This window comes from Malania oleifera, chromosome 1, assembly GCF_029873635.1.
Source record: "Malania oleifera isolate guangnan ecotype guangnan chromosome 1, ASM2987363v1, whole genome shotgun sequence".
Taxonomy (NCBI): Eukaryota; Viridiplantae; Streptophyta; class Magnoliopsida; order Santalales; family Ximeniaceae; genus Malania; species Malania oleifera.
The window spans coordinates 6077910-6149998 of record NC_080417.1 but is presented as its reverse complement, the minus strand read 5'-3'; the positions used below and the strand labels follow the sequence as shown (position 1 = coordinate 6149998).

Genomic DNA, 72089 nt, shown 5'->3' with positions numbered 1-72089 from the left:
AAACACTAAAGACGATAACTTTCCTACGTAGCTTAAGCATGCAATTAACAAAACTCAATCAAACACAAACTAAAACAAAAACCAAATTTTAATGCAATCAAGAACGCAAACTTAACTCTTTAACAATTAAACAATAAACAAAAACACGATAAAAATTCAGATTTTAATTAAACTGAACTTAAATTAGATAGAACTCGACAAAATTTTATTCTTAAAGAAGATTTTGTTTTTAGAGCTCAAATTGAACTTTAACAACGAAAAATAAATTGAGCAAAAATTAACTCTAACAATAATGTTAAATAACAAAAGAAACAAAACAAGTTAACTTTAATAATAATAACCCAACATGAATTTAAAAGCTTAAAACTTTAATTGAAACTCTACTAAAATTAACAATTTTTCATTCAAGTATTTAGAAACAAGAATAAAGAAAGAGAGAGGAAGTGAAAAAGAGAGAGAGAGAGAGAGAGAGAGAGAGAGAGAGAGAGAAAGAGAGAGAGAGAGAGAGAGAGAGAGAGAGAGAGAGAGAGAGAGCAGGCCCGTAGCAGCTGAGAGAGCAGCAGCAGCCTCTGCAAACACAGCAGCAAGGGGTTCTCGGGTGTGGGTTGGCAGCAGCAGTAGGGTTGGTTCTCGAGTGCAGCACAACAAGGATTGATCTCCAGCATAGTAGCACGGGTTCAAAATAGCAGCAAGGGGCTTCTCGGCTTCTTCAGTAGCACGGGTTCAGAATAGCAGCAGGGGGCTTCTCGACTTCTTCAACAACACAACAGTAGGGAAAGAACAACTAAGGGAGAGGAAGAGAAAAGAAGAGCTGAGGAGAGAAAGAGAGAGGATAAAGTTGAGAGTTTAGAGAGAAGAAAGGTTTGAGAGTTTAGAGATAAGAGAAGAGAGAAGAGGGGAGCTGAAAGAAAACAAAGAGAGGGAGGCCAAGACAGAGATTTAGAGAGGAGAGGAGGAAGAAGAGAGGATGGAAAAGAGACTGAGAAGGGAAGATGGGGCGAGAGTTAGAGAGGGGAGAAGAGAATGAGTTGCTGGAAATAAAAAGAGAGCCTAAAGCCACTAGAAGCCCTACCCAGCACACCAAAAAAAGGACCCGCACTCGGCTGCATGGCCTGGTCAAATCAAGCCAATATATATATTTTTTTCTTTTTTCGTTTCTTTTCTTTTCTTGTTTCTTCCTTTTTTTTCCCAGCTCACAAGGAGGATTTTGACCTTCCTACAGCCCGTAACTCTCAAAACTCAAAACATGAAACTTGTAGAGAATTTTCTTAAATTTCCACATCATTTTGAATCATCTCAATTGGAATTCGAACAAGAAAGTTACGCCCAGATTACGAAGTGATATCGGCTTTAATGTTCAATAGTTGTCCTACAATAATAAAATACCAAAAATTTATAAATTATTCAATAAAATCTAAATATTATAAATAAAATGAAATGTTAAAATATTGAGCATAATTAGGCATTTAATTAAAAATATAATCCTCAATGCATGAATTTAAACACTTAATTACGCAATTTAGGTGCGTAATCAGCTTTCAATACAAATATTCTGATATCCCAACTCTTTATAGAGCCAAACACCACTAGTAAGAGCCTGTAACTCCACTCCATTATTAGTACCTGACTCAAATTTTTTAGACAAAGCGACTTTAATATTACCTTATGAGTTGTGGATGATACCACTACCACCACCACAAGAACTCAGATTTCCTCTACAAGAGTCATCTATATTTAACTTCAACCAACCTATAGGAGGTTTTTTTTAGACTACTTTTCGAGGAGTTCTAACCTTCGGAGTTATCATTTTCACTTGGAACTCTTCCAATAAATTCTTATCAATAGCAGGCAGGGAACCCTTCACGCCTTCTACAATTTTTGTGAGCCAAAACCTCACTGATAACCAAACTGCTTTCACTCACTCATACATATCTTTCATACAAGCTTTACAATGTATGGGCCATAATCTCCAAGAAATTATAGTAGGTAACAAACCAATGATCATACCTTTTTAGGTTGACTTTTTGGCACATTTGAACCATTTACTAATTTTCACCCTCCAAGGTTCATCATCAAAATTTAGAATTCCCAAGAAAAACATTGCTCTCTTCCAAACCATACTTGCGATTGATCCTGTACTCGGAACATGAGTAAGAGATTCCTCTTTTTTAATCCATGTAGCAATTGCAACATGAGACCATATCAACTCTCTGTTTCCGCACTCTCTCATCTACAGGAAGACATTGGAACATGGCTTTCCACATACACATGGATACTTTCTTAGGTAGTAGTTTATGCTAGACCTACTCTATCCATGGATACTTCTCCCCTTTGATTCTAATCACCTCCCAAGCCAAGGTAGTTGAAAATTTTCCATTAATGGAAGACTTCCAAATAAACACATTAGGCCCCAATTTGTGCTTTATATACAACAACAAAATCTCATCCGTTTTGGGGACCCCTACTAAATCTTTCAGCATATTTGTATCCCAATTCTCAGACTCCCAATAGTCTTAAATCTTAAGCTCAGGATGCTGGACTGTGTAAGAATACTCCGCAAGGGAACCACTACTCAGCCACTTATCAAACCAAAAGGAAGTTTTTACTTCTCTAACCTTCACATAAACATTCTCATAGACCTCTAGAAAGACCTTTAAGATTGTCTTCCAAAATCGACAGCCCGCACGAGTATACTTGATTGAAGCCATATGAACCAATTTAACGTATTTAGCCTTGAAAAACTAGGTCCAAAGATTATCTACCATCACAAGTCTCCAAGCAAACTTCATGTTAAAAGATCCTTGAACATCAATAAGGTCCCTTACGCCAACACCCCCTTCATCTAGGGGTTTACAAACCTTTGACCAAGCACACCATTTCATTTTCACCCTACCATTACTCTCCCCCCAGAGAAAAAAGAGAGAGAATGGAGTTCATATTTTTATCACCACAAATGGAACTGAGAGAACCGCTAGCGTATGAGTTTCCATTCATAACAAAACATACCGAATAAGGATGAGAGGACCTCCCTGAGACAGCAACCTCACCTTTCAACTCGCCACCTTATTTTGAATTTTTGAGACCAACGGATCAAACATTCTAGTAGGAAGGTGACCAGAACTCAAAGGAGCCCCAAGGTACATCATTGGAAAATTTCCTTCCACAAAACATGTTAATCATAAAAGCCCCCTTCTTCTGAAAATGTTGCTCTTATTGGACAAAAAGAAAGCTGATTTCTCCATGGTGATTAATTGGCCAGACCAACTTTCATACAAATCCAACATCTTCAAAAGCATCTTCAAGGATCTCCTTTCTCCGTTAGCAAAAGCAAGCAAGTCATTCTCATATAATAAATGCGAGATCAAAGGAACTCCCCTCGGAAGATAAAAAGTTCCAATCTTACCTTCCTCATTTTTTTAATAATCTAAAAAGATTTCTTCCATCAAAATAAATAAATATGGAGATAGAGGATCACCTTATTAAAGGCCCCATTGAGACTTGAAAAAACCCCTATACGTACAATTTATCATGATTGAAAACCATGGGGTCTTAACATATTCTGCTATTCAGTTACAAACATGACTAGAGAAGAAAAAACCCTCCAAGACCCAAATCCAAAATCTCTAGTCAACCCGATCATAAGCCTTTGCCATATCCACTTTTAAAACTACACTTCCCCCTTTACTCTTTCTGTTGATTAAGAGAACCATTTCCTGCCCAAGAGTAATATTTTCAAAAATACTTCTACCAGGGAGAAAAGTCCCTTGCTCCGGAGAGATAATTCTATTCAGGCAACGTATCAATCGGCCTATAATAATTTTTTTAAAATTTTTTGTATGCGACAGAATACAGGCTAATTGGTTTAAACTTTTCAAGGCTTCTTGGATCCTTCACCTTAGGGATAAGAACAAAATATGAAGATGTGAAAGATCTGGGTAGAGGTGCTCCACTGAATAATTCCTTGGCAGCTTCCAACAAATCCTATTTAACAAAGTCTCAATAAGATTTGTAAAATCCTGATCCAAAACCACTGGGACTAGGACTACTATCTTTTGGGATAGAATTTAGAGCTATTTTCAGCTCCATTTCTGAATGATCTTTGACCAAATACTCATTTTATTTATCCGATATCTCCCTAGAGATAAGATAGCTCAAATAAGGTAATGTTCTAGTAGACTATTCCAAGAGAAAATTTTAAAAATGCTTAACCGCACCTTCATGAATCTCCTTGGGGGACACCAAAATCGTACCATTCTCTAAAACCATAGAATTAATCATCGAAGAAGTCCTATTTTGATTAATAACCGCATGAAAAAAATTTGAAATTTTGATCACCCTCCACTAATTATCGCTTCTTTGCAAGCTGAGCAACATGAGTTTCCTTTTTCTTTTCTTTTTTTTTTTCCCAATAATCTAGTTCACATTTTGTAATTAGGAAGTCTATCTCCACCTCCTAACTATAGCTCCTTTGCAACTGCTCCTCTGAGTCTATCATTCGATTCTCTAAACTCTTGATATTAAGTTCCACCTGGCCAAAGATGTAGAGACTCGGTGAATTATATTAATTAAATAATAGGAGGAGGAGAGAAAAGGGAAATTGTAATTTGGAATTCAAAAGGGTCTTATCAAAAAATGTAGCACGTTCGTCGACGAACACACTTGATGGGATCGTCGACGTGGACACGTGTCTCGTCTACGAGAAGTTATCAAGGGGCTATTTTCAGTTCTGAATTTCCTCGACGAAGAATAAGTGTTTGTAGATGAACTCCCTTCATGGCCTCGTTGACGAGGTGATGTGTCTCATCAATGAGTGCAGGTGTATAAATAGCTCACACTCGGTTTTCAACGCAGAATTTTCAAGCGAAACCTGAAACAACCTGCTTTTTCTTGCTATATTTTTTTTTTCCTCCTACGTAAATTAAATGTAAAATTTCTACTGCTCTGATATCTTTTAATATAAATCAAACCCTCATCACAGTCCAGATAGGACCCATGGAATCTGAGACACAACAAACAACCTAAAAGCGAGAAGTTGAATTCATAAAACCATAACCATATATATACAATACCAAAGTATCAGAATATTTCCCAAAATATACATACACAACTATTCCCAAAAATACCCTCAACTGAAACTAGGGCTATACAAAAATAACCTCCTAAAATACTCACCCTATAGATAGGGCAGTACTGTAGCGTCCTCTATCTGTGAGCCTGATCTGCTCGCCTAATTGGATCACTTTAAAAATGTTAAATTACTGGGATGAAACAACGCTCGGTAAGATGAAATATGCTATTGCTAGTGTGTGTCAAATGAGATACATATTTGTAAAATCTAATTTAGAAATACCATAGATAACTGAATCTGAGAAAACATGTATAAATAACCTACTGTATAGCTCGTCTCTATGTTACTTAGCATAACTGTCTTTATGAATTTTCTATTCATAAAACTTCTAATATTCATAGATACATCTACTGTTTCTGTAAATCTGAATATACATATTATAATTGAGAAAATTCCCCTCAATGGATAATTGTATGTCACGATTTAACCCCTCAAGACAGCGTTGTGCGGCCCGTAGGAGGAACCTATCACTGGCTGGCCTACCAGGATAAGTCGCTATACTTCGAAAATCAGATCGGCCTCCTCAACCCTAACTGACGGGGAGCTTGTCCACTACATAGGCACGATCGACTACTGTAAATCCACATACTATCTGAGTTATGTGGTTGCACTCTGAACTGTAAATAACTACGGTATCGTGCTCTATAAACTGATCTGTAATGGTCCATCAAGGGTCTGATACTGTATAATACATTTCTATATAAAATCTATCTGTTTTACTATGATTTTGTATCAACTGTATTGACCATGCCGCTGTAATACTGTATTTCTGTATCAACTGTATAACTGTATGTCATAGTTCTATAAAAACTGTATAATCGTGGTACTATGAAAATTGTAAAAACATCTTCCTATCAGTATATACTGTAAATCATGATCTTGAAAATACTGTAAAAACATCTTTCTGTATATATACTGCAAAAAATGATTCTATAAGTATTCTGTAGTCTTAGCTTTGTAACAAAACTGTATAATCTGTATATTATGATTCTGTAGAAACTATATAATTGTAATTCTGTAAAAAAATGTGTAGAATTATGTACTATATCAATATTCTCATGCCACACAATAATTAAAACTCATTAAATATAATCTATAAAACTGTATAATTTTCCTACTCTGAAAACCCATAAACATATACTATAATTTACTGGTAAAAATCTCTATTTTAACTGGAATAACATATTTCCCTTACTTGACTATTGGAAAACCCCTAATATGATTGGTCCTACACCTGTAGGGTTCCCTGTTCAACATCCGAAAAACAACATCTCCCTAAACAAAACTTCAGTATTTCTTCGAGTACTACATTTTCTACAACTGTAGGAAATCCAAATACCAAATAAAAAACCTTACCTTGAATTTGGGATGGAATTCAAGTTAACCCCGCCAACAATCCACTCCATTAGACTTGAAGAGAAATTCCTCAAGAGTGTTGTGGTGGCATCATATCGTCGATCCGTCGAAGAATGGACCCAGAATCTTAGAGAGAAGAGAGGAAAACCGAAGAGGAGGGAGAAAATATAATTTTCTTGAACAATTTGTGCTGAAATCCGAGTTTAGGGCTATTTATACACTGGCCTTCGTTAACGAGACACGTCACTTCGTCGACGAGGCCACAAAGGAAGTTCGTCAATGAATGCTCATTCCTCGTCGATGAAATTCAGAGCTGAAAATAACCTCTCAATAATTCCTCATCGACGAGACATGTCACTTCGTTGACGATCCCAATAAGACACTTCGTCGACAAATGCGAAGCGTTCGTTTCGCGTTCATTGACGAGGACCTGCTGTGACCCCCATTTTTTCAATTTTCTTCCTCTCCTCCCATTATTATGTAATTCATATAATTCACCGGGTCTTTACAAAGCCTCTCTCTCTCTCTTTCTCTCTCTCTCTCTCTCTCTCTCTCTCTCTCCTCTTCGGTTCTCCTTCCTTCTCCCTAAGATTTTGGGTATGTTCTTTGTCGGATCGACGATCTGAAGCCGCCACGCTACTCCTAGGGAAGTTCTCTTCAAGTCTGCTGGAGTAGATCGTTGGTGAGGCTAACATGGACTCCATCTCAGATTCAAAGTAAGACTTTTTATTGAGTATTTGACATTCCTACAATAGTAGAAAAGGTAGCATTTGGAGAAATACTGAAGTTTTGTTTGGGGCAATGTTGTTTTCAGGGTGTTACGTGGGAAACCCTGCGGGTGCAAGACTAGTCGTTTTAGGGGCTTTCTAATAGTTAGGTAAGGGAGTAAACGAAAGCAATAATTTTTCATGAAAATTATTATTATTTAATAGCAGATTAATTTTCAGAAAGTATGAACTATGTATAAGTATATTTGGGAAAATATTGCTTACACAGGAATATGTTTTTAGTATAGAATATCAGTAAATGTGATTTCAGAGTAGAATTCATGATTTTATTCAGTTTTTGTGGCATGAATATTATTTCACGTATATTGTATTATGTTAAGTCAGATTTACAAAAAAAGGCATGTTTATAGTTATTTTCAGGAATAACATGGATAATACAGGAAATTATGGTTTCAGAATATATGATAAACAGTACATTTATTCAAATCAGTATGTATAATATGTATAACACAAGGCCGTGATTGATAGCCGGTGCAAGGCCGTAGTTTTGTATGTTATCTGGCGCAAGGCCGTGATTATTTATGTTATGACAGAATTCAGAAAATGCTATCAATCTATTTGTGTTAAAACAGTATATGATCATGTACAATATGTTATTAGAACCCCGATAACATTTTAGATCAATTTTCAAGAGCAACGTACCATAGCTATACAGTTCAGTTTAGTTCAGACTCGTGCTAACTGCCCCTGCCAGTAGAGGGGGTGGGAGATGGATAGTCAATGTGGCTTTCAGTGCAGGGTTGTAGATGTCCACCTGGCAATCCAGACCAGGGTGTGGCGGGCCCATCATACTTACAGACATTATTGACTCGGCAGTGGTCAGCCAACCATTGTCGGGTCCCGCCTTCGGGCTACGCAAACCGTCATGGAGGGTAATACATGACATCAGCTAGCTATTTATCTTGGGTAAATTTCAGAATTATTAGTTATATCAGATGATTTTATGAATAGTGAAATTCAGTATGATCTAGTAAAACTATGAAATTGTATGTTTATTCGGTTATGATATTATCAGTTTTTCAAGCATGCAATACGTACTATATACTTATTATAGCACATAAATATTCATTTTTCCACATAACTGTATTTAGTTTATTCCCCTTACTGAGAGGTGTCTCACCCTAACTTAAACCATTTTAGGGAACCCAGAAAGACCGACGGACTAAGGCCGCCATTAAGGAAGTGGTTACCACCCCGCTAGGAGGGTGAGTCTTTTGATCTAGGGTTAGTAGGTTTTTGATGTTAGATCCTAGATATATCATTTGATGATTTTGGGGGTTGTATATATAGTATTATGATGGAATGTAGGTATCTCTAGTATAACGTATTGTATGGCTTGGTGAATGAAATATATATTTACTGCTGCTTAGGTTTTCGCTGTGTATGACAGGTGTGTCCCCTTTACTCACTGGTTCGGGTTGACTTATGGTTTAAATTAATGATAATTAATATAGTTGATTATGTAGTAAATTAAGCAGGTCGTTACAATAAAATTCTCCCAAAACTAACATACTACTTACTAACCAAACTACTACATGTATTGACTAACCTTCCAAAAGAAACATTATATAACAACTTACACTTTTCCTGATTATAACTGAACCCCACTGAACAAATGTGGGTATTTCTGCTTAATCTGTTCCTTAAGCTTCCAAGAAGCTTCTTTTATTGCGTGATTTATCTATAGAACTTTTACTAGAGGGATCTTTTTATTGTGTAATTCCTGCTCTTTCCTGTACAGAATCTGCACTGGTACCTCCTCATAAGCTAGTGAATCACTGAACTCTAATTCACTATAATTGATCACGTGGGAGGGGTCTATGACGTATTTCCTCAATATGGAAATATGAGATACGTCATGTATCTTGGATAACACAGGTGGTAAAGCTAGTCTGTAGGCAATCGGCCCCACTTTCTCTAGAATCTCAAACGGGCCAATGAACTTAGGGCTAAGTTTACTTTTCCTTCCAAATCTCATAATCCCTTTTAACGAAGCTATTTTCAAAAACACATGATTGCCGATATCAAACTCCAATTTCCTATGGCGGGTATCGGCGTAACTCTTTTGTCGACTATGAGCTACATTGATTTTATCTCTGATGAGCTGAACCTTATCATATGCTTGTTGTACTAAATCTGGTCCCACAACTCGATGTTCCCTCATTTCATCCCAGTATAAAGGAGAACGACACCTTCTACCATAGAGTGCCTCAAACGATGCTATGCCAATGCTAGCCTGATAACTGCTATTGTACACAAATTCCACCAGCGGCATAAACTGGGTCCAACTACCCTTAAAATCTAGCACACACACTCGAAGCATATCTTCTAATATGTGGATCATCCTCTCAGTCTGCCCGTCTGACTTAGGATGGAATGTCGCACTCAAAGATAACTGAGACCCTAGAGCTTCTTGTAAGCTCCTCCAAAATCGTGATATGAAACACGGGTCTCGATCTGACACTATAGACACTGGCACACCGTGAGAACAGACTATCTCCTAAATATAAATCTCTACCAGTCTGTCCATGGAGTTGTTGATCTTGATGGGAAGGAATTAGGTGGTCTTGGTTAAACGATCTACAATCACCCAGATTGCATTCTGGCCATGCAATGTCGACGGCAAACCCGAAACAAAATCCATAGATATGTGATCCCATTTCCACTATGGGATGAAAAGTGGCTGCAACGGCCCCACCGGCCTCTAGTGCTCTGCCTTAACCTACTGGCACGTCAAACACTGAGCTACATATTTGGCAATCTCCTTCTTCATACCGCTCCACCAATAAGATTCTCGCAGATCTCTATACATTTTCGTGCTCTGGGATGAACTGTGTATAAAGATCTATGAGCCTTTTCTAGGATGCTCGTGATATCAGCATCAGCAGGAATGCATAATTTAGAACGGAACCGCAAAGCTCCGTCATCTGAAATACTAAACTCCTCTCCCTAACCATTCCGTACTCTGGCTATTACTTCTACTAATTCTGGATCCTCCTTTTGAGCAACTCTAATCCTTTCTTGTAATGTAGGCTGCACCACTAGATTGGCAATAAATTCCTAAGTATCACTCTCTATCAATTCAATACCAAGCCTCTCCAGATCCATCAGGATCGGATACTGGATCTCCATAGCTACTAGTGCTGGTCCCACAGACTTCCTACTCAGCGCATCAGCTACCACGTTTGCTTTTCCTAGGTGGTAACTGATAGTGCATTCAAAATCTTTAATAAGCTCCAACCACCTTCTCTGCCTCATGTTCAATTCCTTCTGAGTGAAAAAGTACTTTAAACTCTTATGGTCGGAGAATATCTCGCACTGCTTGCCATACAGGTAATGCCTCCAAATTTTCAACACGTGTACTACTGCAGCCAATTCCAGATCGTGGGTAGGGTAGTTCTTTTCATATTCTTTCAACTGCCTGAAAGCATAAGCTACAACCCTACCATGTTGCATCAATACATAACCAAGCCCTTTTAAGGACGCATCACTGTAGATAACCCTCATCCCCTAACGAAGTGATCAACACCGATGTCGTGACAAGCCTTTACTTCAATTCTTGGAAGCTCTTCTCACAGTTGTAGTCTCATTCAAACCTAACACTCTTCCTAGTCAGTCGCATCAAAGGCCCTGATAATGCTGAGAATCTCTAAACAAAATGACGGTAATAACCAGCCAACCCCAAGAAACTCCTGATCTCCTGGACGTTCCTCGGTCTAGCCCAATTCACTATCGCGTCAATTTTATTAGGATCCACAGAAATTCCATCCCCTGAGATCAGTATGTATAATATGTATGGCACAAGGCCGTGATTGATAGCCGGCACAAGGCCGCAGTTATGTATGTTATCCGATGCAAGGCCGTAGTTATGTATGTTATTCGGCGCAAGGCCATGATTATTTATGTTATGACGGAATTCAGAAAATGCTATCAATCTATTTATGTTAAAACAGTATATGATCATGTTATATATGTTATTAGAACTTGGATGATAGTTTAGATCAGTTTTCAAGAGCACGGTACTGTATCTATACAGTTCAGTTCAGTCTAGACTTGTGCTAACCGCCCCTGCCAGTAGAGGGGGTGGGGGATGGATAGTCGATATGGCTTTCAGTGTAAAGTTGTAGATTTCCACCTGACAGTTCGGACCAGGGTGTGGCAAGCCCATTGTACTTACAGACATTTTCACTCGGCAGTGGTCGGCCAAACATTGTCGAGTCCCGCCTTCGGGCTTCACAACTCATCATGGAGGGTAATACATGACATCGACTAGCTATTCATCCTGGGTATATTTTAGTACTACTAGTTATAACATATGATTTTATGAAATTGAGATATAGTATGATTTAGTATAACTATGAAATTGTATGTTCTTCAGTTATGAAATTATCAGTGTTTTCAGGCATGTAATATGTACTGTATATCTATTATAGCACGCAAATATTCATGTTGCCATACAACAATATTTAGTTTATTTCCCTTACTGAGAGGTATCTTACCCCAGCTCCAAATTATTTCAAGGATCCCAGGCAGACAAGTGGATCGAGCTCCGCGCCATTAGAGGCAGTTTTTATTACCCCGTTAGGAGGGTGAGTTTTTGAACTATGGTTAGTAGGTTTTGATGTAAGATCCTAGTTTTATCTTTTGGTGTTTTTTTTTTAGGATTGTATATATACATGTACAGAAATATGGTAGAATGTAAGTAACTTTGGTATTGTATTTTATGGTTGGATGGATGAAATTTATATTTACTGCTGCTTAGGTGTCCGCTGTGTATGATAGGTGTGTCCCGTTACCCACGGGTTTGTGTTGACTTCACTATATCATTAGTTAATGATATCAGGGTATTTATTATGATTGATTATGTAGAAAATAAGCAGGTCGTTACAAAAGACCTATACATTCCACCTTTTTAAGCAGTTTTAACCTTTTTAAGCTTTAAAACTAGCTTACACATGCTTGAAACCTGAACTAGTTCCATCCAAATCTGACATATAAAAACGAAAAAAATTTCACGAGAACTCCATATATTTTGATACCTGGAAGGAGATGGCCTATATTTTTTCAAGTGAATTGAGAAGTGTATCAGCATAGGTTTGTGATCTGACGTCTTTCTCGCCAAGTATTTCAGCCTAGCATTTTGAAAACGATTAATGAACGACACATTCACAAGAGAACAGTCAAGCTTCTCATATCTCCTAGTCGGACCACTATGTGTTAACTTTGGTGCAATCCCAAGAGGGGGGGTGAATTGGTATTTTAAAAATTTGTTCCCTAGGTCAATCCACTAACAGTAGTATTATACAAGCCTAAGCATGCACAGTAAAGTGGAAATTAAATTGCACAATTAATTTAACTAAGCATGCACAGTAAAGCGGTAAATGAAGACGACACCCAAAAATGTTATCAAGGTTCGGCAAACTGCCTATATCCCCGCCTTGGCTAACAAGTTCAAGGATTACACTATAAGCTCACTTAACAAGTGGAGTGACACTTAAACAACTAGATCAATTAGCACAAGGCTGACCTCAACTTTTGCATACAATCCTTACCGGGCTGGAATACCGCTCCTTTATGCCGCGCCTGGAATACAACAGTATTTTCACAATACAAACATGATACAATGATTATGCTTCTCAATCAAGTAGGTATGTACCAAATATAATCAATCATCCACACATCAACAGTATAGGTAATGTAAGCTCAGTGATGTGATTTTGTGCAAACAAACACTTAGCAAAATATGATCACAAGTATGCTCAAGAGTGTATAAACAAGCTATTTCTTTGAAAGAAGATATTTAATCTCAATAATAAATTAGGGTTTCAAAGATGTCAATCAAATATTGAAATCAACTCAAAAATATTTTCTTCAATGAAATAGGCACAAGAGTTGTTTGAAAAATATTATAACTTGTAAAAAATATATGCACACAAAAAATATAGCTATAGGAATCTTGCAATGACAATGCAGAGATCCTCAAGCTATTGAGTTTATCCCAACACAAGATTTATTAAACTTAAATCTGTGGGATAAACTATGCTTAACCCCCCAAAATAAATCAATCAAGAAAGAGTGATGGGAGTATTAAAAAATCTATACTAAGTAATAACACAAACAAGAAGCTCTCACAACGCTAAGATTGATCAAAGAAATGAAGGTATGAGAGTATTTTAAGTAGTATAGGCAAGAATGAGCTTTTGGGTTTGAGAGGATTTTTGCACTAATGATTTTATTAATCTTATGCTAATCCACACAAATAAGGCCTATATATAGAAGTCGACCAAAATATAACCGTTTAGGACATGTAGGATATTATTAGAATTGTTTTAAAACAATTTAGAAATTTTAACCCTCTTTAAACATTTTAACCTCTGTAAAAAAAATAAACAACCCGAGAGTTTTCGGGTGGCTAAACTATGGTTCGGTCGCCCGAATAGACTTAGTTAAAAAAGCAACTTTTGAACGTTCGGGTGCCCGAATTAGGACTCAGTTGGCTGAATTGAGGCGATTTCATTTTTTCCGCATTTCGGTTGCCTGGTCTCTCATTCGATTAACCAAACTCAAGTGTTCAGTCACCCGAGGCCATTTTAAACATAAAGTTGAGTTGGTTAAGTTGGTGAGAACGGTCACCTTAGTGGTTCGTTCACCCGTGGGCGGTACGGTAAATTATGTTCAGCCGCCCGAATCCAAGTCAATATGTTGACTTGTCCATGGTTTAGTCACCCGACGTGTTTTGAACACCAAGGGTTTGTGTAATAACCTAAAGAATTAGAAGGGTTCTCGTCGACGAACACAGGAGATTCGTTGACGAGGATACAAGAGAAGCTCGTCGACAAGGACAGGTTTCATTGACGAGAAGATACCAAGAGAGGGTTTTTGGAAGTCAGAAATTCATCGACAAGGGTGTAGGTTCGTCGACGAACTTTTTGCAGGACTCGTCGATGAGGTGACGTGTCTCGTTGATGAATATAGCTTTATAAATAACCAAAACTCATATTTTTGGCAGATTTTGGCGCAAGAAAATCTCTCTCTCTCTCTTTCTCTAAAACGCACCTCTCTCCTTCTCTCTTCGATATTGGCTCCGTTTCTCAATGAATTGAAGATCTGAAGCCATCACGATACTCCTAGGGAAGTTCTCTACAAGTCTGCTGGAGCAGATTGTCGGTGGAAGTGGTTTGAAATTCATCCCAAATTCAAGGTAAGGTGTTTTATTTAGAATATGTTTTCCCTACAGTTATAAGAAATGTTGTATGCAGGAAAATACTGATGTTTTGTTCTGGGAGATGTCATTTTTAGGGTGTTGAGTAGAGAACCCTATGGGTGTAGGGCCAAAGTTCAGTGTGGGCTTTTCAGAAACTAGGTAAGGGAAATATGCTATGTTAGGAATTTTACAATATTAGCAGAGATTTTATATATACCAATTTATTATCCAACTTTTACAGAATAAGAGTTTTCAACGCTTGTGTGGCCTGAGTAGATATTTCTTTGATATAGAACTTATATAGCTTGTTACAGCATATCATACTATATAATATTTATAGATAAAGATTGATGTATATCACAGTATATTTTAGAATAGTTTATTATAGATATTTATCCATATCAGTATACATATACAAAAGTTTATTCAGATTAGTATATTACAGTTTATTCAGAATCAGTACGTTACAGTTTTTATACAGATCAGTTTATACAGTATTTATAGTATGTCATGTTTTCCTAAATGCCATAACACTTAGAGTATACAGACAGATTATACAAACAGAGTATACAGACAGATTATATAGACAGATTATACAATATAGCATCAAGATGCTACAGTTATTTAGATATTACAGTATTTACAGTACAAAATTATAGTGTTATAGTTATTTTGGAAACATGATGAAAATAGTAAAAGAGTATATATGTATATATATAGTATCAGATCCCTATGAAAAGATTACAGACAGAATAAGATGTTTCACAAGATTTATCACATGAATCATTACATGGATTATTTGATAAAGTAGAAGGAGATGAATTTACCTTATCGTCGGTTAAAGCAATAAAGCACTGCTTTTCTCCTTTATGGCCTTTTGAACTGGAGTCACATGGAGCTATAGACTTTTCATGCTTAGATGATCCATATCTCTTTTCAAGTTCCTCCCATATTGCTTTAGCATTTCGATATGCCCTTACTTCACGAAAGATATTAGAATTTAAAGCATAAAATAGAATATTCATGGCATCAAAATTTATTTGAATTAAACTCATATCATTATCATTCAACTCAATTTCTGATTTGGGAATTTCAACATTATTGAAACTTTTCATAGGCACGATATACCCTTGAGTCAGTCCTCCAATTCGATGATTTTATAAAGATAGTCATTCTAAGTTTCCAATCAGAAAAATTTTCACCAGAAAACATTGGAGGGTTTATAGAGAACCTACCCACACACGATTGGGATACACCAACACGAGCAATCATGATCTTTTACAAAATAACGTTTAATTCTAAGTGACGAGGCTCTGATATTAATTGTTAACTTTGGTGCAATTCTAAGAGGGGGGTGAATTGGTATTTTAAAAATTTGTTCCCTAGGTCAATCCACTAATAGCAGTATTACACAAGCCTAAGGTCAATCTAGTGCATATAAAGTAAATCAATATAAATAATTAGCGAAAATTAAATTACACAATTAATTTAACTAAGCATGCACAATAAAGCGGTAAATGAAGACGACACCCAAAAATGTTATCGAGGTTCGGCAAATTGCCTACGTCCTCGCCTTGGCTAATAAGTACAAGGATTACATTATAAGCTCACTTGATGGGTGGAGCGGCACCTAAACAACCAGGTCAATTAGCACATGGCTGACCTTAACCTTTACATACAATCCTTACCGGGCTGGATTATCGCCCCCTCAGGCCACGCCTGGAATACAACAGTCTGAGTTTCTAAGAGCTGAAACAGCGACTGGTTACTGCTCTAGTTCTGACCATTCCATATGGGGATGGTAGATTTGTTATTTACAGTGATGCCTCTAAGAAGGGCCTTGGTTGTGTTCTAATGTAGCAGGGCAGGGTGGTTGCATACTCTTCTCATCAACTTAAAGAGTATGAGAAGAACTACCTGACACATGATATGGAATTGGAAACTGTAGTATTTGCATTGAAAATCTGGAGACACTACCTGTATGGTGAAAGGTGTGGGATTTTTACTGATTGCAAAAGTTTTAAGTACATTTTCACCTAGAAAGAGTTGAACACGAGGCAACGTAGATGGCTTGAGTTGATAAAGGACTACGACAGTACTATTAGCTACCACATAGAGAAAGAAAATGTGGTAGTTGATGCTCTGAGTCGAAAGTTTGTGGATGCATTAGTCTCTGCAGTGGGAGTTCAACATCAGATCTGTATGGACCTGGAAAGGTTGTGCTTAGAGGTGGTGAAAGGAAATCACCAGACTGTTCTTACTAGCTTAGTGGTACATCTAACCTTACAGGAGATGATCTGAGCAGCGCAAAAGGAGGATCCAGAGCTTGTGGAGGTTATGGAAGGAGTCCATAGTGGGTTAAAGCCGGATTTCAGTATTTCTAGTGATGGGATTTTGAGACTTCATAACAGGGTATGTGTACCAGATGTCGTCGGGATTAAACGAGTCATTCTGGAGAAGGCACATCGTTCGCTCTATACCATACATCTTGGCAGTACGAAGATGTACCAAAATCTGAGAAAATCTTTTTGATGGTCCAACATGAAAAGAGAGATTGCCCGATTTGTGGAGCAATGCCTAACGTGTTAGAAGGTCAAGGCAGAGCACCAGAGGCCAATAGGACCACTTCAGCCACTTGACATCCCCAAGTGGAAGTGGGAGCACATCTCGATGGATTTTGTGATAGGGTTACCTACGACAGTGCATGGGCCAAATGCTATATGGGTTGTATTTGATCGACTGACAAAGATTGCACATTTCATTCCAATTAGAGTCAACTATTTTCTAAATCATCTTGTAGAGTTGTATGTGTAGAAGATTGTACGACTCCATGGTGTCTCTATTTCTATTGTTTTAGGTCGAGATCCATGTTTTACATCTCATTTCTGGAAGAGTCTACAAGATGTCTTGGGATCACAACTGACGTTTAGTACATCTTTCCACTCGCAAACGGATGGCCAGTTTGAGAGGACTATACAAACACTGGAAGATATGTTGCAGGCATGTGATAGTTGGATACGGTATCTACCACTTGTTGAGTTCGCATATAACAATAGTTACTAGGCTAGCATAGACACCTTACGAGGCAGTGTATGGTCGTCGGTGTCAATCTCCGTTGTACTGGGATCAAGTAGGCGAGCGGTAGATACTGGGTCCGGAATTGATTCAGCAGGCCTCTGCAAAGGTTGAGTTGATTAGGGTAGCTCAAAGTCGGTAAAAGAGTTATGTTGATACTCGCCAACGAGAGCTAGAGTTCGAGGTAGGAAATATGGTATTTTTTAAGATCACTCTGATGAAAGGGGTGATGAGGTTCGGGAAGAAGGAGAAGCTAAGTCCTTGGTATATTGGGCCTTTTGAGATCCTAGAAAGGATAATTTCAGTTGCTTATCGAGTGACTTTATCCCCAGCACTATCTAGAGTTCATGACGTGTTCCACATGTCAGTGCTGAGGAAGTACTTGTCAGATCCATCACACGTGCTAAGTTATGAACCTCTATAGAACAATGATGCTTTATCGTATGAGGAGGTTAGATCGGAAAGTTCAACAGTTACGGACTAAGAAAATACCGCTAGTGAAGGTATTATGGCGTAACCATGCAGTGGAAGAAGTTTCATAAGAACTAGAGTCAGAAATAGGCCATAAGTACCCGTAGTTATTTTATGGTACGTAAGTATGTATAGTAGCATAGGTGGTTCAGATTAAATAGTATGGTCTTCGAGAGAGTTTTGTATGTGTATGTAATCTTCCGAAACATCATGTTGTAACCACAGTATTCCTTCGTCATATGTGAGGGTATCTAATGCATTTGGGCTGGAGCTGCTTTATGGGTGGCTGCCGACTTTTCTATAGGTCTTCGTCGTAAGGTAGAGTATGCTTGGTATTGGTTGGTGAATTTCGAGGATGAAATTCTTATAAGGAGGGGAGATTGTAGAGACCTGAACCCGTAAATAAGGAAAATAAATAAGAAAAGGGTAAAAAGGGAATTACAACAGGGTTCGTCAACGAAGGCAGTATGTTTGTCGACGAAGTCCCTTCAGCTCTTCATCGCCGAAATTCAGAGAGTCATCAACGAAGAGATACTGAGCGACACCAAAGAAAATATCTGGATAAGGTTCGTCGACAAAGGTAGAGCTTCGTCCACGAATCGAGTGGCTGGCTCTTCAACGAAGGTGCCGCTTCGTTAACGAATTTGACTCAATCAAAGGCTCTATAAATATCATTTTTGGTTGCTTAAGGGGTAAGAAAACCCAAAATCTCTCCCTCTCTCTCTAGAACCAGCAAGTTCTCTCTCTCTTTCTCTACGATCCTTCGCCGTTTGTCGTACGTTTCGATGATCAGAGGTTTCTGTGTGGATCAAAAGGGGAAACTCTATAGTTATAGCGAATTAGACCATCATTTTGAAGATTTTCGGGATTTTCGCTAAAATCGAGGTAAGGATCTGAATTTGTTTTCATTTCAGTAGATCTATAGTAGATTGAATAATATTGAAGTATTGTTCTTCGGTTTTTAGGTTTTGAGGATTTAATGTCGTAGTTTTGGATCAATAAGCTCATGTTTCAGTTTTGGGATAAAGGAAAGGGGATTTGTTTACATAAGTATTTTTTGAAAATGAAACCATAAGATATGTAGCTTATGTTTATATGTACATGTTGACTGCTTGTTTGCAAAGTTTTACCGGATATAAATGCCGATTCTTACGGTTTTCACGATTTTGGAAAAAATGGGATTTTTGGCATATGATCTCCAAATTTCTTAAACTACTTTATTTGCACTAAAACTTAAGTAGGAGATGCTCGAAACTCGTAATAGCAACAAAAATGATATTTTACGAACAAGTTTATATGAAATGTATATTTGACCAAATAAGTGTGACACATGATATGAATTGAATCTATACTAATTTGAGATGTATGTATATGAACTATGGGGACTAAGTTTCCAAGTGGATATCCGAAAATGCAAAAAACAGGTGCCGATTAGATACCATGCTAAGTATGAGAAAAAGGGTAAAACCGAGAGGTTACGAGCCGGTTTTTACCACAATATGAATGAATGCATGCATGCATGAATGAGATTGTAAAAATGCTGGAATTGCATAGGTTATTATGTTTTAATGTAAATTATATATATGATATTGGGACTGCAGCTTGTTACACAGAGCATAAGTAGCTGAATAGTATATGTAGCCTTGAAAGGCTTATATTATGTAGGCTCGGTACCGTTGCCAAAATAGAGGTACAGTGCAACCACACGTAGTTATTTTTCAGTATGGGTACCTAGTAGTAGGCTTGGTAAGAAGGGCCACTGGTCAAAAGGGATCAGGGTGGTGATGGCCAAGTCGGACTGCAGTATGTTATGATGCCTGACAATGCCTGCACAAACAGGGCTCGATCAGTGCTTTCTTATCGCACAACCCTTGCCACAGGGAGTTACTGGCATAGTTATGATAGTTTCAAGCTTAACGGTGTTCTAAATATGCATATACATGATTTAAAAGCTTTAATGGGCAAAGTCATAGGTTTGAGTATTGGGGCGGAGGGATTGTATAGTGTATGGGCTTGTACCCTACCCTAACCTCGGGAACTCTCACTTGTAATGATGCTGAGTTATTTATTATCAGAAAATTTATATATGTACTATATATATATATATTATAGTATTGAGAATGTGCAATCTATACAACTGTTTTCAAACAAGAATATAACTATACAGTCACACAATGATGTAATATCTTCCTCCTTACCGAGAAGTGTCTCACCCCGAATATACAACATTTGTTTCAAGTCCTACAAGGCATTAGTTTTAGTTGGTAGTGGGCCTTTGGAGCGAAGTATTGTTGTTAGTTACGTAAGTGTTTTGTTTATGTACTGGATGTTACTTCAGAGGGACTTTTTGGGAATGTAATATAATTTATGTTTTACATATTGATGAATGTATATAAGGGACAGTTAGATACTCTGATATGTCTATATTAGAATCCATATGAATGTTTATGTTTTCTGCAATATATGTGAGCACAGATCATTATAAAATACCTGTATGTCCCTGTTTAGGGCGGGTAGTTATGTATGTTATCAAGATTTGTACAGGACATGTATGTATAGTAACACTCTGGGGCCATATTATGGGCCGGGGCGTTACACATGGGGTGTTAACATATTCTACTATTATGTTACAAACTTGACTAGAGAAGACAAAACCCTCCAAGACCTAAATAAAAAATCTCTAGTCAACCTGATCATAAACCTTTGTCATATCCACTTTTAAAACTACATTTCCCCCTTTACTCTTTCTGTCGATTAAGAGAACCATTTCCTACACAAGAGAAATATTTTCAAAAATACTTCTACCAGGGAGAAAAGCCCCTTGCTCCGAAAAGATAATTCTATTCAGGCAATGCGTCAATCGGCCTACAATAATTTTTGCAAATTTTTTGTATGTGACAGAACACAGGCTAATTGGTCTAAACTTTTCAAAACTTCTTGGATCCTTCACCTTAGGGATAAGAACAAAATATGAAGTTGTGAAAGATCTGGGTAGAGGCGCTCCACTGAAGAATTCCTTGGCAGCTTCCAACAAATCCTCTTTAACAAAGTCCCAACAAGATTTGTAAAATCCTGATCCAAAACCATCAGGACTAGGACTACTATCTTTTGGGATAGAATTTAGAGCTATTTTCAGCTCCATTTCCGAATGATCATTGACCAAATACTCATTTTATTCATCCGATATCTCCCTAGAGATAAGATGACTGAAATAAGGTAATGCTCTAATAGACTGTTTCGAGAGAAAATTTTGAAAATGCTTAACCACACCTTCATGAATCTCCTCAGGGGACGCCAAAATCATACCATTCTCTAAGACCATAGAATTAATCATCGAAGAATTCCTATTTTGATTAATATCCACATGAAAAAATTTGAGATTTTGATCACTCTCCACTAATTATCGCTTCTTCGCAAGTTGAGCAACACAAGTTTCCTTTATTTTTTTTCCCCCAATAATCCAGTTCACATTTTGTAATTAGGAAGTCTATCTCCACCTCCTAACTATATCCCCTTTGTAACTGCTCCTCCAAGTCTATCATTCGATTCTCTAAATCCTTGATATTAAGGTCCACCCGGCCAAAGACCTATACATTCCACCTTTTTAAAGCAGCTTTAACCTTTTTAAGCTTTGCAACTGACTTACACATGTCGGAAACTTGAATTGGTTCCATCCAAATATGACGTATAAAAGGGAAAAAATTTTCATGGGAACTCCACGTATTTTGATACCTGAAAGGAGATGACCCATATTTTGTCAAGTGATTTGAAAAGTGTTTCAACATAGGTTTGTGATCTGACATCTTCCTCGCCAAGTATTTCAACTTAGCATTTTGAAAACGATTAATGAACGACACATTCACAAGAGCACAGTTAAGCTTCTCCCATCTCCTTGTCGGACCACTATGAATCACTTGATATAGTCAGATTTGACGAAAAGAGAGTCGAAAGTCAGAAATGATGGGGCTTTCACATCAACAGTAAGCGATGACGAGGAGGAAGTGTGTGGTAGTGGATAAAATGAGAGAGAGAGAGAGAGAGAGAGAGAGAGAGAGAGAGAGAGAGAGAGAGAGAGAGAGAGAGAGAGAGTGGGGTCTCTGCTAGGAAAAATGGCGTAGACCTGCCAAAGCAGCCGCGACACACACTGAGGGTGAAAGGAAGAAGACGTGGGGCAAAAATAGGAAAATGACGTTGCTTTTTCCCCATTTAAAATGACATTGTTCTACTAAAGCGGGATGGGTGCATGGGTGCATGCATGCACTTGACCACTTGTTTTTTAATTAATTAATTAATTAATTATATTTAAAATCAAAATGAAGGGGCTTGCCAATCTCCGTTTTGGCTATTCGATCAAATGATCATTGATAATATTAAAAATAAAATGGCCATCTAAATTGAAAATACAATTGATAAGATATTTAAAAATTTCCTAGCAATTTTTTAAAACAATAAATCATTAAAAAAAATATTTTGACCAATTTTCAATTATCGTGTACATCAAAGTTGTTCTTGTTGCACTAAAGATAAGTTTTAAAAATAGTGATTATAATTAATTTCAAATTCACTATAATATTTTCTAATTGATATACTCTTGCATTCTCATTATTTTATCATTTTATTTGGGGACAAAAACGAAAATAGTAGCAAATATTTACTACACATTTTCACAAGCACTCGTCCTCTTTTCTATAGTTGTATTCAAAATATCAACTATATATTTGACATTATTTCAAAACTCCTCAAAGAATGCTCTATCAAGTTTTTAAAAAATTATTTAGTATGGGTAGGTTAACTTTGTTATTAAAGTTAATATACGTGTTATGAAATTAACTAATAAAAAGCATAAATGTTATTATATTTTAAGAATACTTTTAAATGACAGATAAGGTCTACTTCCTTTTGGCATATTCCTCTATATCTTGCCTCATTTGTTAGTATATTTTAAGTATAATTTTTAAAAGTTGAGGCTGTCAAGTTCAATTAATTCTTAAATAAATGTCATTTCTAAATTGGATTGAGTAAGCAAATATCTACAATAAATTATTATTATTATTATTATTATTTATATACTTTTATATGTTCTCTTCAGTGAAGTACCTTTTCTTAGAGTTTACCAAATAAGGTAAAATATTTTTAGTAATTTGAGAAAAAGACATTAATCTTTTAAGGTTTGACAAAAAGTATAATGACTTTTCTTGAGGTTTTAAAAATTTTAAATTTTTTTCCTATTTTACAATTAAATTTACAAAATCTAAATCCCTTTTACAAACCTAAAATTAATATTTTATCAAATTAAATTGATTGAGTTTAAAATTAGCGCATGCGGTGTGGTTACGTGAGTAGTTGAATTATTTTCTTCTTGATGACGAGAGCGTAGCCGTGTGCGACCTCACGCCATTCAACCTTGCATTGAACTCATCATTACGCATTTGACAATTGAGAGACAGCGGGACAGAGGCCGGAGAGAGGGGAGGGAGAGGAAAGTGGTCTTATGTTTGGTTTCGAGTCATCGTCACGTCTGGATCTTGTTTGGGACCTAAACTAAGCAACGCATCCCCTCTTTCTCTCTCTCTCTCTGTTCTATCACCTGCTTTTGTATTCCAGTAAACAGCTGTAGCATTAAAAAACAGAGCAGGTCGGGGCATCATGAGCTTGGTAATTTATCAGGCGAGGAGGGTATCATTTCAAAGGATTTTACAGTGAACCGAGCAGAGAATCGCTTTGGTTTTCCAATTTAGTATGTGGTGGTAAGAGAAACCCATGTCTGAAAATTTCACTCCACTCGTAATTCGGTTTTTATTAGGTAAGTTTGTTGACTCTTCGGCGGTAGTTGAGGTTGAGGTTGTTGTTGTTGTTGTTTATTTTATTTTATTTTAAAAAATAAATTTAATTAATATCTTATAAACGGGTTGATTGCGGTTTTAGCTTTTTGATGGGATATTTTTTGCAACTGTTGAATGCCATTGAACTGTCGAGGGTTTTTGTTTTGAAGATTTGTAGCTCGTATCGAAATGGGTAATGGCTGTTTTCGTCAGGGAGTGCTGGTTTATGATTGAATTGAGTTGGTATTTAAGGGGATTTGTGTTTAAGTTCTCGTGTTTATTGCAACTTTTAATTACCCAGTGATTGTTTATTTTTTGTTTTCTCTTTTGTTGAGGAAGGGTGAAATTTATCCCGAATGAGACTAATACTGTGTTTTCCTTCATACATTTCTGCCTTTTCCTTTGACAACACTCCTAGAGTCCTAGGTTTCTTATTTTTCATTTTACTTCATGTCTAGTAAAAAAAACTGTAAGATGTATGAGGGAACTTAGTTTCATTTATAACTACTAATTGAGTTCACAATAAATGGAAATTCGCCTATGCCAACGAAAGAGTTCATGACGTTGTAGACAAATCCTCAAAACACTGCATTTTTATATTTTACATGTTTTATTTGTAATTTCTATTTCCTTATCTAATTCTTTCTTAAATCCTAGTTTTTTCATGCTTTTTTTTTTTCCTTCATGAACATTCTTAAATATGTACGGATTTAATGTTTTTTTTGGGTGTATTCGTAGAATACATATGCACTATGGTTGTGTCTTAACTTTGGTTGGGTTTTATTGGATCCTCCATAGGTTGCATTTTCTTAACTGCAGCTTTATCTTGGAGATAAAAAGGAAGAAAAAAATGGGGAGGAACAAATACAGGAAACCAACCAGTTTCCGTTGCGATGCAGGAAGCAGATGTTCAGTGTCTGCTGTGGTTTGGAGCCTGGTGGGATGTCTCGTTCTGTTTCATCTTGGCTCCCTTGTTCATCACAAAGATGGGGAGGGTACGGAGATCCAAATGCGCATGAATCATGACCCGCAATTCCGTGAACTTGAGAAGGTAGAGGACGAGAACATCCAAGTTCCCCCACCAAGGGGAAAGCGATCTCCACGTGCTGCAAAAAGGAGGCCTAAGCGGACAACCACACTAATTGATGAATTTCTCGATGAATCTTCCCAAATCAGACATGTATTCTTTCCCAATCAGAAAACTGCCATAGATCCAATGAAGGAAGTGGGGAATGATAGCTTCTACTATTATCCAGGAAAAATTTGGTTGGATACTGATGGAAATCCAATACAGGCTCATGGAGGTGGTATTCTGTATGATGAGAGATCAAGGACGTATTATTGGTATGGAGAGTATAAAGATGGGCCCACCTACCATTCTCACAAAAAGGGTGCTGCACGGGTAATCTGTTTATTTATTTATTTATGTATTTTGCTTGGATTGGGATTAGGTTGCTGATGCTCGTAATTACTGTTCCTAGTATAAGTTTGTATCCCTATTCTGCTTAAATTTGGACTCCAAGTCATATCTGCTGACTAGAAAAACTCAAAATAAAGTATGGACCTAAGCATGCTCCACTTCTTTTCGTCCATAATAATATGAAGTTCTAGTGCTGGTTTTTCCCCTAATATTTTAGTATTGTTGATTAAGCATATGTGACCTAGAAAAGGATCAATGTTACATTTCTGCCCTATATCAGCTTTAAATCACATAATTAGAGTTATTAAGTAGGCTGATGTCCATAAAAGATGTATAAATGGGGTACACTAAGTTGAAAACAAGACATCTACATTAAGATGTTTTTGATTATAAGTGCTAGCGGTTGCTTGCTAAACACAATTTGCAAAGTGAAAATGTCTTTTTGTCATAGGTTCCTGCCCATCCATATTGAACAAGACATTCTATTACTTATTTGAAATGTATGCTGTTCATTTTGGTTGTCAGGCCAAGCAACCTTGTCCTCATTTCTTTGAGCTAAGCTAGGGATCAAATTATGTAATATGGACAATACAAGTGGCTGAAGTCTTACCCACCTTAATTAAACTTTCAGCTCATTTGAGAATTTCTATTGCTAATAAAACAAATAACAGAGTAGTACAAGATGAAGAAAAGGGGGAAAGATTGATCTTGGTTTATGTGTGTTGAATTTACAAAAAGAAGTCCTTCTCCAGGTGCCTAAAGTTCCTCCACATAGACATGCTAACAATGAAGCACAATTCTGTTGAGGCTGTTAAACATGAGCTGTAAAGAATCTGTTGAGGATTGATAACCGTCGACGGTTTTGTTGTTTATATCGACGATTATGCTTTTGCCTGAAACCGTCAACGATTTTTAATCTATTAGTCAGTTTTCTGTTGGCAGTGTTAGTTTTAGTTAGTTAGTTAATTTGTTCGTCAATTATTAATTTATTTGTATAAATAAGAGGTCTGGTTCATGTACAGATACACCAGAATATATAATACAATTTCTATCTTTCTATTCTTGGAACTTTGCTATTTTCTTGATCTTTTATCTTCATCTCTGCATTACTTTCATTATGGTATCAGAGCATCGATCCAAAATTCATCCACCATTCAAACATGCAATCCAATCCTGAGACCAACCCCCATCATCCTGCTATCCCTTATTTCATCCAACCTGGTGAAGGAGCATCATCTCCACTGGTTCCCGATCTTTTAACCACAGGACCAGGGCAAGAACCATGCGGTGTGCACTGAACATCAAGAACAAGCTCGACTTTATTGACAATACAATTCCGAAACCAAATGATAATTCTAATCCTTTAGCTGCTCTTTGGGAGCGCTGTAATGATATGGTAATCGCTTGGATCCAACACTCGGTTGGCCGTGAAAATAGATCAAGTATCGCACATACTGATACTGCTGCAAATGTTTGGAATGACCTTTGTGAAAGGTTTTTTATCCAAAATGCTCCTCGCATGTTCCAAATCACCAAATCCATTTCTTCGTTGGTCCAAGATACTGATTTTGTAAGCCAATATTACAACAAACTCAAAAATTTTTGGGATGAACTCAAAATGTCTGAGCCCATGCCCTTATGTACTTGTGGCTCGGTAAAGACATTGGCGGATTACAGACATTGCAGCAAAGTGATGCAAAGCCTAATGGGACTCAATGATTCATATGACTCTGTTTGTGCCCAGATTCTACTATATGACCCTCTCCCTGCTTTGAATTGTATCTTTTCTATGGTTCAACAAGAAGAAAGGCGCAGACAACTCCATTCTGTACCAGCACCTCTTGCAATGTCGACAAGGGGACCAGATCACCGCAGCCAACCCTCTTCCTGCAAGGATCGCTTGTATTGCTCACACTACAACACCTCTGGTCATTCTTTGGAACGTTGCTTCAAAGCCAATCCCAATCTCCCAGTGTGCTCCCATTGTCGCATACCTGGACATACCAAATAGAAGTGTTACAAACTAAATGGCTTCCCTCGTGGACACAAGAACAACTTTAAATTCAGATCCTCTGCTAATCAATCTACTCTTAAGCAGGAACAAATCAACCATGGATCACCTATTACTCAGGAGCAGTACAGCCATCTCCTTGCCTTACTAAATCTTTCTCAAAGTGCTGCCATTACACCTACTGTCAATCACATGCAAGCTAGCATCTCTGATTCTAGCACCACTCCTGAGTCTGGTATTGTGTTTTGTAATTCCACACATACACACAGTAATATCACTAACTCTTCCACATCATGGATCATCGACACGGGTGCTACAGACCACATGATCTGTAGCCCCAAATTTTTTACACATCATGTCACTCCTGTTTCTCACATGATCAAACTTCCTAATGGAACCACAATGGCAGCCACCCACATTGGTGATGTCCATCTTTCTGAGCATTTGGTTCTCAAAAATGTACTCTGTGTCCCTGAAATTTCATTTAAACTCATTTCTGCAAAATCATTAACAACTCATTCCAATTGCTGTTTAATTTTCTTCTCAAATTCATGTTATATACAGGACCTTTCATCTTGAAAGACGACTGGACTAGGGAAGATGCTTAATGGCTTGTATCATCTCCAACCTTTGAGACCCACCCCAACTGCTTTGCATTCTTTTTTTCTTACATTGTTTCCTTCCAGTTCCGTTAATACTACAGATGTAACCAAGCTTGATGACTTTACTCTATGGCACTATTGGCTTGGACATAGTTCCATGACCCAACACATATTGAATGCTATTAATAAAGATAATTTGATGCCTTTGACTATTTCCAAAGTTCCTTTGGATATTTTCCCTCTTGCCAAACAACACAAATTACCCCTTCCCAATGAGCGACCAACATAACCATTTGATATTATTTCTGTTGACATTTGGGGCCCTAACCCAACTCAAGCATACAATGGTGCTAAATACTTCCTTACCATTGTTGACCAATTTACTCGCTGCACTTGGATCTATTTACTAAAAGCAAAATTAGATGCAAGAACTTCAATTCAGAATTTTTTCTCACTTGTTGAAAATCAGTTTGAAACTCAAATCAAAACAATTCGAATTGACAGTGGCGCTGAGTTTAACATGCCACTATTCTATCAATCGAAAGGTGTTTTGCACCAACTTACATGTGTTGCAACACCACAACAAAATGCCTTAGCCGAGTGCAAACATCAGCATATATTAAATGTCGCAAGGGCCTTAAAATTTCAGTCAGGTCTTCCTATGAAATATTGGACTGATTTTATCACCACTGCTGTATATTTAATCAATAGAACACCCACCCCAAACCTTAATTACAAATCCCCTTTTGAACTCCTATATCACACTAAGCCTTACTATTTCCATCTCAAAGTATTCAAGTGTTTATGTTTTGCATCTACACTTAGCCATGCTCGCACCAAATTCGACCCCCGAGCTTGGACATGCTTATTCCTTGGCTATCCATATGGTGTCAAAGGCTATAAATTGCTAGACCTCCATACCAACCAAATCTTCATATCGCGAGATGTTGTGTTTCATGAAGATTTTTTTCCCTTAAAACAAACCACACACCCCTTGTGTTCCTTTCCTCCCTTTTCTTTTTCATCCCACGAAAACTTCTCTAACAACTTCCCATCCCAAACACATCTCGGACATTCTGCCCCATCATTTCTTCCCATCGCCATCAGTTCCCCTTCCTTTGCTCACATTTCCCTTGACACAACACTGCCTGATCAAACAAGCAGCAAAGACATTCCCACATCTCCTCATATCTCTCCACCACTTCTTCCATGCCGGTCAACTCGAACACGGGAAGCTCCCGCCTACCTACGTGATTTTCATTGTCAACAAGTTGCAACACCTATCTCCTCCTAGTTGGCCTCCAAATAGCAAGCTCCTGCTTCCTCCTCCATCACAGGTTTGAAAATCTCCTTCCCTCTCTCTTCTGTAATCTCTTATGACTCACTCTCATCAACCTTCAAAGCTTTCACCACTTCCATATCTCTACATACGCAGCCAACCTCATACTCTCAAGCCATCAAAGATCCAATTTAGCATAAGGCAATGGAGCAAGAGCTCAGTGCACTTAATCTTAATGAGACATCGTCCATTTTTGATTTGCCTCCTGACAGGAAGCCGATTGATCGCAAATGGGTTTATAAATACAAATTCAAAGCTGATGGGACGATTGAACGAGCTAAGGCTTGTTTGGTTGCAAAATGTTTACCTAGCGTGAAGGAATTGATTTTCGTGACACATTCTCACCAGTTGCGAAATTGGCTTCCATTTGGTGCCTTCTTGCTGTAGCAGCCATCAAAGGGTGGGATCTCCACCACTTGGACGTCAATAACACATTCTTATATGGAGATCTCGATGAAGAAATTTACATGAAGCCCCCTCTTTGTCATCCTTCAGAAAAAAGCAACAAAGTTTGTTGCCTGCAGAAAATCCTTTATGGCTTACGACAAGCTTCTCGCCAATGGAACACCAAACTCTCTTCATCATTGGCTGAATTTGGCTTCATGCAATCCAAAGCGGATTACAGTTTATTCACCAAGTGCATGTCCACATCCTTCATCGCCCTGCTTGTATATGTCGATGACATAATTTTGATGAGTTCAGATGCGGCTTCCTGTACAACAGTCAAGCAATTTCTAGAGACAAAATTCAAATTCAAAACTCGCGGCTCACTCAAATATTTCCTTGGCATGGAAGTAGGACGCTCAAAGGGAGGAATTCAACTTTGCCAACGCAAGTACGCACTGGATATACTTTCTGAGACAGGGATACTAGCATCTAAACCCTCTCCTTTACCTATGGAACCCAATATCAAACTGCCAAAGGATGAAGGTGAAATTTTTCATGATCCTACCTTGTTCTGAAAATTGGTTGGTAAGCTCCTCTATCTTACCAACACACGTCCATATTTAAGCTACAATGTTAATTTCCTTGCTCAATTCATGGAAAACCCACGGGTTCCTCACTATGATTCCATTATCAAAGTTCTCAAATACGTCAAAGGTGCCCAAGACAAGGCATATTTTTTCGTGCCAATTCACAATTGGAGCTCATGGCTTACTTGGATGCAAATTGGGCAAATTGCTCAAAAATGAGGCGTTGAACCACTGGATTTTGCGTATTCATAGGCAACTCCCTTATCTCTTGGAAATCCAAAAAGCAGACCACTATATCGAGGTCATATTCTAAGTCTGAATATAGAGCGATGGCTGTGGTGATTTGTAAGCTTACACGACTTATACTTACTTCGTGACTTGCACATCATCATCTCAAAGCCTGCCACCTTATATTGTGACAACTTGGCAGCATTACATATTGCTGCAAACCCCATGTTTCACGAACACACAAAGCATATTGAACTAGACTGCCATCTTGTTTGGGATAAGATTTCAGATAGGCAAGTCTTAACTACGCATGTTTCTTCATCTGCTCAATTGGCGGACTTGCTTACTAAGCCACTTCATTCTCCTACCTTTAATCGACTGTTATCCAAGATGGGAGTCATTAACATTTACCTTCCATCTTGCGGGGGAATGTTGAAATTACTAGAAGAAGTCCTTCCCCAGGTGCCTAAAGTTCCTCTAGATAGACATGCTAACAATGAAGCAAAATTCAATTGAGGCTATTACACATGAGCTCTGAAGAATCTGTTGAGGATTGATAACCGTCAACAGTTATGTTGTTTATATCGACGGTTATGCTTCTGCCTAAAACAAACCATCGACGGTTTCCAATCTATTAGTCATTCATGTACAGATACACAAGAATATAGAATACAATTTCTGTCTTTCCATTCTTGGAACTTTGCTATTTTCTTGATCTCTTATCTTCATCTCTGCATTACTTTCATTAATGTGAGCCTTCTTCGCACTACTATGATCTTGATGAGTAAAGAAATTTGTTTTCATAGTCCTCGAGCAGAAAAAGATTCACTAGTGTGGCCATTGGCTAGCATTGAAAATGGGGTAAAAGAAGATGGGTTATTAATCTATTGAAACACGTCAATGTAACTACTTAGGCTTTTAGATCAAATGGTTGTTTATTCTGGTATCGTTGCCGATATGGCCTATAGATCCAATTTTGTGTCATTAGATGACTCCCATGATTTAGAATTTCCATGTGCTGGGGAATACCACTCAATGTAGTCAAATCATTGATTAACATGACATTCTACCCAACTTCTCCACCTCTACCCCAAATCCGATTTGCCTAACAAGGAATAGAAGAATTCATGAATTATTAATATTGATTGACATAGTTATGGCCACAAAAAATCCAGATGACTGCATTGAAACAAATTGAGGAGAGAATATCTAAGTCTCATATTATATAATTTTCAAAATGAGGATATAATACCTTTAATTATTTCTGGTTTCCTGTCCTGTGTTTCCTTGATGGATGCTATGGATTTTGCCAAATGCAAAATTTTACTCTCTTGGGTGTTATATGAATTGGAATTGTTATTAAAAAAAAAAAAATACTATGAGGTTAGCTTCATGAAAAAATTTGGGAAGCTAATGCCCTTTTTCTTTTGGGTGGTTTTATAGCAAGGAAATTTGCTGCTTCTTGGTCCTATGTTAATATTTCTTTTCAGCGTGTGAGAGGAAGCTAATACTTGGGTTTTTACTTGCTTGCACTCCAATCATCTTCATTTTCTTTACAATTGGCACTTCTCTATGGTGGGTGCCCAAAAAATAACTCAGAATTTTCCAAATAGTTCAACATCCTTTATATTGGAAAACTAGAGTTGTGGATACAAACATTGGTAGTGGTCAAAGATCTATTATAGTTTGAGAATGGATCAGAGTAGTGAATAAAGTTCACTGTGTGTCCATGGGGCAGTCAAGAGTAAATATATAAACTTCCAAATGTGATGAAGCTGCCTTAATGTTATAGGTGCTTCAAATTTAGGATATATTCTTTTTCTTGGCGGATTATTGAGAAGAAAGGTTAGTTGTCAACTTCAAATTGTCATCCCTCGAGGTGGGAAAGCTGCTTAGATCAACAAGACTAAAATGTTTGGAAGATGAGTACAAGGTTTTACAATTGACACTAATTATTGCAAAGTCATATAGTTGTTGGATGTATGGCTGTGGGGGAAAATGCATTAGGACTAATGATAGCTGAATTAGAGCTATGCAAAAGCTATCCCCATTTTATCTTATTTGCACATTATCCTATCATGTTCGAGGGTAGCAGAGCAGAGAAATTTCTTTTGCTTTTGCTTGAATAAATTTGTTACAAAAGAAAAAAGTTTTTTTTTTTTTGGCTTTGATAGAATTGTTACTAATACATTTTGTAGGCTTTAAGTGGCTTTTTTGTAATTTCTTGGTCTTTGTGGAAGGAGTTGTTGAGAGGGGAGGAGAGTTTAGGAAGGGGATGCCAGCTAAGGCTAGACAAGCCTATTATTTGAGAGCTTAGAGAAGGGAGTCAAGCAATTCCCAGGAAGCTTAATTGTGGATATCGGCAGGTTTTTATGGTTGAAGGATTCCCCCAACTACAGGAAATCCAGAAGTTGCGGGATAGCAAAAGCAATTCCTTTAACTAGGGGAAATCCAAAAATCTGGGTCATCCTTTAATAGGAAACTGCTTGAGCAACCAAGGGAAAGGCTGAAGGGGTCAGGATTCCTCTTAGTGAACCCTGATTTGGGCCCATCAAGCTAAGACTCTTGGACCTGGATTGGTGAAGACCTAGCCACGTGTCTTTGCAGCCTAGTCATGGTTGCCAAGATTTTGATATCTTATAAGAGAGACAACATAAGATGACTAACAACTATTTTATAATTGTGCACATATAAGTTCAATGTGGGCCATTGGGTCAATTTCATAATCTTAGGAAAAATAAATTCACGCATTACATTTAGCCCCTTGAATGTTTCTATGTATTGCTAAAAGTGGAAGAGAAGACATTGTAAAGTAAGGTTTAGCAAAAGCAGGGTAACCCAGAGTTTCCAAAAGGAGAGAGCATTTTAGAAGATATTATTAATCCAAGAAAAATACATTATTTTTTCCCAATCAAAGCACGATGTTTGATTCCTCGTGTGATCTACTTTTTTGGGGCTCATCCTTGTAGAACTTGCTCTTGTGGGGCATGACTTATGCATGGCTGGTTCTTACGGGGACTTTTTCTTGGGGAGGTTGACTCCTTGGTGCAGGTCCTTGCAGCGACTGGCTCATGTAGGATTTGACTCTTGTTACTCTATTGGACTAGTCCTTATAGGGACTTCTTTTTGCATTAGGGAGTCTTTCACTTGAATTCCATATTTACTGGATTTGTACTATGAAGTAGTTGTATGATCAATAGGTTGTTTTTCTTAGAGATAACTTATGTTAACTCTTTATTTTTGTAATTTTTTTTTTTCTTTTTGGGAATGGTCGAAAGAGTGTGCTTCTATGCATGTTTCTCCTTCAACTTTGAAAGAGGGACTTTTTTAGATCTTGGTTGTGGTCTATGGTTTCTTCTAGGAGGCTTTAGGCTACATGGATTGTGAGCATATAAAAATGACGTCCTTGGTTATAGAGGTCTTGCCATGTCCATTTATTGCCCTACTATGGATCTTTCTTGAGATCATACTGGCTCAAAGAGTCTTAGTGATAGAGACCTAGACTTCTTCATACCATGATGTTTGCGTGCCATGATAAAGTTATGCTATGTAGGTACTGATCAAGAGGATATGTTCAATTGTACGAGTTTGGGTACAACCATGGCTTACCTTAGGAAGTCATTTTGTGACACAACTTCAATCAGTGGTGTAAGGGGTTTTTGATCCATTGGAGCAAAAAGAGGCCCTCTAGAAATCATGTCACTTTATCTTTCGAGATAAAACAAGTCGAGGGAGTCACGATGGGGTGGACAATTCACTAGGATGATCATCGACATGTGCATCAAAAGTTTGTTGCTATCTCCCCTTAAATGACCTCCTACTTCTTCATGTATTGGAATTTGGAACTATTGATTGTTGAGATGCTTTCATCCTTCTAAGACAAGTAAAAGGAAGAATGATAAGGATGCAAGCAACCATGGAGTTCCCGGAGTTCTTCTCATTTAATAAGGGGAAACTTTTGACTCCTTATTTCATACAGGGCAAAAAAAGGTCATACAATTGAAGTAAAATTTTTTTATACTTATGCATGTAATTTACTCTTTTTTTTTTTTGGTACTTCAATTCATATATGTGGTACTAATCTTGTACTCCTTTTGCTATCTGCAGTAGGTCTTGTGGGTACGTCAGACTAGTTGTTCCTTTAGATGAATTTGCTTGACATTATTCATGTAGATGACACAACTATGAAAGATAGTGTGTAGAACCTCAAAACCACTTTTGGAACTACTCTTTCCCCTTGTTAGAGAGCAAGGAAAGAGAAATAAATTTTTGAGGAGACACTCGTCGTGATGATATGGTGCCAAGAAGCGTTGAGGTGCAATGATAAATATTGGTTTGGTGGTGGGGCTCTCATATCCAAGGAGGTTATCTACTTGTGAACAAAATGTGAAATTCTTCTAAGGGAATAATGTGGTATAGAAACCACCTTTATCCAAAAATTTTTTTGCATAAATGAAGAGTCAAAGTAAGTTACCTCTACAAAACAACCCATTGATTATACATATGCTTCATATTTCACCAATGTGCAATACATGGAACATGGAACCCATGTAAAAGTGTCCAAATGCAAATTAATGGCCTTTTGCCGTCCTGGTACTATTGTAAGAAGCCCTTATACTCCCTCATCTTAACACTGTGAAAGACATAGTGTGAGATTCAACAAGCCAAGAAAGCTACAAAATTCAGGCTTGCTTTCTTGTTTTTGACCTTGTAGCTACTTGCTCATCTTGCCATCATTGTGATAAATTGATAATAAAATTGGGAGATCTAGTGGATGGTCACCTTTGTAGTTGTAGCAAATTGCTTATCTCACAACCATAGTTTCAAAAATTGGTATGTAATGGTCATTACATAATGGTAGTTGTGGCTCCCAAGACTAGTACATAAGAGGTCATCTAATTCACAATCATATAAGCCATTATGGGTCACTACATGTCGTTACATTATTAGACTGGCTGTGAATGACTAAAATTGGTTTTTGAGGCATTTTTTTCTTTTGCATTTCTTTTGGTCTTTTCGCTTTATTAAGATTAGAAGCTTAATTTTTAGTTGGTTTATCTTAGTAATTATTTTTATAAGGAAACTTATTTTGCATTTACTTTCTTTAACATTTAGTGTGCATTTGTTTGATAACTTAACACTCAAATAAATGAGAATTGGGTAAAACGGAAGACCTTATCACAATGATAAGTGTCTCCCTATATTTATAATATTTGTCAAGTATATAGCAATGACCATATTACCTTTACTAACTCATGCACTAACTTGTGCTTACTGACACAACAAGAGCACACAATTATAACACTAAATAACTAGTAACACCCCCCGTAGGCTGGAGCATAGATATCATATGTTCCTAGCTTGTTACAAATGGATTTAACTTGAGCACCTCCCAAGGCTTTAGTGAATAAATTAGCAAGGTGGAATTCAAGTTTCATATGAGTTGTTGTATTAAGCTTTTGCACAGGTTTCTCTTAAAGTGGCAATTAACTTCAATGTGTTTCTTCCGCCTATGGAAGACTAGGTTCGAGGCAATATGCATGGTGTTAGGGGTTGACAGTGTGGTCTCGGTTAAATAGGGAGGAGAGATGTCTTCACTTGCCCTCCCTAGGGATTTTTATACTGGATGTTGAATTATTCGGATGATGGCTCGTGTGGTTGTCTTGTTGATTTGAATATAACAACTAGTTCCACATGTCATTGAGTATGAAGGTCGCTTGTCTTCATGAATTCATTATTGTTGGAACTGATATTTCATGCCTATAATGGCTTTCGAAAACCTCTTGAGTGTTCATGATAGCCAGATTGAATGTGTAGTTGTTGGTTGACTCGTCAAGGGAGAGCCTCGACGAGTGCCGTGCGGCCCGTTAATTGAGTTTAAATTGGTGGTCCGTGATAGTTGGTATCAGAGCACGGTATGTGTGAGCCCGGTGGGCATGAACATCCTGAGTTGTAAAATGAGAATTTAAAATTTTTGTAAAAATTGAACAATGTGGAGGCATGTAAGACAAGGTATGACTCTAGAGATAGGTGTGCCAATAGAGCTTGAGGCCGCCAACAAGAAAATTGATTTTGAAAATAGAATTATGGAACTTGAGTAAGTCGCTCCATGTATAAGAATCCTTGGTATGGAGTAGTGGAAAGCCTCGAGAATAGGTTGAAATACATTGAGGGCATGATGCCATCTCCCATCTCATGAAGGAGAAAGACAAACATTTCTTGCGGTATTTGAAAGGAGGATTGAGCAGTTGGAAATTCATTGAGGATGTGATTTCATACAGAATCCCAAGGGGTGGTGCCAATAGAGCTTGAGGCCTCCCTACGGGAAACAGACCAATAGAGCTTGAGGTCTGTCAGAGAATATTGAGCTGTCGGAAGCCTTGAATAGGTTGAAAGACATCGAGGTCAGATACAATCCAGAATCCTATGGGTTTGTGCCAATGGAGCTTGAGGCCGCCCTATGGGAGTTAGTTGAGATCATTCTTATGTTGTGCGTAAATAGAATGCAAAAGAATCTATGACAACATGTTGGGTAAGTGGGCAGAGGACTTCCAGTAAGATTATAGAGAGAAGGTAATGGTTCACACCAAAACATCCGGGAAAGTAGGCAAGGGGACATGCAAAAGTGCAAAAGGGAAGGCAATGTGAACGCTGCACACTCTGTAAGTGAACATGGCAGAGAAAGAGTAATGGTTCACACCAAGCACCCAGGAAAGAAGATAGGGTGTCACACCAAGAAGTAAAGGGTTGGCTGGGTAAATGATGCATGCTTTGGTTGGTATGGCATAGAAAGGAAAATGGTTTGCGCCAAGTACCTAGGAAAGTAGGCAGGGTGACATGCCAAATGCGCGAAAAGGGCAGGCAGGGTGAACGCTGCACGCTCTGACTAAGTTAAGATAGATAATTGCAAGCCTTTGATGATTTGAACGATTGTATGATGCTAGATTCGGTAGATTTCAATACCCGAAAGACAACCAACTGGAGTGGATGAGTCGTATACCTTTTGGGTTCTTTACCTGTCAGTTGTCATAGTTACCTCATATAGTCAATGAGTCGTATCCTTTTTCAGATTCTCAACTGTTAGTTTTCATAGTTATCTCACACAATCGACGAGTCATATATTTTCTAGCTCTTAACCAGTCAATAGTCGTAGTTAACTCGCATAGTGGATGAGTCATTTATCTTTTCAGCTCTTTGCAAGTCAGTAGTTGTCGTAAACTCACACAGTGGAGGAGTTTGTGTCCCTTTTCAGCTCTTTGCAAGTGAGTGAGTATCCATGGTTCCCTCATACCGTGGATGAGTCATATAGAGTCAAGACAAAATATGTAGAGTATAACCTGGTAGACATGTAGTCAATAACGAAGGTCATCAACAACAAGAGTGGGAAGTCTTCTTACAAATACATCGACGAGGTCGTCGATAGAGTGAGTGGGGGAGAATGTTAGGGGTTGGCAGTGTGACCTCGGTTAAATGGGGAGGAGAGATGTCTTCATTTGCCCTCGCTAGGGATTTTTATACTGGATGTTGAATTATTCGGATGATGGCTCGTGTGGTTGTCTTGTTGATTTGAATATAACAACTAGTTCCACATGTCATTGAGTATGAAGGTCACTTGTCTTCATGAATTCATTATTGTTGGAACTGATATTTCATACCTATAATGGCTTTCGAAAACCTCTCGAGTGTTCATGACAGTTGCATTGAATGTGTAGTTGTTGGCTGACTCGTCGAGGGAGAGCCTCAATGAGTGCTGCGCGGCCATTTAATTGAGTTTAAATTGGCGGTCCGTGACACATGGCAACTAGATTATCAAATGTAAACTCTATAGGCCAAGAATGTGGAAATCAAATTCTTCTAATACATTCTTTAGCCAAATAAGCTTACATGTAGTGTCAGCCATGCCCCAATACTCTAGCTCAACATTGGACTAGGCCAGCATAGTTTGTTTCTTACTTTTCTAGATACCAAGTTACCACCAACAAAAACACAATATCCGATTGTGGATCTTCTGTTGGAAGGTGACCCAACGGTTCTAGTCCAATCTGCATCTGTATATCCCTGAACATAATTGTGCTCGATCTTTATTCAAGAGACCTCTCCTAGGTGCACCTTTGAGGTACTTCAAGATACGAATGACTGCATCCTAGTGTCTCGTTCTTGGTGAATCAAGAAACTGGCTCACAACACTCGTTGCAAAAGATATATTAGGTCGAATGACTTGTGAGATAGTTCAACCTTCCAAAAAATCTCCAGTATTTCCCAAGTTCATCCAATCACTCACATCTGACATTAATTTGCTATTAGGATCAATAGTTGTATTGACGAGTTTGGATCTTAGTAGCCTGGTCTTACCTAAAAGGTCTAGAACATACTTCCTTGGTGATAAGACTGTTTTCTTACGAGATCTGGATTCTTCCATACTCAAGCAGTATTTCAATGGGCCAAAATCCTTGGTATGAAATTTAGTGTGTAGACAATGCTTCAGAAGCTGGATACCTCTATCATCATCACCAAGAATCACAATATCATCCATATACACAATGAGTAGAATCCCACCAGAAGTAGTATGATGATAAAATACATAGATTTACTGCACACTGTTAAGGGACAGACTCAAGTCGTATGGCATTGAATGGACTAAACCTTGTTTTTTGATTGATTTAGACCATACAAGGATTTCTTAAGTTGATGCACACTCCCATTGAGCAACAAAACATGTGGTTGTTTCATATAAACCTCTTATTGAAGATCATCATGTTGGAAGGCATTCTTCACATCTAATTGATGAAGAGGCCAATGACATGTGGTGTAAGGGGATGAACAAATGAACCAATGCAAGTTTGGAAACAGCTGAGTATTTGTTAGAATAATCCAAATCATATACTTGAGTGCCATGGAACCATCTGGATTGACTTTCATGGTATACACCTAGTGTCAACCATGGACTTATCAGGAGGAGGAGATACCGGTTCTCAAATATCATTATCTTGTGATGCACACAACTTTTGAACCATTGTAGTCCTCCACCTAGAATTTTAGAGGGCTTCGATGAACTAGCTAAAAAACACAGGCAATTCACACGCCAATGAAACTCTTAACACAAGCAATTACCAAAATAATTGAAAAAGTAAAAGAGTCTTCAATTCCTTTGGTTATCTTTTTTACCACAAATCTAAACAGGAGCCTCCAATTCAAGAAGATTGGGCTGGCTGAGAAAAATTTCCTTAGAGGCAAAGCAGAGCTGCCGGGTTTCCACTTCCGTCAGCTGTACGTGCCTCGGCGTCTGCCCATTCTTTGCGTCAAGAAACCGCCTTATGATATCATCAAGCAAACCCTCGTCCATCTTACAAAATCCCAGTTCTCTCCTCCTCGTTTTCTTCTCTAATCAATTTTTTGATGAAAAAACCGAGTAACAGCTATAGCGGAAAGATCCTATTCTCACGGAGAAGATTGCTTTTTTACACTAAATCGACGATAAATCAAGAAAGAAGCAATATTAAATCAGGCCCATCTCGGAAATAGCGTTGGAAATGCTATAGCACATATTTCTCCCTCATCCGTTCTACTTCCGGTTAGATCCGTGGGCGACATGCACATATTCCGGAGACTGCACGTAACTCTCCACAAATCAACACCACCAAAGATTTGTGACGAAACAGAACACCAACAACCACTAGAAAGGATAACCGAACACCACTGATTGACAACCACCAAAGATTCTGAAGCAAACAGAATCAACCGCCCAATCCCAACCCAACAGAAACTACTGAATAGCAGTTTAACACCCACCGGAAACCCAACAAAAACTGCCGACAACCCTGAAATTGCCGCTACCCACAGAAAAGAACCAAAAATAATAATAATTAGAACAACCCTAATTGAGATAATGCTCTGATACCATGTCAATTGGATTGAATGCCTCTCTCTGTGAGGGTTCTTGTATTATATAGCAAATAGAAACGTCAGTTGCAAGGCTAAAAATCAGCAATTACAGCCATCTAGGAGACTAATTAAGGCAATTACAATCAGCCTATTAATTACAGAATATCAACTACAATCAACCTACTAATCACAGAATATCTACAACAATGATATAAAATCATGCCATAATTAGAGAGACTAATTATGACACCTTATTTGATTGACATCCCCCCTCAAATTGATGCTGGCTGATCAAAAATCATCAATTTGCCCACAAGGAACTGATGGCGCTGTCGTGTCATAGCCTTCGTGAAGATGTTAGCTATTTGGAGGTGAGTAGAAACATGAGGCAGATATATAATCAGAGTGTCCAAGGCTTCTCGAATAGAATGACAGTCTACTTCAATGTGCTTTGTATGCTCATGATAAACAAAATTAGCAGCTATTTGAATGACACTAGTATTATCAGTATGAAGAGGAGTAGAATCAGATTGAGAAAAACCAAGCTCAGCTAGAAGCCCACGAAACTAGACAATCTCAGAACATGCAGCATACATTGCCCGGTATTTGGATTCAGTAGAGGATTTAAAAGCACGAGCTTGTTTCTTAAATAATAGATTTTAGAAGAGTAACAGAAGGCAAAGTACTAACAAAACAATAATATGAGGGTGACAAGAATTCAGAACAAATAAAATTAGAGATTGAATGTTGGGTACATGCATGTATACCTTTTCGAACAGCAATAGGAAGATCAACATCTTGGGAAATGGGTTCATTAGGCAAGGGAACTAGAGGCATAGGCGTAAAAGTAAAAGTTGGAGGTGGCTTTCCTCCTTTGAGTCACTTGTGTACACTTGAAAATTGGGATGATCTAAGTGACGAGAAGGACTTGAATTGGATGAAGCAAGAGGATTGGCTAGAGATAATATATTAGGATCTGGAAGACTAGGCAGAGGAAGGGACTTATCAAAGTCAAAAAAGCTCAAAAAATCAAAATAGTATGGTGCAGACTCAAAGAAGGTGGCATTGGTAGGGACAAAGAATCCTTGTAAAGTAAGGCTATAGCATCGATATCCATTAGGAGTACAAGTGTACCCTAGAAATATACATTTGATGGCACGAGAATCCAACTTATCCACACTTGGGCAGAACTGATGGACAAAAGACAACCAAATATACGAGGAACTAAGAAAAAAGGAGCTTTCTGGAAGATAATTGAATATGAGATTTTACCACCAAGGACAGGGGATGTCATTTTATTGATAAGAGAGCAAGCATGAGCACATTATCTATCCAAAAAAACTTTAGGGACATCCATTTGATACAAAATGTATGAGTGACTGAGCATATGTTTGTTTTTCCACTACGCAACACCATTTTGTTATGGCATGTGGGCACAAGATGACTGATAGAGTTAGTCATATAGGTAGTGAATTGAGTACTTAAGTACTCCTTAGCATTATCACTATGAAGCATCTTGATTGGTGCATCAAATTGAGTCTTTATTTGAGAACAATAGGCATAAAACATATTAAACAATTTTTTTTTTTCATTAAATACAATTGAGTCAATCTGGAGTAGTCATTGACAAATGTACAAAAGTATCGAACCCCCAACTTTGACATGGCACGACTTGGACCCGAACATCAGAATTTACTAACATGAAAGGGTTAACCACTTGTTTATTGACTTAGGAAGCACAGGTATCATGATGATGCTTTCCTAGTTAACAAGATTCACACACAGGATTAGACACAAAATTCAAGGTAGGAACTAGCTGTTTTAACTTTCTTGAAGGATGATGTAGCTGACAATGGATTTGGAATGGTCTAGCATTAGCACTGTAGGCTATGGGAGGATAGAGTGACTCAAATGGGTAAAGTCCACCAGCCCCATGTCTTCTGCCAGTTGTCTTCCTGTACTAATTTAGTGACTTTGCAATCTTACTAAGGGACATGAGATTGAAGGGAGATTTAGGAATGTACAAAACTGAAGAAAGAGGGATGGAGGGAATAGGATTTAGTATTCCTGTGGTAGTGGACCCATCAGCAAGGGTAACTCAAGGTAGATTTTTAGACTACTAGAGGGTATAAAAGAAGTTGGTTACACCTGTCATATCGTCAGTGCTAGCAAAATTGATAACCCAAGGACTAACGGGAGAGATACCACATGATATGCAGCCTGCAGGATTACCTTTCTAAGCAAAAGATGCAATATGATGAGATGCTTGTTGGGATGCCTGATACTGCAAGAACCTTTAATACTCTTCCTCTAAGACAGTTATTGTGTGTTGCACTGACGGCCTAATATGTGACTGACAAGGGAAACATACTTTTGGGATTTGGGAACTCCATCCCAACACAGAAACAACCTTGAAACAGCAGCAAATCAGAAATACATAGCGAACAACTTGCTTTTGGGATTCATGAACTCCATCCCAACACACACTACCTTCAACATCTGGAGCAAACCACAATCACATGACGAAGAAGGTAAAATTGAAACACAAATGCAGAAAATACCACTGTTTCAGGCCCCAATGAGCTCAGTAAACATTGACAAACAGTTCTGGGCAGTACCAAACACTCATTCCCTGGGTGCTGCACATGAGCAACTAAGAAACGTGAGATCTTTGGATAAAAAACATCACCAAAAACTTTAATAATGTGTTTATAGAGGGATTCAAACAGTGCAGGAGCAACTGAAGCGAGAAACATGGCTGGAAGAACCTTCATGTGCTGGCGCATGTGGTCAGCCCTGCCTGCCTTTGGTTGGCATGTGGGGGTGTGTGGGAAGGGCTCTGGCGATGGGATTTCAGTGGTGGGTTGATTGGCATTGTTTGTGGGTGGCTTTGGTGTTGGCTTTGCAAAATCTAAATGGTTTTGTGTTCTTGTACTGGCCAGTGTCATCCAAGAGGTTTCCAGTTACTGCTGTGGCTTCTGGCAGCTGCTGGGTGTTTTTTATGCATATGGTGGTGCTGGAAATTCTCCTATGATGGTAGACAAATAGCGAACTTAAGGTTTTAGGCTTTCGTTTTGACAGTGGCTGTGGCAACTTCGGTTTTTAAATCTCAAAATCTTGCTTTGATACCATATTGAAGAATTGGGTAAAATGGAAGACCTCATCACAATGAAAAGGGTCTCTCCCTCAGTGGTGGATCTAGGAATCACAGCTAGTGGGGGCCAAGATATTATATTAAAAATATATTTTTAGCTATCTTCTATAGTAACATTAATGAATAACAAAAAAAAAGTTTCATTGAATAGAATGATGTATAATTACATCCCACCAATATTACATAAGAGTCAAAAAATTATTAGTACAGTGTAATAGTGTATACAAAAAAAAAAGTTAAAAGATTAACTTTAAACTAATAATCCAATTTGAGTAATAATCCTATAATTGCCCTTGTCGCTTCTTTGTAAAATAAAATTTAAATGTGTAAAATAAAAAAAAAAAAAACACAAACTTATATTGATTTTTATCCAAATACACAAATTTAAATTCTAAGGCTTAGAATTCACTTCCAAATACAGCTTCAAAATATTTGCCTTGAAAAAGAATACAACTTTAAAATATTTTACATGAACACATAAAGGATGGTTTGGAATCTTGACTTCAAAATTTAGATGTGTAAAATTAGGGAAAAAAAATGCAACCCAAACTTATATTGATTGTTGTCTAAATTTATAAAATTTTAAATTCAAGACTTAAATTTATTCCTAAATACGATTTTCAATTATATTTTACATGAGAACATATATACCAGCATAGGAAATTTTCCCAAAAACCAAATAAGTTTTAGGCTTAAAACTTGTATTGATTTTAGCCGTTACTTTTAAGTTCTTAAAAAAAAGAAAGGGAGTGGCCTGATCTGGGTGGGGTGGGGAGCAATGGGATCACCACTACATTAAAAATAAAAATAAAAATTCAGAAAGCATTTTTTTTGGTGGGGGGGGGGGGGGGGGGGGGAGCCCCTGCCAGCCCCTCCTTTCATTTGCCACTGCTCCCTCTATTTATAATATATGCCAAGTACATTACAATGACCATATTAACCTAACTCATGCACCAACTCATACTTACTAAAACAATAACACCTAATAGTAACACAAAATAATTAGTAACAAAACCTAACCTTTTCTCTCATTAAAATTACATATTTGCATATTGGAATTTCTTTCAATTCATTTTTTTTCCCTAACACCTAATTTGGAGACAAAAATACATTCTATTGCTATGCATTCTATTTTTGGTATACATAAATATTCTATGTTATGATATATTTATGATTTCTTAGTTTAAACTTATAATCAATAAAGGAGTGAAAAGTAGCTAATGCTTGCCTTTTCTTGCCAACAGAAACCAAAAGCAACCAAGATGCCATTCAATGCTTGTCGTATATGTCATATTTAAATTGATTAAAATTTAAGGCATTAGTATGTAGGATTTTGGGATCAAAACATGTGGATCTATTTGTTTTTAACAAGTTTGATGCAAAGAATGAATCCATGATGGTACCGTCCATTATCCGTTACATAACATTTTGATGGCTGCAACTGTTACACTATGACCATCACCTTTATGCAGACCTGCTACCATTTTTCAAAACAGTGCTCATGACTCCGCATACTCGTAGAAGGGTGATAGCTACTTGATCTGCCTTGCGAAGAACATGAGTCTACCCCCAAATCTCTTTTCCTCTCTCTCTCTCTCTCTCTCTCTCTCTCCCCAAGACACTTTAGCCTCAAAAGGACATAAACATCCATTTTGAGTGAGCCTAGTTTGATCCCATTGTGTCATCAGTTCATGACCACAAATGCTCCATTTATTTAGGATGCTTCTCTACATGCCCATGTCCATTTGATTGGATGCCCAATTGAGTACTTAAAAAGTATGGTATGCAGCCGGATGGTGGCTCGTTTGTTTAAATTCCTTTCCCTTGACATGTAAATATTCACTTTTCCTTTTCCTTTTTTGTTTTTGTTTTTTGTTTTGGGGGCGGGGGGTCCAACAATCTACTTGTTAGCTTACATTTATATGGGGAAATCCCATTCCTTTGAGGCAGGTCATTATGCCGATGCATTCATAATTCACTAGACAAAACAGGCCCTCTCTTTCTTGGGATTTCCATATTTTTTTTTGGAAAATCAATGAAAAGTGGTCAATAAGCTCTCCTCCTTGCTTGCTTCCTTGACTCATTTTGTTCCATTTTAATTTTTTTTTTTTTTTTTTGGTTCTGGGAGGGGCAGGGGATGAAAGGGTTAAGGAGAGTGATTCCTTTTGTCTCTTTTCTTCCAAATCCTTTTTCCACCTCTTAAAAATCCTCCCTTAAATCTTTTTCCTTCGAGCCACAACATTTGGAAGGCAAAGACCCGCTTAAAGATTTAGGCTTCATCTATATTATGACTCTCAACAGGATTAAAACACACAATATGTTATGGTTGAAAGACCCTAATACGTAAATTGGGTATGGAGATTCCCTTTAGGGTCTATTCATTATGGCACAAAGTTATGAAGAGTTAGTATGATATTCATAGGAATGGGTGGAATACTAGGGGGAGCAGCATTGTCACTCATGTGTGCCCTTGGAAATTTGTTTCACAGGTTTCTGCCTATTTTTTTTCCCTTGTTCATAGGGTTCATTTTTTAGGGTATATTTGGGTGGGTGAGACTTTGTTGGAATCTCTTACGCCCTAGTTGTATAGATTATCTTCTGTTCATAATACATCAATGTCAAAATTTTATTCTTCTAAGGGGGTTTTGTGTCTTGGTTTCATTTTTTCAGGAGTCTCAATGAGAGAGAGATAGGTGAACTCACTTGCCTATTGAGCGTTTTGAATTCTTTTAATCCTAATAGAAAGGGGGGATGCTAGGCTTTGGATTGGGGACTCGGGGTCTATTTCTTCTAAGTATTTTTATCCATCTTACTAAATCTATTCACCCTAGTCCTTTCGATCTTGATAAGGTTGTATTAGGAGGCTATTGTCCCTTTTAAGATTCGAGCTTTGATATGGACTTTGATTCTCTATAGGGTTAATACGAACAAACTTGCTTTCGACTAGGAAGTGCCTTATAAAGTTCTCTGTCTAGATGTTTGCATGATGTGTTGCATTGAGATCAAGATTAATTGTCATTTATTTTTGCATTGTGAGTTGGCGAGTGTGTTGTGAGCAATCTGTTTTCTGTTTTTTGGCGAGGCTTGGGTGGCTTCGAAGGTTCTCAATGAGTTTATAGCAGTGCATTTTTGGGGTTTTGGAAGGAATAGGAAAAAGAAAGGTCTTGGCATTATGCAGTTTTTGCTATATTGTGGACATATTGGCTTAAAAGGAAAGGCAAAATTTTTAGAGATTAGAAGACTCCTGTGAGTTTGATTTGGGAGTGTGAATATGGGTTCTTGTATGTGGATGGGGGGCACTATTGAATACAAGTCATGGGATGTAATGGAGGTTGCCCAGAGAAGAGAACCAGTTAATCCTTAGGAGCTCAAGTGTTAGTGGTGAGAGGATGACGTAGGGATCATGATGTTTTAGAGAGAGAAGCTCTAGGTTCAAGAGAGGAAGTCTCTAGTGAGAAATAAGGCCCAAAGTCTGTGATGGGGTGAAAAGGGTGGTATTTATGGTGCTAATTAGGAGTCAGGCTATTGTTGAACGAGGGAGGATCATGGTTTTGTATAAGGTTTCGGCCAATAGGAGAAAGAGACAATTTGAGTAATCTAATGGTATACGACACACAGCTAGAAAGAAAAAAAATAAAGATATGCCATGTGTTGTGGGTGACACTTGAGTTAGAAAAGGAAGTGTTAAGTGGGTTGGGCTACCCTTAACGGACCCCAATTCAAGTCTACCAAGTCAAATATCGCTACAACATCCCATGATCCAATTGATTGGGGGACTTGCCACATGTCTCATGATCAATCCTAGGTGCATGTGCAGAGAGTGTGGCCCCTGCAAAACTTGTGGGATTAAAGTCTGTAAAACATGTGATTAATGTTTGATTGGAAATCATAATATTATTTTATTATGTAATTGAACAAGATAAAAGAGGGTATTTACATTTTGCCCTTGCATGAAAAATATTTCTGGCATGTCTAGAAAAAAAATTTCATGCACTATAAAAAAGTAGGTTGCCTATGTTACAAACTCGTACATATTAACATTGGCATAAGGATTAAAATTTAGATTTCTTTTTCTTTTTTTAAATAATTGTAATTGAGTTTAGGAGGTCATTAGTATTTAGGAAAATGTATACACGTATAGGCAAGTACTTATTATGAATACAATGGAATAAAGGTTTAATAGGCATGTATGCAAATTATCATTATTTACCATATGAAGGTTTGATTGGCATGAATGCAAGGTGCTCTTATTTTATTTTACATTTTAAAAATTTCCTTTAGTAGGGAATACTAAATTAGGAAAGAGAGGAGTGGAAAAAGGAAAAAAGTGTCGCTTATAAGAATTGATTATGCCATTAATTATATTAAAACTTCTAATAGCTAAAGCATTACTTCCCGTCTAACCTCAAAGTTAAGCATGCTTGGGTAAGGGCATCTTTGGGATAGGTGACCTTCTCGAAAGTCTTTATGATTCACTCAAGTTCAATTTTATTTTAAAAAAGAGTAGAGAATGCAATCTAAAAGGAGGATGCACATATGCAAGGAGGATGCATATAGGAGGAAGATGCATCCATGAGGAGTACGCATCTAGGAGGAGGATGCATCCAAAAGGATGATGCACATCCAAAAGGAGGACACATGCTCAAGAGGATGTGTCCAGTATTCATCCATTAGGACAGATCCATGCAGAGAACGCATCCAAAAGGAGGAAGCATCCAGGAGGGCATTCGCTAGGATGATGCATCCAAAAAAGAAGAATGCATCCATGAAGATGCATTTAGGAAAAAGGAAAATGCATTCAAGAGGAGGATGCATCCTAGAGGAGGATGTAGCCAAAAGGAGGATGCATCTTAGAGAAAGATGCATTTAGGAGGAAAGATGCATTTAGGAGGAGGATGCATCTAGAAGGAAGATGCATCCAAAAGGAGGGTACATCCAAAAGGAGGACGCATCCAAGAGGTTAGTGCATCCATGAGGAGGCACAACCAAACGGAGGATGCATCCACAAGGATAATGGACCCACAAAGGGGGGCACATAAAAAAGGAGTGATGCATCTAAAAGAAATATGTATCCAAAGGTGACACATCCATCCAAAAGGAAGATGCATCTACAGGGAGGATTCATCCCATCCCCAAGGAGGATGCATTCAAAAGGAAGATGCACATCGACAGGGAGGATGCATTCATAGAGGGGAATGCATCCAAAAGGAGGATACATACACGAGGTGGATGTATCAGGGAGGAGTATGCATCTAGGAAAAAGATGTATCTAGGAAGAGGATGCATCTGCAAAGAGGATGCAGCCAAAAGGAGGATGATTTGATGAGGAGGACGCATCCATGATGAGGATGCATCCACGAGGAGGGTGCATGCACAAGGAAGATGCATCCATGAGGAGGACACATCCAGGATCAGAATGCATCTTGTTAAAAAGAAGATGCATCCAAGAGGAGGACATATTTGCAAGGAGGATGCATTTAGGAAATAGATGCATCTAGGTGGAGGATGTATTCGTGAGGAGGATGCATCCAATGGAAAGTGTCAACAAGGAGGATGCGTCCATGGTGCATCCAAAAATCATTCACAAGGTGGATGCATAAAAGGGCATCCATAAGAGGGGAGGGAAACTTGAATCTCAAAAGGAATCTAAGGAAGAGAAGTAAAAGAAAAATGAAATGAGAAATGCTTTCGTTTCCTCTTTGATTCCATGCAGCATACCACTTTTGTCTTGATTCAATTGTAAGGAATTCGTGACGTTCTATTATGATGGTTATTAAACATGTTGAAGAAGAACCAACATTTTGGATGATGGAGGATTTTTTTATTTTAAAAAAAGAGTAGAGAATGCAATCTAAAAGGAGGATGCACATATGCAAGGAGGATGCATATAGGAGGAAGATGCATCCATGAGGAGTATGCATCTAGGAGAAGGATGCAACCAAAAGGATAATGCACATCCAAAAGGATGACACATCCTCAAGGAGGATGTGTCTAGCATTCATCCATTAGGATGGATCCATGCAGAGAACGCATCCATGAGGAGGAAGCATCCAGGAGGGCATTCGCAAGGATGATGCATCCAAAAAAGAAGAATGGATCCATGACGATGCATTTAGGAAAAAGGAAAATGCATTCAAGAGGAGGATGCATCCTAGAGGAGGATGCATCTTAGAGAAAGATGCATTTAGGAGGAGGATGCATCTAGAAGGAAGATGCATCCAAAAGGAGGGTACATCCAAAAGGAGGACGCATCCAAGAGGTTAGTGCATCCATGAGAAGGGTGTATCCATGAGGAGGCACATCCAAACGGAGAATGCATCCACAAGGATAATGGACCCACAAAGGGGGGCACATAAAAAATGAGTGATGCATCTAAAAGAAATATGTATGCAAAGGTGACACATCCATCCAAAAGGAAGATGCATCTACAAGGAGGGTGCATCCCATCCCCAAGGAGGATGCATTCGAAAGGAAGATGCACATCGATAGGGAGGATGCATTCATAAAGGGGAATGCATCCAAAAGGAGGATACATACACGAGGTGGATGTATCAGGGAGGAGTATGCATCTAGGAAAAAGATGTATCTAGGAAGAGGATGCATCTGCAAAGAGGAGGCAGCCAAAAGGAGGATGATTTGATGAGGACACATCCATGATGAGGACACATCCAAAATGAGGATGCATCCACGAGGAGGGTGCATGCACAAGGAGGATGCATCCATGAGGAGGACACATCCAGGATCAGAATGCATCTTGTTAAAAAGAATGCATCCAAGAGGAGGACATATTTGCAAGGAGGATGCATTTAGGAAATAGATGCATCTAGGTGGAGGATGTATTCGTGAGGAGGATGCATCCAATGGAAAGTGTCAACAAGGAGGATGCGTCCAAGGTGCATCCAAAAATCATTCACAAGGTGGATGCATAAAAGGGCATCCATAAGAGGGGAGGGAAACTTGAATCTCAAAAGGAATCTAAAGAAGAGAAGTAAAAGAAAAATGAAATGAGAAATGCTTTCGTTTCCTCTTTGATTCCATGCAGCATACCACTTTTGTCTTGATTCAATTGTAAGGAATTCGTGACTTTCTATTGGGATGGTTATTAAACATGTTGAAGAAGAACCAACATTTTGGATGATGGAGGACTTTTTCCGTTATAGTAGCTCCAAGATTAGGGGGAGGGGGGTCGCCAAGCAATAACATAATATTTTTAAGGGAACAACTACATTAGGAAACCCTTGTTGGGCCACAAGGAAGAAGGCTTCACCCTTATTGAACAAGAAGGATTAGATGGATGACTATTGACGGAGATTCCTTTGGAGATCAAAGTGTTGGGGAAATTAGATTGTCTCAATAGAAGAAAGAGATCCCAACCATTCTTAGGAAATGCATAAATGAATCTAAGTAGAAAAATATTGCACTTATTCTAAGAAGAAAAAGTTTTTGCACAGGCTAAATTTCTTTTTCAAGTGGTAAGTCATGGATGAGGATACATAGGTGGATGGTCTGATGATTTGGAGTATGTATGAGTTGAAATATTTTCTAACTTGTTGGCTTCCTTTGTATGTCTTCCTAGGGTGGCTGGATGAGGGATGAACACAAGAGTCCTACCTCACCATTTGTATAGCACAAAGTCATTGATTTGCACTCAGCCCATTGGAGTCAATTTACCATAGGATGAACCTAAGACGTGTCTGCTACTTGTGGGATGATACTTACATCATACTCACATGGACAATTGCTTTTTTGTAAATTTTCTTTTGGGAGAGATTAAAAAAAATGCCCTTGTATCCCATTTTTATTTATTTATTTTTTTCCTTTTTGCAAAGCAAGGTGAGGTTTTAAAGCGAACATAAAATATGTATGCTCTAAGATTGAAGATTCCATTACTTCATTTATTCGTTAGTAAATTTTCAATGGCTAGCCTTATTGCCTTCCTTAGTGGGATAGCCTCCAACCACTTGGTGAAACACTTTGTTCTCGCCAATATCCATAGAATTTGGTTAATATGTTCAATCAAATCGAATTATCAAGTATGAAATAGGGTTAGAAAGTTATCATGTGAAGTTTAGCATCGGGGCATGGATGAAGTGAACATGAAGCTGGCGTGGGGGGAAATTTTTGGCATAATTTGAAGAGCCAATCTTTGAAAGTTCCTAATAAAGCTTCTTGCTCCCTTGATGTTCCCAATGAATACAAGAATGCACTTATTTAAAGACTTGGTCCACCTTGATATGGGAGAGACACTAAAGATATTTTCAAGTGGACGACATTCTATACAACTCATGATAACACAAAGTATACCTTAGATTTATTCTAGATTATGTGGGCATCATTGTAGCAAGTGGGAAGTGCTAAAGTAAATCATCTATGGGTGATGCCAATGCCCTAAAATGTCCAACAAATATGCATTTTGAGATATCTAGAGGTTTAAATGTGAACAAGTATTCTAGAGTTACGAGACATCCTTTTCAATGGAAGCCAAAAGTGTCTAGCCTTTTGATGACGGTTGGTAAAGAGTAGGGCCTTCCTTCACCACCCTTGCTTATAAGCTTGTCTTAACTTCTCTTGGTCGTCGCAATGAGAATGCATCTAGCTAGGCCTTATGCATTAGCTCCTTGTGGTAGACATCTTGTATAAGGAGCAAATACTTGATCACTGAAACATTTTCTATAAAAGGGCAGAGGAGTTCGATCCTTATAGAAGTCACCGTTATATCTATCATCAAAATTTATGAGTTAGGTAATCTTGAAGGGGGGGAGCACTTTTGAAAATTGAGATATTATATCTATCTTAGCCAGTTAAGATTGGAATTTTGGATGCTAAAGTGGCAAGAGTATTTGCATGGCATGGTTTGATCTAGGAGCATGCACACATTTAATGTTGTGGAATTTATTTATTGAGTATTGCACTGATGTTTTGCAAAAGGCAACTGAAAATTCCTTGAGAGCAAATTTCTACTCATTTGCTTGACAATGAGATTTGAATCAATATGGATGTATACAAATTAATTCTTGAGATTGGTAGCAACAAGAAAGCATTGAACAAGTGCATTGCATTCTACTTCATTATTTTTACAAAGAAACTTCAACTTATAGGCCAAGAAGATTGGATCTTGACCTAGCACTGGGGAGACAAAATCTGTATGTGTTGTTGGGGAGACAAAATCTCTACGTGTTGTTGAGTGACCATTAGAAAGGCTTTTTGCTTGCTACTCGAATGAAGGATTCTTGACTTGGAGAACATGGATAAAGCAAGTTATTATTGAATTCTGAAGGTGAAAGCTCTTGCATAGGTGCTGAGGAGGTTGGCCCTAAACTGCGAATTAGGGAGTTAGCTTCTTGACTTGTCTCTAGGTAGTAGTTTTCTCAACTTGAGATCAAGGAGATCAATTCTTGACCGGATCCTAGGGAAACATCCTTTGGACTTAGGGTTATAAGTACTATTTGGAACCTCCTTCCAAGGGTGTTGAAGTGTCATTGAGGTATAAGTTGTGTATGTTAGGAAGGATGATCCTCAACCTAGAACTAGCAAGGTAAGTTCTTAAGATGGCTCTACGGAGTGTGACTCTCTAACTGGGATCAGGGAGATAGGTTCTCGATTGGCCTTAAGGAGATATCCTCTAGACCTTGGAGTATAAATACTATTCCGACACCTCCTTTTGAAGATGTTAAAGAGCCATTAAAGTTTAGATCATGTATGCTAGGAGGATGATCCTTGACCTAGAACAAAGGAAATATGTTGTTAACCTAGCTCAAGGGAGTGTGTTTCTCGACCGGGGATTAGGGAGATAACTTCTTGACTCGACCTTAGGGAGACAACCTCCAGACTATTCTGGTACCTCCTTCAAAGGATGTTAAAGAGCCATCAAAGTTTAGATCATGTATGCCAAGGAGGATTATCCTCGACCTAGAACCAAGGAGGTACGCAACCTAGCTCTGGCCTCTAGGGAGTGTGTTTCTTGACCTGAGATTAGGGATAAGTTCTTGATCCGACCTTACGAAGACAGCCTCTAGACCGTGGAGTAGAAGTACTATTATGGCACCTCCTTCGGAGGATGTTAAAGAGCCATCAAAGTTTAGAATTAGAATTCATTCTCAACCTAGCTCTAGGGAGTGTTTTTATTCACTTGAGATCAGGGAAAATAAGTTCTCAACTTGACCTTAGGTGACATCCTTTGGATCTTGGAGAGTAAGTACTATTTCAACACCTTTTTTCGAGGATGCTAAAAAGCCATCAAAGTTAAAATTTTGTATGCTATGGAGGATGATCCTCGACCTAGAACCTGGAAGGTATGTTCTCAACCAAGCTCCACGGCTCGAGTTTCTCGACTTGGAATTGGGGAGATAAGTTCTCGACTCAACCTTAGGGAGATATCTTGTAGGCCTTTGAGTATAAATTCTATTTTGGCATCTCCTTCCGAGGATGTTGTCGAGCAATCAAAGTTTGATCCCTACGATTCACTTGTAGCTGATATGAGATTTTCATTATGGAGCTCAATCATTAGGAATAATGACTTGTATGACTTCATCGCGACGAGAGATAAATTAACTTGATCAGAGAGAGTTTGAGACTTGATTGCCCTAGGGGATGATGGTAATGCTCTATTATGTAATCAACAATGATCACTTAGATATTCTTTTGGTTGATGGAGAAGATATTGGATCGGGCATAGCAATTAGCAACGACTTGTGGGCAAGGAGGTGATGTTGAAGTTTTTGAGTGGCAAACATAGGTTCTAGGCTATGCTTCTCAATAACTGAGTAATTAAATTCACTTCTGTGTAGAGATGGATTCACACAATAGGTTAGATTTCTTGCTCATCCAATACTTATGCAAGCAAAGTGCCCACTTAATTATTGGTAACAGAGAGAAATCTTGTGGGAATATCGTTAAAAGCTTTTTCTTGTTCCTCACCCTACTTAGAGGAAACATTATTTTCACTAAATATTGAAGATATGGGCCCTAGAGCAAGGATTGACCTCCTTAAATAGAATTCCACAACATTCCGTTTAATTAGAAGCTCGCCATATGATATTTTCCTTTAGAAGATTATATGTAGAGTTCTACAATATCCTTTGTTGGTGTCTGACCACTCTATAAAAGTGGTAGTATCTTGGATTCGTTTTATCTTTGACGTCATTAGAAATAATGAAGATGAACATCCCCATCACTAATCCATCATCAATTAGAAAATCACCTTGCTTATAACACAGAAAAGGGGATAGGGTTGGATCTGTTATTCAGACTATTATTTTTTTAGCCCCTTGTTGAACTAGGAATTCTTATGTTAGATGGAATTTTTTTTTTACACTTCTCCCAAAATAAGAGTTGTCATTTTTTTTTTTTGTTTCTGAAGAGAAATGTTACTCCTTGTGGCAAAGTGGCAAATGATGACAGAGCTGGATTTTCTAGATGGAGTTTGTATTGAATAAACATCCCTTGGATGCAGACTTTCGCCAACTCCTTTTCCTTAATACTATCTTGGATTTCTAGGCACTCATTTTCTAAAGTATTCAATATAATCCATAAGGTCCTTGTTTGATCTTTGATGCTCCTTTCTCAAATCCACTAGTGTCACTTTCTCTCGAGTAGAAAAGAATTTTTTGCGCAAGAGGTGGCACAGTTGCCCTCAAGATTCCACAGATTCATGTTTGATATTGATATACCAAGTGCATGCCTTCTCCGTCAATGACTTGGAGAATTCTTTGAGTTTCAATTCATCATCTAGCCCATCCATATCTCCAAGAATTTCATAGATGTTCCTTAGCATTGCTAGTCTTGCCATTGAAGAGTTCAAACTTAAGACTACATAGTCTTTGGGGTAGAATTTGTTAGCCACTTGGGTTGTTTAAGGAAATTTGACATCTAGTCCGAAAGGAGGGATTTTTCTTGGTTTGCTCCGGGATTTTGTTCCCTCCTTGGTGATGTAAGAAGGGAAGGTGTGAGGTTTAATGGAGTTTGTGGGATGATTCTAGCGGATTGTCTTTGTGGGAGTAAGGTGGGTACTAAGGATGTTGGAGGAATGGCCTTTTTAGGATTAGAAATTTGGGGAATCGAAGGAGGGTTTCGATTAGAGGGTGCCTCTTGAACTAGAGTAGTAGTAAGGTTTTGGTCTCCAAATTCAGTAGGGGTGAGGGTAACATCCTCGTTCTTGTTTGACATTGAGTTATCCCAGTATAATAATATAAATAAAAGATCTAATATTCCATCAAATTCGTTATTTGGGGTGGGGGGGGGGGGGAGGGGTTGGGTTATTGCCTTGGGATTGAATTGTGGGTGTTGATGTAGGAAGGATTGACTAGTGGGATCAAGCAACTTTGTATTTTCATGGATGATAGGGAGGGGAGGGGAGGGGTTGGGTTATTGCCTTGGGATTGGATGGCGGGTGTTGATGTAGGAAGGATATGACTAGTGGGATCAAGCAACTTTGTATTTTCATGGATGATACCAAACAACTTTTCTTGTGAGGATTGAAATATTTGTACCATCTGAGTTGTGTAAGAGGAAAAATCATCATAATCTTGTTGCTCCATAGGATGGTTATGAATCCCCCATGTTTCCTCCTTCTCGAGCAAGGAGTTGTGCATGGGAAGTTTCTTGGAGATTACTTGGCTTCTTCATTGGAGGCATTACCTTATGCAATCTCTCCTCCTTAGCCGAGTTGCCAAATGTAAGTGTGGGTTCCTATATGCGAATGGAAGGTAGTGTTGCGTACAAGTAATAGGATGTAGTGGAGGTTGCCAATAGAGGAGAATCGGGCAATCCTTGGGAGTTCAAGTGTCAAGTGGCGGGAGGATGACGTAGGGAATAAGAGGTTCTAGAGAGAGAATCTTTGTGTTCGAGAAAGTAAGTTTTTAGTGAGAAATGAAGGACAAGATTTCTCAAATGGGGTGAAAGGGTGGTATTTTTAGTGCTAATTAGGAGTGAGACTATTGTTCAATGAGGGAGGATTATGGTTGTATAAGGTTCGATCAATGGGAGAAAGACAATTTGAGTAATCTAATGGTATACCTAGAAAGAAAACAATAAACAAATGCCACATGTTGTGGGTGACTGTCGAGCTAGTTAAAGAAGGGTTAAGTGGGTTGGGCCACCCTTAACAGACCCTGGCTCGAGTCCACCAAGCCAAATCTCTCTACAACATCCCATGACTCAGGATTGATGCAAGGGTAGCATTAAGATTCTACAATCATGGGAGAGATTAAAAGAAATAAAAGAGAGGAAGGAAAAGGAAGAGAGGAGAAAGGAGATGCTAGGGAGAATTCACATTCAATTCCAATTTAGGCTCAACAATATTTGCTTACTAGTGGCTTTCACACACTATTTATAAGAAAACCTCTAAACACATGAAATTATGCATATACCCCTAAAACAACGTGAATTACAAACAAGCCCTTAGAATACACAAACATTACAAAGAAGCCCCCAAAATATACATAATAATATCTTAATTAAACTAAGCACATGATAAACAACTATTTAAGCCCAACCATTCCTTGACCCAACTCTTAATTATTCTCTAGCAAGAATCTTCCCAATGTCTTGCTTCTTGTCCTACATCAACTCTCCTTAGTAGAAAAAATTCGGCCTCAAATTTTGAAGTGTTGGAGGATCAAAATTAAGAAGCAAACTTGGATTCTTCGAAAACCAGCACTTGAGTGATACAGGAAACAACAATCCTTTAGCAGCATCATAGACTTGAATTGAGAGTTGGCATCAATGAACTCATTGGGGATGACAAACTCTACTAGGGAATGTTTGAAAGACTTTGGATGTCTTTAAAAACATTCATTTCCTTGCTCGTAGTGTCTTAAAGTTGAGTATCTCAAATAGGTTCTTTGTCTTGTTTGGTTGGTAGTATGGGCTTTAAGGTGATCTTCTTACCTGTATAGTAGAAGACATGTGTTCTCATGCCCTTGAGTCACACACAAATCATACAACCAATGAGAACCGAGGAGTACATGGCCAATCTTCATAGGTATGGTATCACTCCAAGAATCATCAAAATAGTCATCCATTTGGATTGTAACCAAACATCTTTCAGAAACATGTTTGGTAGTGTTATCAATCCAAGATTTCTCATAAGGCTCTGGGTGAGGTTCTGGATGAAGTTGCATACGAGTGACTCCATTTCTAGAAACTGCATTCATAGGACATCTTCCATCAATGATGAATTTGCATACATTTCATCCACACTTGAGAAAGGTATGGAAAAGCTTGAAATTGTGCCCAAGGTATGATAAATCAGGTCAAGCTTGGGGTGGCCTATAGGATTTTGGGGGATTTCTTACTATTGAGGTATAGGGGTTTTGGGAATAGCAGTAATGCAAGAACTTTATGCCTATGTGTAGTTATTCTTTGGCTTGGGAGGAATGCTAGAATGTTCAAGGATCGATCTAACTCTCCAATCTTATTATGGGATAGAATGGTGTTTCTGGCCTCTTTGTGGGCCTTTTTTTTTTCTTCTAGTTTTTTGGGGTTTGTCTTTGTATGACCTTCAAATAGATTGGAAGGCAACTCTAGCTTAGTTTGTTTGTATTGTTTGCACATTTCATATTGTTTTTTTGAAGGTTATCTCGTTTTCTATCCCTTGTAATATCATTCTGGTTTTGTTAATTAGATTTTCTTTTACATAAAAAATATGCTTGGTATCCAGCATCCCCACTAGCCTCTATCCTTCCTTGACCCTTGCAATTGCGATCTTGAGTAATGCAGTGTACCCAATCTTTCCAACTATTATACATGGTCCTTGGCACGTCAAACTTGGTGGTAAAGAGAGGAAGCTTTTCTTTCTCCATCCTGAAATTGAACTATCTAAAATGTATGATTAAGGTTAGGCTTTGGTTTGGATATGAAAATGTATAGCATTAGCTCTTGCCATGTTAGGGTATATCCCTTATTTTCTTCACCTCTATCCTAAAGGAATCACTCAATATTGTATATTCTTGCCATATTTCTTTCTTTGGAGTAGTCGAAAACCGCTACACTGTAGGGTCAATAACTATCTCCTGCAGCGCTCACATGAATAAGAAACTTTCCCCACATGGCAAACTTTGGAGGTGATCTCTCTTCTTGGTTACAATCTTCGTATTGGATATTTCCTTTGAAACAAAGTCAATAGCATGTTGAATATCTCGTGGAGGAGGCAAGGAAGTGTTATCTACATGAGTAGCTCCATATGGACAAGGGTGAAGGTGGGCTTGAGAATCAATCTCTTTAAGGATACCTTTAACACTACATTCATGGAACTACCTCATTGATGACAAGCTTGCTGGCTTTATCTCCGCACCTTTTAAGTATAGAAGATACTGGTGTGCCTTGTAACAATCTTGGACCCAACTCTGGTGGGGTATTGTCCACTTTGATCCACTGGCATCACGGGTTTCTCCTATAAAAGGTTCCTCACATAGTTGGAGCCCAAACCCTACTTATAAGCCCAAAATCTCCCTAGCACACATCCGATGTGGGACCGTGAGACACTCTCTTGTCCAATCTCTGACGTCCTTGTCAGAGTGATTTCCCTAATATGCATTTGACGTGAGACCTTGAAAGGCTCTCTTGTCCGCTCTCTGAAGTCCTTGTCAAAGTGTGTTACATCTCTGTGTAGGATCCACTCACATGATAGTACCCCCAGGGTGGCTCTAAGTACCAAATGTAACGGTCTTGGGCCCAACTCCGGTGAGATATTGCCCGTTTTGGCCCACTAGCCTCATGGGTTTGTCCTATAAAAGGCGCCACATAATTGGAGCCCAAACCCTTCTTAGAAGCCCAAGATCTCCCTAGTACACCTCCGATGTGAAACCGTGACCGACTGCTATGCGTCCCTTATCATGGCAATAATGACACTCAATGGAGGGGTTAAGTGGCTAGGATGTGAAAGGAGCTGGTCCTCTATCCATAGAAGTGGAGCGGCATTACTATGACTACTTAGCGTTGCTGAAGGATTAGGGTTGTAAGATTTCTTTGGGCCTCTGGGAGCAAAGTGGTGCCTATGGTTCTACAACCCCATCAAAGGTCACCGATTGATTAGTGATTCTAGTTTGGGGAGTGACTTTCCTTTGCGTGCAAGTCCTGTGATATCTTCCTAACTCGAAAGTCTTATGATAGACCCCTCTAAAGAATCAGAAAGTTTAATGAAACCTCTTTCTTCAACTCATTTTTTAACCTTCTTACAAATTTAGACACAAGGTTTATAGAATCATAAGCAACGCAACATCATGTCCTCAAAATGAGTCACATGGTGACCTTCCTACGGTTATACTGTTGGTCCTGGGACATATTTTTCTTGCAATCTACTCTCATCTCTTCCCTCTAAACTATGGGTTGCCTTACTGTGCAAAGTCACACTGAATTGTCTGCCAATATTGTTTAGCAAAGCTTGGAAGTTCCATCTCTGCAAACAGGAGGTGGTATGCACTTGTCTTACTGTACCACTCAAAAAGCATTCCTCTAACTCTCATAGACGATTTAAGAATATGCAAACTGACCATTGCAGGAAGGTGCATCAACTTTAACCTTCTTTGTAATGTCATCACTTGTGCCTAGATTGAAACTGAGCATAAACAGTTGGTTGAGATCTACTGTCCTACCAAGGCATCGACAGTTCTGGCACCTATGCTGGGGATCAAAAGGACCTCACCAGCATCTATAGCATCATAAGGAAGCTCATCCCTTATGGACTCTACTACCATATGCTTAGGAGAGGCTGTAGGTGTAGACCCTAGGCAAAGGACCAGGTGAAGGTTGCCTACGTTCCATTACTTGGCTGCGGAGGTTGCCTAGAGCATGCTCCTGGAGGTGTTTCATCTGCATATGATTTGCAGTAAAGACTGGACTAAACCTAGCAGTCATTGGGACTGAACTAGAGTGCTCAGTATCCTGGGTTGACTCAAAGTTCTAGGTATTCTGTGGTTCTACCTGGGCCTCCTCGATAGATTGTTTCCCTAGGCACTTTTCACGCAAGGTAAGTTGATTTTCTATTTGTTGAATGTGGAAAGTAGCTTTTCTTCTGCAGGAATCTGTGATGGTCCGCTGGAGTTGGTTAACTGAGTTTTTTATTTGGGTTATGGTTTCTTGAAGTGGGAATGGTTAGCTTTAATTGTCTCGATTTCTTTTTCCATGTTTGCAACCGTAGCATGATCTCTTTTAAGTTTCCAATGGTTGTGTTAGGAGGAAATGTAGACAAATAGACTAGTGTTAGCAATATGAGACTCATTGCATGGGTTAGAAATTTGAGATGTCTTCACGTTCAATAGCACATGCAGGCCGAGATGACACAGCCACAAATCTGCAATGGTGGAGATGTTCAACAGGCAGCATGCAGTTGCTTATTGCTGGAGAAGCTCTGATGAGGATGGTGTTGCTGATTGGGCTTCTTACCATGGTAACGATGGTGATGACGCGGTGTAAGTTCTGAGTTCTGACACAGCAGCAGCAGCATCAGCAGCAGTTGTTTTTTCCCTCCTGTTTGCTGCTGTTGCTTCTCCTAGGTTGCCAACAGCAACAAGGTCTCTTTCTCTTTTTCTTGTGCCATGAGATTGATGAAGGGTTGGGGTTCTCTTGCAGCAGTGATTAAGCAGACAAAAGGGAAAACATGTTAATGTATTTTAGGGTTGGGTGCTGTAGGTGATGGCTGTGTTTGTGATGAATACGATGGACTGAGGTTTCAGCTTTGGCTGGTAAGATTGGACCGGTGACTGTCTGATGTCTGGGCTGGCCGTGGTGGATGGTGGTTTGTGATGGTAGCAAGGAAAGATCAAGAGGAGGTTCTGACACCAAATTGATGCAGATCTTAATGACAATAGAGATTCAGCAAGAGAGAATGATTTAAAATTAAGAGAAAATTAACAGTATATAACAGAAAATAAATGGGAAAATAAAGAGAAAGGGATAGTCAAAGCAAAGGATCAATGTCGGCTTAATTCTCAATATCTAGATCTATCCCTTTTGGTTATACTCAAGCCTTTATATGGGCTTTCTAGTAATTCTAAATATGTAAACAGTCTCTAGGATTTTAGTATCAAATCCTAAATATCAAATCTAAGATTAAACCACCACATAATTGTAAAATATTTGAATCATAAGACCCTAGATAGTCATAATGACACTATATTATGTCTATGCTTACTGGAGACACGAAGTTATTGCTGAGTATGATTTGGTAATTGATCATGTCCATATTTCAACTTCTTGTTAAAAATTATTTCCCTACGTTGTGATCTGCACGAGGAAATATGTATGGAGTAACCTCCGAGGTTCATTGCTCGAGGGAAGTCCATTGGAGGTGGTTATGTGCATAGGTTAACTATGGCTATCTATGGCTTGAAGCAGTCACCTCTTGGGTGGTTTGGGGATTAAAGTGAATCTATGTTGATTTTTGGGATAAGACAATGTCGATCTGGTCATTCAATGCTTTACATGAGCACTGTTGTTGGAAGAACTATTTAAGTTGTTTATCTAGATGATATAGCTGTTCCAGAAGATGATTCAACAGGCATTCTAGATTTAAAGGAGTTTTTATCGCCTTAGTTTCACCCAAAAGATATGGAGAATTGGAAGTTTTTTTGGCATTGAAGTGGCTCACTTTACTGAAGGAATCAGTTTGTTTCAGAGGAATTTGTGCTTGATCACGTCGAAGAAACTAGATTATTGAGATGTGAACCAGTTGATTCATGTAGGATCATAATGCAAAGTTATTAGTTAATAAAGGAGTTTTGATGGAAGATCTGAAGCATTACATGAGCTTATTAGGTAAATCGAATTATTTAAGAGTTACTCAACCCAAATATCTCTTTTGTTGTTGGTATTGTGCTTCAATTTATGGATCAGCCTAGGATGCTACACCAGAATGCAGTGATTTGCATATTATGATATTTAAGAAAGCTCTAGTGTTGGCTTGTTATATAAGCCTCATGGTGATATGCAACTTGCTGGTTTTCAGATTCTTACTGGGAAGCTTTAGCATCTGATGGAAGACCTCCTACTGGGCATTACACTTTTCTAGTGGTAATATAATTTCTTAGGGAAGTAAGAAGTAGATTGGGCTATACCTAGTGCAGAAGCAGAATATAAAGCCATGGCTCTTGCCACTTGTGAGTTGATGTGGTTAAAGCATTTGCTGCTGGAACTTGATTTTTCTCCTCCTTTTCTGATGAAGATATATTGTAAAAGATGCAGTGCATATGGCTTCAAAACCGGTGCTTCATAAGGGTATTGAGTATATTTCTGTTGATTGTCATTTTGCACATGAGAAACTTGTGGGTGGAGATATTTACACTTTAACACATCTCATCTGAGATGCAGCATGCTGATTTATTTACCTAGGGAACAGTTGCTGGTCTCATTCAGTTTTTATGGGACAAGCGTGGACTATTTGATTTAGGGTTGGGTGTATTTTGTAGGCTAAAATTTTATAGGACTGGACTTGGTTGAATAGTATTCAACTGGATTATCTATGATTCTTATCCTATCACATGTTTGGGTTGCCATCTATAAGGGAAACTAACATGTAAAAATTTCTTTTGTATTTTTTGATTTTTGTGCCTTCAATTTGCTGTTTCAGTTGGTCAGTTTTGGGGGAAAAAAAAAGGGGGGGGGGGGGGGGGTTACAGGCCAGCTCTAGCTCAGTTGCACGGGTGAAGAAGCTCACCCCCTCTTGGGCTAAGTGTAGACTAGCCAAGCCTAGTCACTCTTAGGCCATGAAACAAACACACCCTCCAACACTCCAGCCTGATGGGGAGTGTTTTGAATAAGTGATTGGGCTTTTAAGTGTACTTTTGTAATTTATTGATCTCTTTGATATAAATATATGCATGAGTGAGGTGTGCTTTCTGTTCTCTTGATCATCCCTTCTCTCTCCCCCGAGACCTGCAACAAGAATTTTTTGTTGTGGGCATGTAATAATTCATTTTCATACTATCAATTTGACGCCCATGTTGTGTGTGCGCGTGAGAAAGGGGGTGGAGGAAGTGGGAGTGGGAACAGGAGGGAGAGATATCTCCATAGTCCCTTTTTAAAAATAGTGCTGTACATTAATATAGGCTTTATTAGTGAGGTTGTCTACTTAGAAAACAAAATCTTAAGACAATCCTAAACAGAATTATGCGGAGCTAAGTACTATAATTGAGAAAATAAGTAGACACTGAATAGAAATGCAAAAAATAGACACAGAATTTACGTGGTTTGGCTTATACCCTAGATCCATGGGTGCAGATGGTATAATAATTTCACTATTGGGAAGAGACAAAATATAAGAGCGTCTAAGATATGTTTTCTCGCACACCGGGAAGACTCAGAGAGGCACCTATAAATAAATCTCCTAAAAAATAACTATCAAGGGAAAAAACCTCTCCCTCAATCAGGGAGGCAAATTAATTCCCTTCAAAAGTCAAAATTCTCTTTAATGCAAATAACTCATCTCTTGAATACAGAATAAATCCTCTATTTATTGCAAATAATTCCTCTCTTGAATGACAGATTTTATTATGAAGCATAAGGGCATTGGCGAAGGCATAAAAAGGGAAAATGAGAACATTTATATGGGGCTGAGGGGTTTGATATACATTGGTGAGTACCAACTTGACCCAAAAGCTTAAGCTATTAGGTCTTGGCCCCAAGGATGTATATAATAAGCACCCATCACCCACTCAACTTTTCCTATGTGGGACAAACTCAAGTGCAGTTCTCAACAAGAATAAATATCATGAGGCAAAATAAATAACCAATTATTCTTCCTAAACTACAATGGCCAGTTTTTTTATGATCAAATTGTGCTTTCTTGGACATACGAACTGCAATTTCTGACTCCAGACTTCCAAAATCTGATCAATCTAACCATGCTCATAGTTCAACGTCACATTTGCTATTGAAGTGACGATTCTGTTCAAATGCCATTCCATACATACAACATGTGAGTTAAGGTCTACTGACTATAATTGAGAACAGAAAGGTTATGAAATGTTTAGGCTTAGCTCTGCTTGTGGTTGCGAAAATGCTGGTGATGTATAGGGAGTATGGGCAATGTGCATGGATAGTTTTTATGATGAGCTTGTGAGCATTGTGACAGGGAATGGGCGTTTTTCTCCTGAGAGATGCAAATTATGATATGCAAGAGTGGGAGGGATCTGGGATATTTGTTTTTGCTAGTTAGGAACTGTTGAACTCTAAGGTACAACAAGTTGTTTTTATATTTTTTAGAGGGGAGAGTAGCCTCCAACTGTATCATTTTCTGAGGAAGTTGTAGGGAGTCGGGAGATTGAATTACGTTTCTTGACTGATACTAATTATGGGTGCAGAAGTATTCATGAACTAGGAAAAATCCTAGTTTCAGGGGTAATGGGAGCATGAGGACATGCGCTTATAGTTTGCAGTTGTACTACTCCATGATTATGATGCATTGATTAATGGAGGAGTAACATCTAAATTCTAAACTCTGTATGGAAGTTGAAGTCATAAAATTCATGACCTGATGCGAGGGGTATGAATTTTCTAAACACTGGTCCCTCATCCATTCATCTAGCGAGGGAGTTCGCTTCAAACTTTGAGCAGCTGTTATGAACTTATGATCAGTAAGCCTGTCTCTGAGTAATTTAGATCTGGAAATTACCTTTGAGTTGTGTGGTCCCATTGTTACAATCTCCAATAAGAGAGGATTCTTTTTTGATGATTTTGAAATAATCCAAAATACCATACAAGCTCAGTATTGCAATTGAAGACTGAAAATCTGATGAAAAGCACTCCTGTTGTTGAAACAATCTTGTGACACGAGGGTGACTAACCTGTGTAAAAGGGCACTTTCTATTTTCATGTTTTGAGGGGCACCATTATGACTGTACTGACATATATGATATTTTTGCATCAGAAAATTTCTGGAACTAGGATGCGCTTCACAGTTCATGTTTTCTTTGATGTTACCTTGCTGTCTCCTATATACCTGTGTTAAATAGACACGAGCCTATGTTACACTCTTGCCGTGGTTTCTAACTGTGATAAGATTGAAAGCCATTATTGTGGTCAACCGCTGGTCTGACTAGGTAGGTTCCTGGAAGGGGGAGGTCTGGATGTTGTCCAAGATTTATGAAGTGACTGCTTTCAAAACTCGATCCAGCACTGATGCTTGAGGGTTCAAGACTTCTATATATATGTAATATATTACCATTAACTGTGCATATAGCTGATTACTTAGAAAGGGTGAGATATAGTGTATAATATTTTTACATTAACTAGACATGTAACTGTTTTATATGAATTCCTTTCTAATTGGTGTGTTTTTTGTTCTCCCTTCTATCTGTAGGTTGACATAATTGGAGTGGGTTGCTACTCTTCCAAGGACTTGTGGACTTGGAAAAATGAGGGCATTGTGCTGGCAGCGGAGGAAACAAACGAAACTCATGATCTCCACAAGTCCAATGTGCTTGAAAGGCCAAAGGTAATTTACAATGAGAAGACCAGAAAATATGTAATGTGGATGCACATTGATGATGCCAACTATACGAGAGCTGCCGTTGGTGTTGCCATCAGCGATTATCCTGCTGGTCCCTTTGATTACCTATACAGCAAACGGCCTCATGGATGTGACAGTAGGGACATGACAGTCTTCAAGGATGACAATGGTGTAGCATATCTCATTTACTCTTCTGAGGACAATAGCGAACTGCACATAGGGCCGCTGACTGAAGATTATCTGGATGTGACACAGATCGCGAGAAGGATTCTGACGGGACAACATCGGGAAGCCCCTGCTCTGTTCAAGCACCAGGGGACTTATTATATGATCACATCGGGCTGCACAGGGTGGGCTCCAAATGAGGCGCTGGCTCATGCTGCTGAGTCTATCATGGGGCCATGGGAGACAATGGGAAACCCTTGCATAGGAGGAAACAAAATTTTTCGACTGGCAACGTTTTTTGCTCAGAGCACTTTTGTTGTTCCCATGCCAGGGTTCCCAGGTTGGTTCATTTTTATGGCAGATCGGTGGAATCCAGCTGATTTGAGGGATTCAAGATATGTATGGTTGCCCTTAATGGTGGGTGGAGTGTCTGACTGGCCTCTCGAATACAATTTTGGGTTCCCATTATGGTCCAGAGTTTCAATCTATTGGCATAGAAGGTGGAGACTACCTTCTGGGTGGAGTGCCAAACAATGATATGGGGTTTTCATGTTTGTATGAGAGTTTAGTGTACCATATGAGAGGGCTCTCGGTAAATCTTTCACGGCTTTTTATTGCGTGTTGTTGCAATTCAGAAGCATTCTCTTATTGTGCACAGCTCAATAATCATGTAGAATTTTAGTCTTGAGTGCTGCTGGTGATTTTGCAGCTCTGTTTAGGTTGTTCATAGTAGTTTTAAAGGTCAGTTTCAAGGAATGATTATCCATCTAGTGGAGATTTTACTTCTATACTGTATATTTCTGCTGAAACATTGGTATGAGAGAGAGAGAGAGAGAGAGAGAGAGAGAGAGAGAGAGAGAGAGAGGCAGTTGTGTAAATGATCTAAAATCTCATTAGCTGCTAAATGTTGATGGGGATGCAGAAACAAGATTTAACCATCTGATCCTAATCTTAGTATTTTTTTTATGGGTCTTGTAGGTTCCCATGTTGTGGCGTCTTTTAGAATTTCTACCTGCTAGGAGAATGGATCCTTTTCATTAGTAACTCTTTTACTTCCCTGCTTCAACTCTCATGAGCTCATACCCAACAAGAAAATTTATGTAGGTTGCATAAAAACTTGTGGGTGATTTGTGACAGTGAAGTTGTTGGACGAACAAGTTGGTAGGGGATATCAAGGTTCCTTCCTTGCATGATAAGTGGCATTTTTTTTCAATTATTGTTCATTTATTTATTATATATCAATTCATTAGCTAAAATTTTTATTATATTTAATTTTTTTTTTGGGTGCTACATCAAGAAATATTTGATTTCAGTTGCCAAAGGAGTAGGGATAGTAAAGAGGGTGCTGGTGGTTCAATTTTGAATGGAGTGGGGATAGTTGATGGTTTACTTTAGGATGACGAGGATGCAGTTGAAATGTGGTAGTGTATGTGAATATTAATCCAACCAATAAATATTTTAAATTATTTTTATTTTTTGATATTTTAGTTTATCACCGATATATTTATCCACATGGAAGAAAAACGTGATTAAAATTTTGTATCTAATGCTAGAGGTGTAATTGAGGACACGAATAAAAAATTCTCTTCATTTTGAAAATCATCTTACTTGCATCAATAGAGATGTTAACTCTCTTGCCCTCCTTGTGACATGAGTTGCTCTAAAAAATTTCATCGGACATCTTCCATATGACCTTTATTGTGTGTAAAGGCGACTTCAACCTCGTCTACAAATAAGGTCTCATGTAATTAAATTATTGCAATAATGTATATCTTTTTTATTTTTCATAAAGAAAACTCAGAAGTTAACTTTTATTTTTTAGCAGTCAAGTCACATAAGATTTATTTTTTTTCAAAATCCTATTTTGTTGCTGGCATGGGGCTGGCAGGCCAGCGGGGGCAGGGGATGAAATGCAATTTGAAATTTCAATCCACCCTGAAAGTGTAAAGCTGAACTTATTCTATATATGCATGTGAGCTACCTAGAGCAGGGGCAGGGGTCTCACTCACCTTTAATGTGTGGGTGGGGGTTGACGGAAGTCATGTCAACTTGATTGGTTTAACTGGTCACTTAAGTATTATTACTTGCATAAAATATAAGTATGGATAGTTTAATGGATAGGTTTGCAATTTGTGTTTATTATATAGTTGGTGGATAGCTCAATTAGTAAAGTACTAGTATTTGCATAAAATATATATAGATAGATAGTTTAATGGATAGGGTTGCAATTTGTGTTTATTATATAGTTGATGGATAGCTTAATTAGTTATATATGAAAACAATCAAATCATTGGAACGGGTGGATACCCAAAATTCAACACAACCATGTCCCATCATAGCATGGATTATGCACCGGCCAAAGTCAATCGAACTTGGAAAGATTATGACAAGAATATGCTAAACCCCAACCCTCTCACACACGCACACACACTGCCTTGATGCAAGAAAATGGTTTGGTTTGGTTTGGAACCTAATCTTGGTATCATCAGCAACTATAAAATTGCTTTGTTTTGTCTATCATGATAGAAGAGAGGGTTATAAAAGAATATTTTAGTGGCTAAATTGAAGTTTGTGACTTTCGTGGCTAAGATTTTACATTCCGATCTTGGAAGGGACAAGAAAGGGTATGAGGTAGGAGATTAGCTACTTTTCTTATACATTGTATAACTTGAAAAATGGAGCAAAAAAATAATAAAAATGGAGGTCACTTGAGAAATTTTGGGATAACTAGCTTTCGCGAGACCCTTTTTTGTGCCTAATCTAAATTGAGGACTAAATGTTGCGAGTGCATAAATTTAAACGTCTAAAACAATAATACCTTAAGCTTAAACAGGTTGATGACTTCGTCCGTTATAAGGACATCCTTGAATTTTATTAAATTATATTCGTTTGTGTGCGAACAGTTTTGGGGACATCTAAATGGTTTATGTTAGGGACTTTTATATTGGAGTCTTTAGTTTGAACCTTGAGAGGATTAGGAAGGAGTATAGGATGAGAGAAATAAACTACCTCTCATTACATAGTCCAACCCCAACCTAGTTGACCCAAAAAAAAAAAAAAAAAGAGAGACAAATTTGTACTTGTTAGCGTATTATTTGAGAATGTAGCAATGGAAAATCTCCAATCAAGTCTTAGTCTTGGTGGGCAAAACTAACTAAACTACATCTTATCAATTGCCTCCCATTCTTTCACGTTTGAATTGAAGGTTATATATGGAAGTAGACTAGTAGAATAACATCAAGTTTGTTTGTTCCTCACTAGCTCTCCATCAATGTTTAAATCAGAAAAAGCTACTGGAAATATGTTTTTCCCTACTCTTTGGTCTTAGGTTGGGAGCAAGTAGGAATTGTGAATAAATATTCTTTACTAACTCATTTTATACTTTTACTAGCTTTTCTTTACTTGAAGTCGGGACACAAGGTTGAAAGTAAGAGATGAAAATAAAACTCCCCCAACTCTTTTTTCTCTTGTGCTAGGCTAAAATGCTAGAGTTAGTAACTTGTTACATGCTTGTGTGATGAGTTGGTTCATTAGATAGAGTTGCCCTTAAGGTCAAGCTCCATTGTCTTTAAGGCTAGGCTAAGCTGAGTTAAAGTCTTACTAAGGTAACTTGAAGTTAGACAAAAGGTGGACTAAATTAAAGTTGGGGCGAACCAACTTGTGTCTGATTTGAGGTCAAGGAAACTTGAGGTTGGGTCTAATTTAAGGTCAAGTAGACTTAAGGTCAAGTTGAGATATTCCCCTTGAAACAAGTTGAGATATTCCTCTTGAAAATGTTCCTTCTCTTAGATATAAGAGATTCCATATTTCTTAGAATTGTCTAGTCCCTAGTTGGGTTAAAATTAGTGTAGATGAAAATTCTTATTCTTTCTCTAAAAGAATGGCAGGGACAAATGGTTTCTAGGTGATAATTAGGGACAATAGGAGGTGGATTTTTCATCTTATCGTAGAATTATCTAAAAAAAATCACTACTATATTATAAGAAATTAGATTTGGCTTAATTAATTTTGGTTTGGAACTAATATTTTCAAGTGGTTCTTATTCAATATAATTTCCAAATAGTATTCTTCCATGTACTCTATACAATCGTATGAGAAACTAATTTATTATGGTTGGCGATGGGATTAAGTTTCTCTCGTTGTAGAAATCTGATTAAGAATAAAGTAGAAAATAGATTGCCTCTAAGGTATATTGGAATTTATACAAGGATTATGTTAAATAACATAGATTCAAGTCCAATGACTAGTTGTAAATAAGTTCCACAAAAATTTCTATAAAGACCAATTGGTCAACCTTTTACATACATATCTTAGATTAAACACTTAAATGATTTGGCTTGAAATTTTTTTTCTTGACTAATTGATTTTAACAAAATAAAGATAAACATTCAATATAGTTAGTGGATTATTAATTTATAATTCTATTTGTAAGAAAAAGTAGCATAGATAGGGAGATTAACTAGAATGTTTGTTGACTTTCCATTTTTACTATGTTTCACGTATCACAAACCTTACTACAATGTTCTTAGGAACAGTTATCATGCCTAGAGGTGACCTGAAATGCTTCAAATCGGATGGTGAGCTTGAGCTAATGAGTGGTAAGAGTAAGAAATGAGTCAATTATGAATCAATATAATCGCCACTATCCTGTTCTACTATAGGCACAATTAGACCACCTATTAATGAGTACCACTAATTACTTGGTCTTCTAGCTACACTAAGGTTCAAAGAACAAGTAGGTCATGATTTGCACAATCATGTTAGGGGGAGTGTGGTATGTGAGAGGAAAGTACTGACACCCCCTCTCCGTTCTCTTCAAAATCCTTATTGTCAACCATTCTGAACAATCACAAGAGAAAATTAGAAAAGAAATAAAACATATCAAGTGAGTTTGAAAACCTTCAAGAATGGGTCTAAGTCTGCAATGTATGATGTGAGCTTCCTTTAAGACCTCTTGGTAGTGGATGATGCTATGGTTGGTTATGTATTTTTGTTCCTATCACCTATAAATCTTGAGGAGATAGAGAGGGGCAAGCTCCTTGCTGAGTTGTAGACATATAAAATTAGAATAAATTTGTTGAAAATTTAAGAGTCAAAGAAAAAAAATGGTTAAGTTACCTTTTTAAGTTAGAATCACATCATGGCCGGGCCTTCAAGCTTAGCTGACCTAAAGCAAAGAAGAAATTTCTCTTCAATCCATGTGTGAGAAAGGGGCCAATGGAGAAAAACTTATAGTCGAGGCGGACTAGACATGAAGTACCACTAGCCCACCTCATAGAATAGGTCTTCAATTAAAAGCAAGCCTTAAATAATTTGAAAATTAAGGTGTGGCCTTAGAGGTGGAGAAGTGATGCAAAACAAACTAAGGTTAGCCAATAATTGTTGGAGGCATGCTAATAGGTATAGATATTATAGTAATTTAAGATTGCAAAAAAGAAGGGGTAAAAATGAAGACAAAGACTTGGTTTGAAAAAGTCTTCATACCAAAAAATTTCCTTAACTCATGGTTTGAGCTTGGTCTTCAAGATCAAAAAGCCTAACACTAACATCAACAAGAGTGTGATAAAATTAGTGGACTGTGGGCCACAAAAGGCCAAGTTTTCCCATGAGAGGGGTTATACCTCCTTGTTTGTTCCCATGAAGGTGAAGGTACGGGATTCTTCTTGGGTAATTCAATTGATGATAGTATGTGGAAATTCCATAAAGATTATAGATTGTAGGTGTAACGACTCGAACCTGGAAAGGGGTTCGGAGGGGTTATATTAAATAAATTTCTGATACCACAACTATCATACAACAGAAGATCTCCAATAGACATTACCAGAGTACTAAATTCCCCAAAAATTATAAAAATATTCATCCCAATATCACAATAAAGTTCTGAACTCATCACAACACAATTAAGATAATAAAAATTCTAAACAAGACCTTTTATCCCAGCCACGCTTCCACTGCGCTACTCTGACTTTGGCTAATCTTCTCATGGTATCTGAAAAATATTAAATAATGATGGGGTGAGACACCTC

General features: G+C 38.1%; 1 protein-coding gene across 7 annotated transcripts; it reads left to right on the top strand.

The window, feature by feature from the left end:
* The first annotated feature begins 23361 nt into the window (after positions 1 to 23361).
* LOC131162491 (uncharacterized) lies at positions 23362 to 67027 on the top strand. Of its 7 annotated transcripts, none has more exons than XM_058119081.1 (3): positions 23362 to 23825; positions 24744 to 25246; positions 65749 to 67027. In XM_058119081.1, the coding sequence occupies exons 1-3, from the start codon at positions 23783 to 23785 to the stop codon at positions 66598 to 66600; spliced, it is 1398 nt and encodes a 465-aa protein (XP_057975064.1). In that variant the 5' UTR covers positions 23362 to 23782; the 3' UTR covers positions 66601 to 67027. The 7 variants fall into 7 exon arrangements, with proteins under 7 accessions (XP_057975064.1, XP_057975054.1, XP_057975044.1 ...); XM_058119071.1 differs by having other exon boundaries at positions 23381 to 23769; positions 24664 to 25246; XM_058119061.1 differs by having other exon boundaries at positions 23381 to 23769; positions 24643 to 25246.
* Positions 67028 to 72089: the final 5062 nt, after the last annotated feature.

Coding starts and splice junctions, on each gene's coding strand:
- LOC131162491 (XM_058119044.1), top strand. CDS start 23,955: ATGGGATATTTTTTGCAACTGTTGAATGCCATTGAACTGTCGAGGGTT. Junction 24,038..24,642: donor TGTAGCTCGTATCGAAATGG/GTAATGGCTGTT, acceptor GATCCTCCATAG/GTTGCATTTTCTTAACTGCA. Junction 25,247..65,748: donor ACAAAAAGGGTGCTGCACGG/GTAATCTGTTTA, acceptor TTCTATCTGTAG/GTTGACATAATTGGAGTGGG.